General features: G+C 44.3%; 1 protein-coding gene across 1 annotated transcript; it reads right to left on the reverse strand.

Moving 5' to 3' along the window:
• Nucleotides 1-20,900: 20,900 nt before the first annotated feature.
• PLPPR4 (phospholipid phosphatase related 4) lies at nt 20,901-58,907 on the reverse strand. Its single transcript, XM_054165091.1, has 7 exons — nt 58,744-58,907; nt 42,698-42,883; nt 37,111-37,240; nt 35,275-35,470; nt 28,740-28,797; nt 27,328-27,501; nt 20,901-23,364 (listed from the first exon to the last, which is right to left on the reverse strand). Exons 1-7 carry the CDS (start codon nt 58,819-58,821, stop codon nt 22,027-22,029), a joined length of 2,160 nt encoding a protein of 719 aa, XP_054021066.1. The 5' UTR covers nt 58,822-58,907; the 3' UTR covers nt 20,901-22,026.
• Nucleotides 58,908-72,089: the final 13,182 nt, after the last annotated feature.

A 72,089-nucleotide genomic window follows, 5' to 3' on the forward strand; every position in this document is an offset into this window, starting at 1 on the left:
GCTAAGATTTAATTCTTTTGCAAATGAGGGAGATACTGAAAATGGAGGTTTTTTCCCTGAAGCTTTCAGTGATGGTACTGTGAAATTCACTGCTGCAAAGCAAGAAGAAATGTAGTACACTGAAGAGAAAGTAAAACGTCTTCATTCTCACGTTGCAGTGTGAAAATATTCTGCAGGAAAGTGGAAACTAAATCATTGCTGCCTCCCTGTATGGAATGACAACTCATCTGAAAAATGTACTTCTGGAAGTTGTGGCACTGAATCTTGTGATCAGCGTTGCCAGTGGAAGAAAGGGGTTAGGATGAAGCTGGCAACTGTGAAGGTGGAGTAGATCAAAGCAGTGAAAAAGCCAGAAGTGAAATCTTTTGAGCAGTTACATAAAACGGTGCCTTTGTTTTGTTTTTCTGCTCTGTGGAAAGGAATGACAAAGCCACAGGGAAAGCAAATGTGTGATTTCAAGCCATCCACTATGAAAACACAGAAGAGTGGTTTTATCATGAGCTAATTACAATTGGAAACCATTTTAGTCATAACTAAGAAAAAAATAAAAGGTGGCAAATGTTGAATTTTGTACTCAAAACTAACTGCAAATCTATCATGAGGGTATTAAATGTTACATGGAATTCTTATGTGCCGTCAATTCTGCAGCATCTCCTAAAAATGCAAAGAAAGAAAGTACATAAATGATAGTGGTATGAGGCACACTGCACCACATCAATCTGTGGCTCATCAATCCTGCCTGCCCACAACTCTTTGCAGAGAATCATAGGATGGTCTGGGTTGAAAGGGACCTCCAAAGCTCATCCTGTCCCCATGCAGTCAGCAGGGGCAGCGACAACCAGATCAGGTTGCCCACCACCCTGTCCAGCCTCACCTTGAATACCAGGGATGGAGCCCAACCACCTCCTGGGCAACCTGTTCCAGTGTTCCACTACCCTCATGATGCAGAACTTGCTCCTAACATCCAATCTAAATCTGCTCTTCTCTAGTTTGAAGCCTTTGTCCCTTGTCCTGTCACTGCAGGCCTTTGCACACAGTCTCTCTCTAGCCTTCTTGTAGCTCAGACCACAGCAGCATCTACTGGTACCTGAATATGGATGCAGTGAGATATGGATGCTGGATGGGAAAGAGCTGAGAAAAGTACCTTTTTTTCCTGGATAAAGAGTAAATTTCTTGTGCTTTGAGGTTGGTCTTTTCAAACTAGTCTCAGTTGGAAAAGCAACAATAACATGTGAAAGACTGGTGTGGACTTCCCCCCCACCCCCCGCTTTGGTAATGGGCACAAACTTGAACATGGGAAGTTCCATCTAAAGATGAGGAAGAACTTTACACTGAGGATTGTGGAGCACTGAAACAGGCTGCTCAGAGTGGTGGTGGAGTCTCTGTCTCGCGTCATTCAAAGCCCTCCTGGTTGCTGTCCTGTGCAACCTGCTTTAGGTGACCCTGCTCTCATGCTGGGGTTGGACTAGATGATCTCCAGGGGTCCCTTCCTGCTCCTACCTTTCTGTCTTTCTGTGATCTGGAAAAGTAGGAAAGGGAAGTTAACATCAGTATTTTGGTGCAATCCTAAAGTAGTCTGCATTTTTAACCAGTAGGAACTGTGCAGAAATATGATGTCAATTTCTATCATTTTTATGCCTAGGATCTTCCTTTTGGGTGCTCTGCAATTGCACTTTGGAGTGGAAGTTATCACCAGAGCAACTGTTTATTCGTTTGTAACTCACATGGATAAAAAGAATGAAACCAAAAAAATGTGATTTTATGCCATACTTGTCTGTGGAGAGGTACAGTAAGACATTTAAGGACAGCTGATTTATGAGCCTTAATGTATTTGTAGTGGCAGCTGCAGTTTTCTTAGAATATAATAGCAAGAGTGTATGAGCAGCAGGTGAAGACCTCATGCAGAATAGTCTGTTTCTGAGGAAAAGCCTGCCTCTCAATAGTTTGGCATAAGTAACTGTGTATTTCAGCTTGGTCTTCAATACCCTGAGATATTTGTCTCCCTGAAACTGTTCTAACACTAATTCTTGTAGCAATTTTGTGTTGTCACTTTGAAGGTCCAGTCAGTCCTAATTACAAGATACACAAGCAAACAGGCCTTGAAAAACTCTATAAACGCTGAGAAAACAGAATATGGTGCATCAGACCTGTGCTCTGCACATCATCCACAGCTGACAGAAAAGACAGAACTCTGTAGACTTTGCTTGTTGTGCTGAATTGCAGATTTGAAGAATGCTGAGGAGTGGTGGTGAGTAAAAGAGGAGGGAGGTGGTAACCACAAACGCTGGATGTGCGTTTACAACGCTTACATTTCGGCTCAAGCCCCTATAAATATGTGTTGGTGCAGTTGTAGGAGGATACATGTTAGTTGTTTTGGTATTGTGCTGTTCTGTGTCACTCAGAAATAGGGAGCGATGCAGTTATTTCAGCCGCCAGGTGGATGCTCAGCCATCTGTCTGTTCTGCCATCCACCATGCTTCTGCCTGCAAAGATCTTTCTTGATGAGCAACCAATGCCTTTCCTCTTTTCCTCTTCCAAACTTTCCAGTCTGTTTCAGAAGCCAGTTCTTTTTCCTCAGACTGTTTTGTGAACATGCATTAGCTGTTTTCTGTTGTCAGGTAAGCTCTTTGGGAAGGGCAAAGCTGCTCCATCACACACTACTATACTTTTGCTTTGATCTCAAGCAGAAATCTGCTTTTGTTGGGTTCAGTGAGCTTTCTTTTTCTACTACACTGCACTGTAGCAGCTAAAAAAAATAAATGCAGAGAATAAAAGCTAGATGTCATGGCATTTTCTCTGTCTTTCTGATAAGCTACCTTCCCAGCAGCCTTTTCCAGGAGTGGTTTCTACTCAGCTGCTGCCAGTTGACTACACTGACATATTCAGCAGGTGCACTTATGTTTAGGGTAGTAAAAGTCTGAAAGCTGCTTCAATGTCATTTAGACTCACTTCAGGTTTGATCAGCTTTAGCACTTTTCTATTTTAGCTTCAGATGCTTAAGTTAGTGAAAAAACAGATGATGTTACAAAGTAATACCCCTCAATGGTCATCTTGGCTACATGGATTGGTAGGGTATCTGTTAATTGCATTTCAGCTGTATGTTAACTTTCATTATGATGCAGCGTATGCAGCAGTTTATCCTTGTCTCTTCTTAGCTTGCTTAGCCTTGGGTGATGCTCTGAATTTCTATTCAATAATGGAAAGTGTGTTTTGATTTCATTTTGATTTAAAACAGAACAACTTGGGGTTTTTTTGTTTTGTTTTGTTTTGTTTTGTTGTTGTTGTTGTTTGGTTTTTCCCCCCCTATGTAATGGCAATCCATAATGTTTTCAGTTGTAGCATTTGATTTCAGTATTTTGAAAAGATATTTTAAATTCTACCCTGCAGCTACTTTTAGTGTATCCTGAAATAACAGATATATAATGGATATGTATAATATCCTGAAATAATGGAGGGAGGTTCTCCTTTTCCTCTACTCTGCCCTGGTGAGACCTCACCTGGAATATTGCATCCAGTTTTGGGCTCCCCAGTTCAAGAGGGATAGGGATCTACTGGAGAGAGTCCAATGGAGGGCTGCAAGGGTGAGGAAGGGACTGGAGCACTGCCTGATGAAGAGAGGCTGAGAGACCTGGGGCTGTTTAGTCTGGCAAAGAGAAGACTGAGAGGGGATTTAATCAATGTCTATAAATATCTGAGGGCTGGGTGTCAAGAGGGAGGGGACAGGCTCTGCTCACTTGCACCCTGGGATAGGACAAGGGGCAATGGGTGGAAACTACAGCACAGGAGGTTCCACCTCAACATGAGGAGGAACTTCTTCCCTGTGAGGGTCCCAGAGCACTGGAACAGGCTGCCCAGAGAGGTTGTGGAGTCTCCTGCTCTGGAGACTTTCAAGAATGGATGCATTCCTGTGTGAGCTGCACTAGATTCTATGGTCCTGCTCTGACTTGAAGATCTCCAGAGGTCCTTTCCAACCCCTAACATCCTGTGAGCCTGTGAAATGGCAAAATATCAAAAAACCTCCCACTAGTTCAACTAAAACTAATTCAACCTTTTCATGGACAGAGTTTCCTTGATGCCAGCTCTTTTTATGGGCATTCATTATCTATGTCATATACATCTATAGATATCTATCAAAATATCTATCTACAAAATTCCATCAGCTTTCTTTTGTTTCTATACTTCTAGCTTCTTGCAGGTGACATTTCCTTTGAATGGTATCTTCAATCTGTATGTCAGGTTACCAGTGCATATCAGCCATGTATCTTGATTACTTTTACTAATTTGAAGGTCATACCTGTAAAAATATTTATTTATTTAAGACTGTAAAACTTGCAGCCCCTCAAAATCTTTTAAGAGTACTGTAAGCCTACCTCCTCATTAGCTTATTGGTATGAATTGCAACATGAAATTCCAATTTTTGCTTGCATGTTACTGAACACTGCCTTTTTAGTAAACAGTGCTAATGACCTGATTGTGGCCTTCCAGTATCTGAAGGGGACTACAAGAAAGCTGGGGAGGGACTTTTTAGGGTGTCAGGGAGTGATAGGAATGGGGGATATGGAGCAAAACTAGAAATGGGTAGATTCAGATTGGATGTTAGGAAGAAGTTGTTCAGCATGAGGGTGGTGAGACACTGGCACAGGTTGCCCAGGGAGGAGGTGGAAGCCTCATCCCTGGAGGTTTTGAAGGCCAGGCTGGCTGTGGCTGTGAGCAACCTGATGTAGTGTGAGGTATCCCAGCCCATGGCAGGGGGATTGAAACTGGCTGATCCTTGAGGTCCCTTCCAACCCTAACAATTCTATGATTCTTTGATTCTATGACTGATTTTAAAGTTTGAGAACCTAGCCTAGATCCACCTTTATTTTCCTCTTGAAGAACAGTTCATAAAAGTAGAGCACATCAGATTGGGCTCTCAGTGGATGGTGGGAAAATGTCATGGCTTTTGTGGGGGACTGTGAGCAGTGCCACCTGGCTCATTGAGTCCATTTCTGTAGAATCTGGCACAGTAGCAGGTAACCTGCCTGCATGTTGTACATCCAGCCTTAATCAAATACCCAGCTTGGGAGTTGGGACTTTTGTTGTGTTGTGGTTTAAAGCCTGCCGGGGGGGCAGGTGGGAAGTCTGACTCCTTCTGTGGACCATAAGGTGGACAGGAGGTGGAACCAGGGCAGGGGTAAACCTGAACCTGGGGGAGGGGTCCCCAGGTCATGTTTATTCCACTACCATTTCCTGCCTACACTCTGCATAAAGGGGAGCCAGTTCCTGCCTCTTTATCTCTTGCCTTCACCTCCCTGCTTTGCTTGAGAGCTGTTAACCACACAGCCCTGCCTGCCACATGGTTGACCTATTCCACGTGGTCAGACGAGAATTCATTGCCATGCAGAGACTCCATTGCCACCTGTGATGTGGTTCTGCACATATCTGTATCTATCCCCTTCCCCTTATATCTCTGTAACCTTCCTTTCCCTTAAATACCCTTTTTTTTGGTTAAAATTATTTTTTAACTTCCAAGTCAGTGCAAGCCTTTTCTTTTGTGGTTTGCATCCTGTTCTACATGGGTTTTGGCCCTGGGAAAGTCAAACAGCAACATGTTGTTAATTGAAGTCAATATCTTGATCTGATATAATGCAGGCTTCGATTCCTGACATTCAGAGAGAGGTGCTGGAAACATGCAGGAGAGACAGGTGGAAGAAGGGAGATATAAATCACCCATTGTTGTTTCTCTTCTCAAGCAGAGGAGTTGGCATACAAACCAAATTAAATTGTTATGTCTGCAAAAGTAAAATTGGTTCTTCTGCAAGAATAATTGCATTTAAATTAATAAAAAATATCTGCTCTGAAAGTCACTACAAAGCTTGTAAAACATAAGGAAGGAAAATATTCTCTGGGGTCCTTATGCCTACATTTGATCTGAGCTTGAGTAATTACACAGAAGATTCTGTCAGTAATGTGTCATGAAAATCTACCCCAGTCTTTAGAAGTTTGTGAATCAGCTTGAAAAGGTTTATCCCACAGTGACAAGTCTGAACAAGTGATTAATAATAACAATAACACTAAGCTGTGTCCTTGTTGGATATAGAAATCTGGCCTGAGAACTGAAAATAGGCGTGAAACAAATAGCCCTCAAAAATTACTGATTGACACCTATACAGCTACAGGCTGGGGTCAGAGTGGCTGGAGAGCTCCCAAACAGAGAGGGACCTGGGGGTACTGGTCAATGGTAGGCTGAACATGAGCCTGTAGTGTGTCCAGGTGGTCAGGAGGGCCAATGGCATCCTGGCCTGCATCAGGAACAGTGTGGCCAGCAGGAGCAGGGAGGTCATTCTGCCCCTGTACACTGCACTGGTTAGGCCACACCTTGAGTCCTGTGTCCAGTTCTGGGCCCCTCAGTTTAGGAAGGAGGTTGACTTGCTGGAGCGTGTCCAGAGAAGGGCAACAAAGTTGGTGAGGGGTTTGGAACACAAGCCCTATGAGGAGAGGCTGAGGGAGCTGGGGTTGCTTAGCCTGGAGAAGAGGAGGCTCAGGGGTGACCTTATTGCTCTCTGCAACTACCTGAAAGGCGGTTGTAGCCAGGTGGGGGTTGGTCTCTTCTCCCACGCAGCCAGCACCAGAACAAGAGGACTCAGTCCCAGGCTGCACCAGGGGAGGTTTAGGCTGGATGTTAGGAAGAAGTTCTACACAGAGAGAGTGATTGCCCATTGGGATGGGCTGCCCGGTGAGGTGGTGGAGTCACCATCACTGGAGGTGTTTAGGAGGAAACTTGATGGGGTGCTTGGTGCCATGGGTTAGTTGTTTCGGTGGGTTGGATAATAGGTTGGACGTGATGATCTTGAAGGTCTCTTCCAACGTGGTCTGGTCTATTCTATTCTATTCTATTCTATTCTATTCTGTTCTATATTGTGAACCTTTCTGCCAGAAGACAAAAATCAGCAACATTTTAGAGAACATGATGCTCAGAGAGCTGCCAGCATCCTTTTACTTGTTGGATGACTAAACAAAACCGATTGCAGAATAACTGAGTGTGCATCTGGTGTAACAGCCACTGTTATTTGTGGGGCTCCACTGATTGCAGTGAAGTTACTTCTGATTATGCTGAGATAAATTAATTCTTAGCTTGGCCATTGTGGTCTGATTTGATTCCAATGGCTAACAACTCTCTCAGTGAAGAACTTTCTCCTCACCTTGAGCCTAAACTTGCCCTGGCACAGTTTGAGTCTGTGTCCTCTTGTTCTGGTGCTGGTTGCTTGGGAGAAGAGACCAACCCCCTCCTGGCTAGAACCACCCTTCAGGTAGTTGTAGAGAGCAAGAAGGTCTCCCCTGAGCCTCCTCTTCTCCAGGCTAAACAATCCTAGCTTCAGATCAGATCCCAGATCATCTAGTCCAACCCCTCTGCCAGAACAGGATCACCTATGCTTCAGAAGGAATATTCTCCCCAAGCCAGAAAACTGTGCAACACTTAGCTAGCAAAACAGGCTGATCATCTGAGAATAAGGTCAGCTGAAAATATCTCTAATTCACCAGACCTGACTAAAACATGAGGTTTCCCTCAGCAATAAGTGTTCATCAATAGGGTTTGCATTCACATTTTCCTCAGGTGGAATATCACATTTGTAACAGCAGAGCGTGGTGAGTCACTGTGGAAGATGAGGTGAGGGCCATGCTGGAAATCTCATAACTCACGTGACTGAGACGGTAAGCGCAGTAACCACACCATTAGTGCAACACTGGAACAGGTTGCCCAGGGATAGAGTTGAAAAGGTGAGGGTCACCAAGGCTCTGGGCAACCTGATGTAGTTGATGTGCCTTGCAGGTTTCCCATGCAGTCAGCTGTATTGCCTCCTTCTCTGTTCTTTTCTAGCCTTTCATCAGTTGAAGTCTATTTCCTGCTTGCAGTTTGTAGCCTTGAACAAAAATGAGAGCGTCATCTTGGAACAGGTTGCCCAGGGAGGTGGTAGAAGCCTCATCCCTGAAGGTTTTAAGGCCAGGCTGGATATGGCTGTGAGCAACCTGATGTAGTGTGAGGTGTCCCTGCCCATGGCAGGTGGATTGGAACTGGATGATCCTTGATGTCCCTGCCAACCCTGACAATTCTATGATTCTTCAAGAGGCTGATGCAAAAAACCTCTTCTTGCTGAACTTGCAGTACCCGGCGCAATGAATCTTAGAAACCTATATTCTCATGGCAGGTTATGTGTTATTGCAGCTCAAACCAATTTCTTCACAAGGGTGGAAGAAAAACCACTGAAAGGAGAAAATTCTGGGATGTAGATTCATTTTCTTGCAGTTTGATCCTGTTCTCATTTATTTCAGTGGCTCTAGATCAGACCGTACTGCTAATTTCTCTTCCATTCAGTTTCCCTGGCAACATTTTATTTTTAGCATCATTACTCTTCAGAGATCTGGCATGGAGGGTTCATTCTGAATATGAACTATTATCATCTCACTTTAAATGTTTCATTTTATGGGCAAAAATGAAAGGGAAAGAGAAAGAGGGGAGGGGGGGAGGGGGAGAAAAGGGGAAAAAAAAGCCCTAAGCCATTCCATAAAATGCCTGTAAATATCTGAAAGCTGTGGCCATATCACATGTTGGGGTTGGTTGGTTGTTTAATTATTGTTGTTTTGTGTTATTTAGTTTTGTACTTCTCTGTGGCTTCACTAAAAGGTTTTTGGAAGACAGATTTTTGCTCACTCATATATTTTTAAATCTCTTAAAAATGGTTATCCTTTTGTGCATTAGAGGTGTGTTAATGTGATCTTTTGTTTGGCTTTTTTTTCAGAGCTGCAATTGTAGCAGGCCCCAAATTGTCAGCAGCACAGTGATTCTAAAAATAAGTGAGCTGGTGGTAAAGGAGAAATACATCTCTTGTTCCTTTAGTCACCTTCTCTCCCAGCAGAGTGGCAGGAGAGCAGTAAAGAAGCCCCATCCCTGGAGGTTTTTAAGTCCAGGCTAGATGTGGCTCTGAGCAACCTTTTGAAGTGTGAGGTGTCCCTACCCATGGCAGGGGGGTTGGAACTAGATGAGCCTTGAAGTCCCTTTCAACCATGACAATTTTATGATTCTAAGCTGTGAAGACTCTCTGTTTCCATTTCTAGGTTCTATTTATTGACACATGCCTGTCATCTGAGTGCCTTACCTAAAGACTTCTTCAGTCTCTATAAGGAATTCTGAAATTCTTAGTTTGGAGTCTTCCCCAATCATTACCTAACAGGATTGTTGTTGGAGATTGCAGATTTGTGGGTTTTTTTTTGCCTTTTTTTCAATGATCTTGCCTGCTTGTCTGTTTGAAATGAACACCATGACTGACCAATGAACAAGCAGAGAGTTGGTAAGAAATTTTGGGCTTCATACATTGATTTAACAAATGGCCCATGGTTAATCGTAACCATTTCCCTCAACATGGAAAGTGGCCCAGGCTCTCTGACAAAGAGCAGTGCTTGAGAGCTTAGGCTGAATTTAATGCAAATGAAAAGAAATCTTCTAAACATGAAAATGGTGAAAGGTAAAAAAGCATAGAGACACACAACCCCCCACAGTCCTGTGTCAATATGATGCTTAGAGTTCAGTGATACCTTCTCACTGACAAAGGAAAAATGGTAAATTTGCCATTTTAGAGCTGTCAGTATTTTTTTAAGCTGGTTTGGATTCAGAGTGCTATTTGCTCATTAACAGATCAAGGACTTCCTCATTATGTCTTTCATTCAAGCTGCACAGGAAAGGTGATCTGTCAGAATTTACCAGTAGATGAATAATTATTCATCCTCTCATATAGGCTTCTATTTATAGTATTTGTCAAGCAAGTTTTTTCCTAGGGAGGGATTATAATATCAGCACTATATGGTGTGGTGAAAGCCTTCCCATACCCCAGGCTTTGTCAGTTCCTTTTATCTGAAATAAATGCCATAATAAGACCTAAGGTCTAGAAAGCTCTTAGGGCTTTAAGTGAAAGTTCTGTGCTATTCAGAAGATGCCGTGGTTACAAGCTGATGCTTCTATTTTCCAGCAATCCTGAAATCAAGGCTCTTCTATAAATGAAAAAGAACCCTTCATTTTCTCTGTTGCTAGGGAAATGGTAGGAAAGAAATAACCCTTCCTCTTCCTTGAAGAAATGACCAATTTATGCCATCAAATGTGTCATTCTCAGGATTTTTTAGCTCCATATCTTCATCTGTCCAAACAATCTTTGCTAAGTCTGAAATAAGATACTCTGACAAGACTTAGATGCTAATTGGGCCAATAATATCTCATCACTGTCTCCTGAGAGGTTAAGTAAAATGATGAGAAAGTGGCTAGTCATAGCCATTGGCCCTTCCCAGCTGCCATACCCAAGAGTAGTGTTAATGGGCATTGATGGCTTGCTTTCTGCCAGACATCTTACATGGAGGAATGAAAGGCTTTTTAAAAGAAGGAATTACTGGAGCTTGGAAAGTACAAAGCCTCATACAATTTGTCTGTCAGTCAATTGGATTTGATGGGCAGGAAGGACAGATTGGTGAGAGAGAGGGTTAGGACATTTGCTAGGTTGCAGCTAGAAAATTTCTTGTTTTGAAGGGGAGAGCTGAAATGCTGCTGCTTTCCTTTGTTAGTGTGGATAAATAATTAGTGCCTGTTTGCACTGATGGGTTTGTTAATGCTGATTATTTCATCTCCTGTGGAAGACACTCCGCTGTTTTGACAGCTGATGGTACAGCACATTATTTGGACTTACCTTCTGTAGAATCTTTCTTAGTAGGAAGAGGACAAATGGAGAGCATTACAAATAAGTACCTTGAAGCAGTACAAGTCTTCCAGAAGTGTGTGTGTCAGCTTTTGTTTCTGTAGAGAAAGGGACATAATCATGGAATATTAGGGGTTAGGATAGACCTTTGAAGATCATCTAGTCCAATACCCCTTGCTAGCACATGTACACCTGGATATGGTTCACAGGAGTTCATCCAGGTGGGTTTTGAAAGTCTCCAGAGAATGAGACTCCACAACCTCCCTGGGTGGGCTGTTCCAGTGCTTCATCACCTTCAAAGTAAAGATGTTTCCCCTTAAGTTCAAGTGAAACCTCCTGTGTTCTAGTTTGTACAAGTCCATTGTCCTCTTACTGGGCACCACTGAAAAGAGCCCAGCCCCATCTTCACAACCTTCACCCTTTAGTTACTGTATGCATTTATAAGATCCTTTCTCAGTCTTCTCTTTTCCAGGCTAAAGACACCCAGGTCTTTCAGCCTCTCCTCATAAGAGAGATGCTCTGGTAGCCTAATGATCTTTGTAGCCATCTGTTAAACTTTCTCCAGTAGTTCCCTATACCTCTTGAACTGGGGAGCTCAGAACTGGATGCAATGCTCCAGGTGTAGCCTCACCAGGGCAGAGTATAGGGGGAGGAGAACCTGCCTTCACCTGCTGGTTACACTCTTCTTAATGCACCCCAGAATACTTTTGGCCATCTACCAGCACTTTCAAGTTCTTTTCTACAGAGCTGCTTTCCAGCAGGTCAACCCCTGACCTGTACTAATGCATGGGACTATTCCTGCCCAGGAGCAGGACTGTACACATGTCCATGTTGAGCTTCATGGTGTTCCCCTCTGCCCAGCTCGCCAGTCTGTTCAGGTCTTGCTGAATTGCAGCAAAGCCTTCTGGTACGTCAGCCACATCTCCAGCAAACTTGCTGAAAGTACCTTCTGTTCCTTCATCCATGGCATTGAGAGATATGTTGAGTGAGACTGGGCAGTACTGACCCCTGGGAACACCACTAGCCACAGTTCTTCAACTAGACCCTGCACTCTTGACCACAACTCTCCATGCTCTCTCACTCAGCCAGTCCTCAATCCACCTACTGTCTGCCTAACCTACACTTCTAAGCTTACCTGTAAGGACATAATGGGAGACAGCATCAAAAGCCTTGGTGAAGTTGAGATAGATAACATCCACTGCTCTGCCCTTTTCTACCCATCTGGTCACACCATTGTGCTGCCAGTGGCTCAGACTGCCAGTGCAGTAGGGTCCAAAACTGTCTCAGTGTGCTATGGCACAGCAGTTCACAGTGAGTTGCACAGTACCTTTCCTGGTATCCTGACTGCTAGCACACAAGTGGCTTGGCAAGGATTAGCCTCTAGGCTCACTTTTTGACATATCTATTGTGGCTGTCTCTGTAGGTTGCAATCACTCTCTTGCTCACTGTGTAATGGCAAACACAGGGAGGTTTTGTGCTTGCTAGAACATGTGCCAACTAAGGAAGAATGAAAATGGCGATAATGTGAAAGGAAAAAATGGGTAAACATAACCTGTTCTGTGGAGTTGTAGTTCCTGTGAGAAAAGAAGGGAGGGTACTAAAACGTGGCATCAGTGCTGTGGGGAGCAGTGCTACATAGTGTAAAACCTAAAAAATAGCTGGATTTCCACTCTTCTAAGAGCATTAAAGGAGAATGGAAGAAATTTGTGACAACAAAGGTTTCCAGACCTTGTCCTCACCTTCTTGTCTCTGTTCTGTTGCTTGCCATCAATTTTCATGTTAGTTAACCACTGACTCCTGCTGCTGCTACCCCAGATTTGTCATTTCCTGAGCTCTTACTGCTTAGTTTTCAAAGCCCAAAGCCTCACACAGGCTTCTTCTGCTGGAACAAAGAGAGCCAGAGGTTCACTGCACCTGTGTGAATCCATGTGTTCAACACAGACATGCTAAGGATACTGCATCTGATTTCTGACTGCCAGTTGGTAAATAATCCTGGCCCATTTCAAAGAAATGTTTATTTTTTTTAAACATTTTTTAGCAATTGTTTTAATCCACCCAGAACTCACATATGTGTGTGCATATTTTGACAACATGTCATGCCAGGATTGCTTATCTGGGCAGAGCTGTACGTGGTAGTAGCAGCTAGAAGATTCCCTGTTAGATTTCAGCATCTGAGGCTGTTTAATCATGGGTGGAACTGGCACTATACATTTCCCCATACAATCATGGAAGCATTTCGGTTGGAAAAGACCTCCAAGGTCATCAAGTCCAACCATTAACCCTACTCTACCAAGTCCACCACTACGCCATAGCCCCAGGCACACATTTCCATGGTTTTTACACACATCCAGGGACAGTGACTTGACCACCTCCCTGGGCAGCTGTTTCCAGTGCCTGACAACCCTTTCAGTGAAGTTTTTTTTCTTGATGTCCAGCCTAAACCTCCCATGGTGCACCTTGAGACTGTTCCCTCCTGTTCTGTTGCTAGTTAACTATCACTAGTTACTTGGCTCTGGTCAATTCAGAGGAATTCAGATCCTGAAAGCACTAAGTGATTACGTCAGGTAACAACACAGAGCTGCAGAAAAATTTTGATGTCCACTATGCTATTTAAAGGCTCTTGTTCATGGTGACTGGGTCATACAACATACAAACCTCCTGTCCTTTTGTCTCACCTTCTTAATCAGCACTCATTGCTCTGGTATATACCAAGCACTCTGAAGGAGTACAAACTAGACCAAACAGAAGACTTTTCTTTCTTAAGACTCTCTCAGTCAGGAGAAGAAAATTCATAGATCTGAACTTTGTGTTCAGTGGTGAGACCATATAGTCAGCAGAAATAAGGCATAATATATTTGCAGACACCAACACTGCTGAGCCAGAAGGCAATCCTTTTCTCAGCATGCTGAAGAGTCACTGAAATCAACTCAGCAAGGCTGGTGCTCAGCACAACCTCTAAACAAGTGTCGTGCTTCCATAATAGAATCATAGAATTGTTGGGGTTGGAAGGGACCCCAAGGGTCATCTGGTTGCAACCTCCCTGCCATATTTGAAAAGTGTGTGTCTTAAAAAGACAGAGATTGTGAAAGTACTTCCAGCACTTCTGTGCTTAGCACAGCAAACCTGTGATATTCCATGTAAAGCAAGCTGCACTGTAGGTGAAACAAGCTGGGAAGTCATTACACAAATGGCTATAAGAGCAGATATGTGCAGCATTGTAATACATCTCCTGCCAGATGGATTCCTTCTGTACAAGAAGGTACCACTGACTGGAACAGGAGAGATGGTCTTGCCTTAGAAATGTGGAATTTGAACTTCATTCTTTGGGAAACAGGTACAAAAACTGCCCAAGTAAAGCACCCTGTAGCTGATATGGGCTCTTTGCCTGGAGTAAAACTGAAGGAACAGGCAGTATGGATTTTTATTAGTTTTTTTTTTTGGAGAATGCATACACACTGGACATCAGATTAAAGATTCTGAATGATCTTTAATCCTTAACATTTAGACTTTCTAATCTCCAGTTTTCCACCAGTCATTTAGTCCAGATAGAAAGTATGCAGCCATGTTGTTTTCTGTGTAATTGCTCATCATGTATCTGTTCCAGATGTTGAACTTTCTTTTGAACAAAGTAAGTTAGATATAGTTGATGGGATGCTGCCAATCCATGGTTTCCTTAGTGTAGCAATGATGCAGGGTATCTAGCAGCTACATTAGATTCTATGGCAGCAGATCTCTAGACATGTTTCTCTGCAGGCTTGTTTTTTCATAACAACAGAGCATTTATACAGTCTAACAGTCATGGAATTGTCAGGGTTGGAAGGGACCTCAAAGATCATCCAGTTCCAACCCCTCTGTTATGGGCAGAGACACCTCTCACTAAACTTTACTAGCATACAACTGCTACTGCCTCACTTGCTATTCTTGTTTAAAAATCCACTCTGTGAACTTGACCTGGCAATATGCTCCCTCCTCTTATTAGTTAAGTATTTCAGTTGTGCCAGTTCCTTGTCCAGTATTGATTCAGCTGCTCTTATTCCTTGTTGGAACCTTCCAAATTTTCACTCTTGAATATCATAAAACGTTCCTGTAGCTTGTGTATCACTGCACAGGTTAAAATATGCTCTCATCAGTTTCTGCCCTGCCCCCTCCCAATGGCAAGAGCTCGGGGGGGCTTTGTAAACAGGCATTTGGTAGCTTAACTATGCAGAAAATCAACTGTTTCATGGTGACCCAATCTTCAATTATTTGATGAATAATTGAGGAGGGATTAAGAAAGCACTGATTGTACTAATTATCTGCCTACTCCACTTGGTAAACACAGTTTACAAATTTGCAAATGATGATTTTGCACTCTGTTAAATGTGACTGTATCTTCCATTGCAGAAAGCACCTTAGACTTTCTCCTGATTCATTTTCTTCTCTTGGGTAAGTTATCTTTGTTAGGTAACTTGTATCTGAATTCTTCTACTTGAACCATATAAAAGGTTAGTGGAAAGAGGGCTCTTCATAAATCTCATTAAAAATGAAGGCACTATAACAAACCTCTTCCAGTGGTCTGCCTTGGCTTAGGAGAAGGGCAACGAAGTTGGTGAGGGGTTTGGAACACAAGCCCTATGAGGAGAGGCTGATGGAGCTGGGGTTGCTTAGCCTGGAGAGGAGGAGACTCAGGGGTGACCTTATTGCTCTCTACAACTACCTGAAGGGAGGTTGTAGACAGATGGATGTTCGTCTCTTCTCCCAGGCAGCCAGCACCAGAACAAGAGGACACAGTCTCAGGCTGTGCCAGGGGAGGTTTAGGCTGGATGTTAGGAAGAAGTTCTATACGGAGAGAGTGATTGCCCATTGGAATGGGCTGCCTGGGGAGGTGGTGGAGTCACCATCATTGGAGGTGTTCAGGAGGAGATTGGACGTGGCACTTGGTTGCATGGTTTAGTTGATTAGGTGGGTAGGATATTAGGTTGGACGTGATGATCTTGAAGGTCTCTTCCAACCCGGTCTGGTCTATTCTATTCTATTCTATTCTATTCTATTCTATTCTATTCTAGTTTTGCTCCATTCCCCCTAGTCTTATCATGACCTGACACCCTAAAAATTCCCTCACCAGAGAGATAATAAGAGATGCTTTATTGGTCTGAGCAGACTGGAGTCTGGATGAGTTCTCACTGTAGCTCTTTTTTATTTAGCAAGGCTATGCTGGTAATGCCACGGCATATGCAAGTTTCCTATTATCCTTTATGGCAAACCACTGACACCACTGGAGGAAGAGAATTCTTCTTTGGGGGGTGTAAATGATGTTTTTATGCATATTTGGGATGCCTGAAGAGATTACTGCAGGCAAATCAGAACAAATTTAAAGAGAGCACTTGCAGCCTTGCCACAATTTGTTCCTTCATTTAAATGATGTTTGGTTTTCTCTTTCTGAAACTTGGCTTGAACATGTTAACTTCCTATGGGCATGGGTATGCACATGTATGCAGCTGGAGTTCCCTTACTTGAATTTGGAATGTGCAGGATGGAGACACTTGGTAGTTTTGTCCTGTGCTGTAATGTTTGTGAAGAGATTTTACTCGTGAATTTATGAACCAGGGTTGTAATGTATTTAAAATGTTCCTGCCAAACTAGCTCATGCTCCACACAGCCTCATGCAAGGTAGTTATCTGCTGCAGCAGGTAACAGCCTGCCACACCAGTGGGCAAAAGAGGCCTCTTCTCAAACCGGCAGTGTGGTCAGAACATTCTCCAGCCCCAGCCACCAGCAGAGAGCTCCTTCTGTCACCAGAGAGGGAGCAGTATCACAACCGTATGGACCTTTCCCTTTCTCTGAGACAGTATACTGGTCTCTGGCTCTCTTTTTCCCAAGAGTCCCCATCTTAAATTGTCTTGAAAGTCCTGAAGAGGAATTGCTAAGTGACCCAGATCTGCACCACAGCTTGGAGAGACATGGCATGTGTATGACATTGTACAGCTCAGCAGTGTGGTGCCTGGCTGGAGCTGCCCAGTCTCTCCACCACTCTAGCCCAGTCAGGTCACCTGCTAGGACACACAGCTGTGAAGTGGCAGCCTGCATTGTGGTCCAGGCACATGTGGGAAAGATTCTCCAAGTATTTCCTTGCTGCTGCACTTTGCAGGGGCCCTGCTTGTTCAGGTGATCCTTACCATGCCTTTGGCAGTGTTTGTGCATGCCTCAGCTGCAGCAGTGTCTTCTGTCCCTGCTTTTGTCCATTTTCAGGGAGTTTCAAGACAGGCTTGGAGGCAGTGTTTGCTGTTACATACCTTGTGTGGCTTCTAGAGAAGACTGTTTTTGGCAATGTGCTGCCACACATGATGTTTCTCACTGTCACCAGCTAAGGGTAGATGTCACCTGGTGATTCCTGCATCCTGACTTTCTTTCCCCTGCTGGGGAGAGCCCCTCCTCTCTGGTTTACTGACATCTGCCCTGTTCTCACAAATCCAGGATGGGCATCAATGTGTCCAGCAGCTCCACCTAACACTAGCAAGATGGTTTAGAGGCACTAGGGGCTTAGGAATGTAGGTGGGTGTGCAGAATGATCTAGCAGACATTTCCTCACAAGGTCCTAATGCTCCCAATTTCCAAACTTTCTTTTATTGCTAGATGGGTTGGTTTGGGGGTTTTTTTGGACAGAGACAAACTTGTCTGGATGCTGTTCCTTGTAAGTTGCAACAGCACAAGTTTTTGTGGTTTCCCATTGATGACTGCTTTTGCATGTCATGAAATACCTAATACTGTGTAGTGGTTTAAGCCTTAACTGGGAGTTAAGAGCTCAGATGGGGGCAAGGCTGAGAATCTCTCCCCTCCTCCCCCCTCCTCCCTCCCAACAGAGAGGGGAAAAAATAAAGGAAAGGAGCAAATCCACCAAACAATAATTTGGAGTTGGTTTGGAAGTAGAGAGGTAAGGAGTTTTCTTTAAACTATATATATATATAAATATATATATATAGAAATAAAACAATAACAGGTAAGGTTCACAAGGGCAAGGAACAAGGATGGATGGGAGAGGGACAGAGAAGAATACAAAACCAGTCTCTCTCTGAAGAGGCGCAGAGGCAGGAGGGAGAAGGCTCAGGCCCAACCGCGTGGCAGAGGAGCAGGAAGGCAGCCACAGTAGTTCTCATCCAGGAGAGGCAGGAGCCAAAAGGAGAGCTAATGGCTGCAATGTCCTGCTCTTTTATACCCTAGCTGGGCAGGGAGGGGGGAGTGGAACAGACTCAGTTTCCCAGGGGGAAAACACCCTGCAGGGAGGGCAAAGCACCCGCAACCCCTCCACCCTGTTGTGTTTTTCAGGATGGGCGTTAACCCACCACATACTGAAAACTAGTTTGAGGGTGAATGAGACTTTGCTTCACCACAGAGAATGACTGGAATTTTATTTTTATTTTCATGATGTTAGCACAATAAACTCACACAGCAGCACTGATCTGTACTTATTTAACAAAATACACTTATAGCAATTTACAAATTTGTTTGGTTTTTTTTTTCCATTTGAAAACATTGCATAACATTTTATTAAACACAATACTTTTTATATAGAGAATTTTTCATTTAAAAACATAGTTTTCTCTGTCGAGTATTTTCTTCTCTCAGTAAAGCACAGCCTAACGAAGAAATTCGTGCTTGTTAGCAAGTAAGAAAATCAGAACACTAAGAAGATGTCACCTGTCAATTTATTTAATTTTAAATTAAGGTATCAGTGGAATGTAAACAAAGAGTAATTTTACAAAAGGCTCCTTATCAAATATACATGCAGAGGTCTGAGTTCCAATGTATATATTATTACATTTCTGCTCTCTAACGTAATATACTTTGATAAGCCATTATTAAAAACAGTAGCCTTTGGCACTTTTGAGTAAAAAAGAATATATCAATATTTATGTAAAGAACACAATTTCAATGATTACACAAGAGCTTTAAAATCTTCTGTTAAGAAATAGGAAACCTTAGGAAAAATACCACACTGCACTTGAAATAGTGCAGCACGTTTTAGAGTAATAAAAGCAACACATATGCCAATATATATCTGACTAAAACCAAGGGATAAAGAACAAACACTCCCAACGGGAATCCTGCTGTTTCCAAAACAGCTGACTTACCAGAGGGAACATTTTCTAATCTTTTCTTTATTGCCATTATTCTCCATTTCAGTTCTGCATTATTTCCAGGTTCATCTACTTACATTCTTTTTCCCTGCACTTACAAACCAACAAACGATTGCATCTTCTTCTTTCCCTGCATTGATACATTGATAGGCCAACAACAACGATTGTGTCTTACCCATTCCTTTAAAGCTAATCCTACCTGCTTAGACTAAACTAAATCCAAAGGGTTTTGTTTATGACAATCCAAGGGTAATTCTTAGGAATCTTGTACAAAATTGTATATTAAATGCCAAGGACTAAAGATTCATCCTTTGAAAAAGAAAAAAAAAATGAGTAATAAACCCAAACCAACCCAAAACCTGACTTGCAGAGTCTGAGAATATAGTTCTAAAAAATAATTGGTTTCTTTTTTTCCCCCTGGCATCTAAAATTATTTTTCCCAGCTAATGTGCTTCGAGATGTGTCTTCAGCATACCCTGCCTTTAACATACGCAGTATGCTGCAACCCTACTGGTTAGCTTCTTAACAGCTAACCTGCAGAATCCTTCCTCCTGGTCATCAACTGTATGATGGGGTAGTCTCCTATTATCAGCAGGGAAAGTGTGGTTATTACCATAGGAACCAGCACTCTGCCACAGCAGTGGGTGATGGGCAGGAGGGGGGAAGTATTGCTTGACAGGGTTGATGGACAGCACTCAGCTAAGTCTGTACCACTGGTATTAACTGGGAAGGTATATAAAGCTTTCACTCCGAATCCTCTCTTCTATACAGATTAGCAAACACCATCCTCAGAGTTCTGAAATTATTTAGCATTGGGATTGGGATTTTGTTTTGGTTTTGAGGTTTATTTGTGTAGGTTGTTTTTTGGTTGGTTTTTTTTTTGGTCTTGTCTGTGTGTGTGTGTTGTGCTATCTGTCTTCTTGGCATGGGATGCTTCTTCTACCTCCTGCTTGGTTGGGGTAGAGTGAGCTTTTCCTCAGAGTTCTGTGGGGGAGGGTCTGTAGGCAGGTTCTGAGTATGTAGTATGTATCTGGTTCTCTGATACACTACATCAGAAGATTTAGAGCAACCCATGCCTCTCAAAAATTCAGAGAACAGACCTCATCTGCCGCTGCTTATTCAGTGTGGGGACTGCTAAGCCATTCCCTTCCCCTCCTAGCAGGGGAGCTGGGTGATGTCTCATAGCAGTTTTCTTTCAGGTGAAAATAGTGTAGGAGGGAATGAGAAGGTGCAGTGGGTGAGCACTGCCCTTGGCATTCTTCATGGTTTGAATTATTTAAGTCAGAACCAAGTGTAATAAGGCATTTCTTCCAGCATGCCCAGGGCATGCTATGCTTATTCCTTTCAGAGCTTATCCTTTCAACAGTTTTTGACAATGGAGGTTTTTAGCAGGCCAGTCATTTTGTTATATGCAAAGCTCAATTTGCTAAAATAATTTGTGTTCTCTCAGGTGCAGAGACCTTCCCTATTCTTATGTGGCAGTGGTGGGAAAAAATACAATAGTTAAGAAGTACCTGTCTCAAGGGAGGTGAACAGTAGTGGCACAATGCAACACTCATCCAGTGATTCTGCAATACCAAGGCATTCCATTCTTGAAGTGAAGCATAAAGTCCCTAAATGATGGTGATTGGAGTGAAACTTGTGATCATTCTTGTGAGGTGAATGACTGCTGCTAAGTGTGAGCCACGAGGATGATCAGAGGGCTGGAGCTCCTCTCGTGTGAGGACCACTTGAGAGAGTTGGGGCTATTCAGCCTGGAGAAGAGAAAGCTCCAAGGAGACCTTATTGCGGCCTTCCAGTATCTGAAGAGTGTCTACAGGAAATCTGGGGAGGGACTTGTTAGGGTGTCAGGGAGTGATAGGACTAGGGGGAATGGAAAGAAACTAGAAATGGGTAGATTCAGATTGGATGTTAGGAAGAAGTTCCTCCCCATGAGGGTGGTGAGACACTGGAACAGGTTGCCCAGGGAGGTGGTGGAAGCCTCATCCCTGGTGGTTTTTCAGGCCAGGCTGGGTGTGGCTCTGAGCAACCTGATCTGGTGTGAGGTGTCCCTGCCCACGACAGGGGGATTGGAACTAGATGATCCTTGAGGTCCCTTCCAACCCTGACAATTCTATGATTCTATATTAATCACTTTTTGGCACCTGGTCAAGGATGTGGCTGTTTTTTCTTACTCTCATGGCACATCTTGCAGTTACTGGTTAAAACCCTGCGTCATATGGTTAAAAACTTATAGGGGAAAAACGGAAGGCGTGCTGAAGGGCAGAATGAGAGGTTTAAAAATGTAAAAGCTGAATTACTCAGAGTATTTTAAAAGACCCCTTTAAAAACTTAGTTTAAAACAATTCGACAAGTTAGCCCACTAAGAAGCAGCCTCTTCATTAGTAGCACCTGATCTTAAACAAAAAGTTGAGCAGCAGCAGCAGCAAAACTATTCAAAATATAGAGTTACTCCATTCTAATGGAATGTCACCCACACATTTTTTTTTTTGTTGCAGTAGACATCTTAAAGAACTACACAAAACCTTTGCAATCTTTGAATGTGACAGATCCACTATAACAAAGCTGTAAATATTTCCTATGCTAAACGAATGCAGCCAGCATCATCAGAGTAATTATTAGCAATATTACTTTTAAAGGAACTGCACATCAATATGTCATCAGGTGTGTCTGCAGAGTCTAGCAAGTACATAAGGTTTAAAAACATGGAAAGTTGTCGTCAGCACCATCCTGTAGTAAAGACTTGGTGCAAATTCTGCAAAGGTGAACGTTTACCACGGGCACAGCCTTTGCCGTGAAAAAACTCCGTCAGTTTTGGACACCGGTATAAATAAAATAAAAAGTTGGCACATTCAGGAAATACAGTGTCTGTGTTCCAGACCACCATTTTGATTGACATCATCACCCTCAGGTAAACGTTGGTTTGGGGTTGGTTTGTTTTTTTCCTTTTGAGTCTGAAGAAACAGGTGGCGTGAAAACATTTCACGTTCAGTTAGGTTCTGGCATTGTGCTTTCCCCCCACCGCACGCTTTCCACAGGCTCACGCACACTGCACGCCAGCAGCCAGCGACGTGGTTTGGGGCTGCCGGTCAGTAGTTTGGCACATCAAAGGTCAATAGCAGCTCAAAGCAAGGAGAGCAGAACCTGTGTCCCGACGTGTTACTTGTGGTGGTACGGACCAGCCGATACGTCTCCTCTCAGTCCTTGTACGCTCGTGTTGGGGATGTACCTTTATAGAAGATGTTTCTGGTGTTCTCTGGACTGCTCCCTCTCTCAGGGATTAAAATGATATTACCTTTTCTTCGAAGGGTTGAGTCCCGGCTAGAAGAAATGGACAGGGTCTCTGAGCCAATCTCGCTTCCCTCCACTGGTGTTACTCTTATCGTAGTGATTCCATGATGGTGGTGCTCACTGTTATCTATGTTGCTTCTTTTCCTGTCACCCGACCCATAACTGTCTTTTAAGGAGTCACAGCTCTCAGAGTCTCTGTTAAGATCATTTAGCTCGTATGTCTGACGAAGGGTGACTTTTTCAGGACCTTTCCATTTCCATGACCCACTTCCTTCACCTTCTGATGGCATCTGAATTACAGGTCTGTTGTTTTCTGGATGGGCCTCAACTCTGACAATGCTACTTGGCTCGTGGTCTGTCAAGGTTTTATACCTGATGGCTCCTGTACAGGTAACTGTGCTTCCCTCTGAACCCTTTGGACTGCCCTGCAGCACTCCTTGCTGCTTAGACATGGCTATCACTTGCATGATTCTTGGCTGACTGTTACTTCTACACGCAACGCTCTTCTCAGCAGCTTTCAGCCATTTTGCTCTAGCTGAACTAGTTTTCGGCGACGTGTTCACATTCTCCTGAGTCTCTTCAGGAATGTGTACTAGTTGGGATGAGCCAGGACGTGACTGAATAGAGACCCTTGGCCCACCAGAAAGACCCGAGTTGTTACAGCCCGGTACACTGCCAGGCTGAATTTTCAGGTATTGGCTAGTTGGGCCGTGATGGTCGCCATTTACGCCCACTCTGGAAGGTTCTGAGCTTGATCTCATTTCGATAGACCTTGGTGGTGACTGGCCAGATTCAGTTTCTATCACTTGCAGTGACAACTTTCGACTTTCATTCTTGTTCTTCCACTGGGAAAGCAGCTGTTTGGAACGGGCAGAATCCATCGAGGCATGTATGGTAGCATTGCGTCTGGCTGGATCTTCCAAGGACGGTGTGTTGACTCTTGGCAAAGTGTTGCTGAAGGTGACCATGTTCTCCTTTCCCATTGGGCTTCGTGGTGTTATTATTTCTACATCAGCATTTGCTCGCTTGAGATTGGTCAGAGACCCTGTATCTCTGTGGTTTCTATTCAGGATGCTTCCTGTGCGGTGAGAGATGATGCCATCACTGCTGCCACCATTTTTACCAGGCAGGATTCTGTTGGCATCTTGACTGAGGTCTGTCAAAGACCTTAGGGGTTCTCTGTGAAAATTTTGGTGAAGCACGTTCTCATCGCTTGGTAAGAAGTTCCCCACAGCATACAGGCCCTGATATTTGAACAGAAAAGACAGTTAAAGTTATTTTAATTACATTCTTCTGCCTTCAAATAGCTATTGAGTGATAGAACTAGTCCAGCTTAACTGACAGGGTATGCTCACTTCCTTTGCCTCACCAGTACCTTCCTATTTCACATTCTGTCCTCAGTCTGGTACATCTAGATAGGGATGAAGTAGTCTCAGCAGGGTAACCAGGGCACATAGTTCATGACAATAAATAGCTGAGGAAAATATTAAACCTCCTTTGGTTTTCTTCATTTTACAAAGCAACAGATACAGCTGATGAAAGAGCCTTTCATTACCAAAATAACAAGAGAAGTGTTTGCAGGCATCTAGGCAAAGCTATTTTACAGCTGCACTGCCGTCTGCTCTGATTTACTGAATCGTGTTACAGCTCAAGTTGTTCTCTGCTCTATGGTTCTGCCCTTTCTGCTGCACAGTAAGTGTGTAATACAATATCCACACGATAGGACAATTTGTCAGCTTTAAATCAATTGCTTTCCAAGCTGCACAGAACTGCAACAAAAATTAATTACACAACATTTTCTTACTCAGTGGACTCGCTGTAGAATGCTGTCATATTCCACCAAAGGGTCAAATGCCTGACTGAGTCACTTAGGTTACTGATTCTTCATACTCCTTTCAGAGTTATTTGTAGTTTCACGTTATTTCCCCTCCCATTCTTACTGATTTGTAGTTTTCAGGGCAGATTTACTGACTACTGTGTGCCCAGGACAATGTACTCTCTGATGTATGTTGTCATGCAACAGTATATGGGGAAGACCTAAGAAAGAGCATACTTGTTTGTGGATTTCAAACATGGGAACAGCAGCTCCATTTATGACAGACTACAACAGATTAATAATTTGAAATTATTATTGCTGCTCACAGTGCAGTCATAGGAACAGGCTTGAGTAGCTCGTGGCGTTCTGTTATCTGTACTGGTTTCTCTTTCTTCTGCCATTTGCCAACCCCCTGTCCCCAATCACCTTTGTAGATCACCTTTGTATGTAACTTAGATTATCTTATGACAGAAAAAAAGGGGATAAGATGTTAACTTCTTTTAGTGTTATACTAGATTTCATTACTGAAAAGATTCCTAGGGGTCAAAACCTTCCCGCTGGCTGTTCAGACTCTTCTGTTCACCTGCCCACACCAGAGCATTAAAAATGTTGTCACTAGAAGTTCCTGATTGCTCACAGGCACCTGGGTTGATGCTGTGCTGAACAGCTTTCAGTCATGTTGGAGATATACTGAAAGCAGCAAGCAAAAGCAAATGTTTGATGAGTGTGGTGGTTTTGCCCTGGCTGGGGGCCAGATGCCCACCAAAGCTGTCCTATCACTCCACTTCTCAGATGGACAGGGGAGAGGGAAAATGTAACAAAAAGCCTGTGAGTCAAGATAGAAGCAATTTAATAGGCAGAGCAAAGGGAAAGGCTGAAAGTGGAAGCAAAGGCAAACAAAAACCTATTCTCTGCTTCCATCAGCAGATGCTCCCTGGGAAGGTGGGCTTCAATACACATAGGCATTGCTCCAGAGGACAGATGCCACCAATGAATGCCCCCCTCCCCTTTGCCTTCTTTCCTTCAGCTTTTATATCTGAGCTGATGTCACATGGCATGGAATAGCCCTTTGGTCAGTTTGGGTCAGCTGGCCTGGCTGTGTCCACTCCCAAGATCCTGCCCATTCCTCAGCCTGCTGTTGTGTGTGGGAGGAATGCTGGAAAAGCACAGCCAAAACACTGCTGTGTTAGCGACACCCTTCCAGCTACCACGACAAAACACAGCACTGCAAAGGATGCTATGGGGAGAACTAACTCCATCTCAGCCAAATCCAATACAGTGAGCTTCCTACTGACAGGTACAGGCCTATCCTACATACACCTTTCACGGAATCATAGAATGGTCCAGGCCAGAAAGGACCTCCAAAGGTCATCCAGTCTGACTTCCCCACAGTCAGCATGGACATCCCCAACTAGATCAGGTTGCCCAGGGCTTCGCTGAGCCTCACATTGAATATTTCCAGGGAAGGGGCCTTTACAGAACCCTTCCAAGGTGCTCCATATGCTTCAACCCAGTACAGAGAAAAAGCATAGGAATAACCTGGCTTAGAGGTGTTCTATTTCCCCAGCATAATTTCCCCAAGAAACTAAAAGAATCACAGGGGTGTAATATTGCCTTTGATTTCTTGCAGCTCTAGCCATTTAATCATCTGAGTTGCTGCATACTAATTCAACCATTGTTTTGAGATCATAAACCCATCACTGGCAATATATAAACTCAGGCTGGAAACAGACACCAACTAATCCAATACTTTTCCTTGTGTTACACTTGTAAATGTGGAGCAGAGAAGATGAGTGTCTTTAAGTATTTAATGAAGCACATCATCTTAGAGCTGTTCCTCTATATGATGCCAGATGATTGTATAGCACAGTATCACAGTATCACAGTATCACAAAGGTTGGAAGAGACCTCGAGGATCATCAAGTCCAACCTGTCTCCACAGACCTCATGACAAAATCATGGCACCAAGTGCCACGTCCAATCTCCTCTTGAACACCTCCAGGGATGGTGACTCCACCACCTCCCTGGGCAGCACATTCCAATGACAAACAACTCGCTCGGTGAACAACTTTCTCCTCACCTCAAGCCTAAACTTCCCCTGGTGCCGCTTGAGACTGTGTCCTCTTGTTCTGGTGCTGGTTGCCTGGGAGAAGAGACCAGCCCCTTCCTGGCTACAACCACCTTTCAGGTAGTTGTAGAGGGCAATGAGGTCACCCCTGAGCCTCCTCTTCTCCAGGCTAAACAATCCCAGCTCCCTCAGCCTCTCCTCATAGGGCTTGTGCTCAAGGCCTCTCCCCAGCCTTGTTGCCCTTCTCTGGACATGTTCAAGTGTCTCAATGTCCTTATTAAACTGAGAGGCCCAGAACTGGACACAGCACTCAAGGTGTGGCCTAACCAGTGCAGAGTACAGGGGCACAATGACTTCCCTGCTCCTGCTGGCCACACTATTCCTAATGCAGGCCAGGATGCCATTGGCCTTCTTGGCCACCCGGGCACACTGCTGGCTCATGTTTAGGCAGGTGTCAATCATCACCCCCAGGTCCCTCTCTGTTTGGGAGCTCTCCAGCCATTCTGACCCCAGCGTGTAGCTCTGCATGGGGTTGCCGTGGCCAAAGTGCAGCACCTGGCACTTGGACTTGTTGAATGCCATCCCATTGGACTCTGCCCATCTGTCCAGTTGGTTGAGGTCCCTCTGCAGAGCCCTTCTGCCCTCTAACTGACCAACATCTGCTCCTAACTTGGTGTCATCTGCAAATTTGCTGATCCCTGACTCAATCCCCTCATCCAGATCATCAATGAAGATGTTAAAGAGGCTGGGGGCCCAGCATTGATCCCTGGGGGATGCCACTGGTGACTGGCCGCCAGCCGGATGTGGCACCATTCACCACCACTCTCTGGGCTCGGCCCTCCAGCGAGGGGGGGACAGTGTCAAAGGCCTTGCTGAAGTCCAGGCAGACCACATCCACAGGCCTCCCCACGTCCACCAGACGGGTCACCTGATCATAGAAGGAGATCAGGTTGGAGAGGCAGGACCTGCCCCTCCTAAATCCATGTTGGCTGGACCTGAGCCCTTGGCCATCCTTCAGGTGCACAGTTATTGCCGCCAGGATAATCTGCTCCATCATTTTCCCTGCTCCATCATTTTCCCTGGCACTGAGGTCACTTTGTGCATGGTAATGGCACTTTAATTTGAAATATGGATTTGCATTTTCCTATTGATTTCTTAAAGAAATTACCCAATCACATCAGCATCTTCAACACTTTTTGACTATCTTTTTTCATTCTGGCACATGACCACGATGAAAGGTTTTCATACAAATGTACCAGTGCTCTAAATTACAGCCTTGCCAGTTTCATTTGCTGAAACTTAACTGCATGAGGATATATTTACCAAATAGAGAGCAATTCCTCCTCCTATGAGAAAGCCACAGTAAACATCAACTGGATGATTCTTATACTGGGTGATACGAGTCAGACCACATATAATCCCACAGATGATAAAAGCAAAGACCAAGAGTGGTTTCAGAAGTTTCGAGGAGTCTGTCAATGTAGAATTGAAGTACATCTTGGAAAAAAAGAGAGAAACAGATAAGCAGTTGATGGGGATATTGATTTCTTGCATTCCATGTTTCTTTCACACACAGATCACTGTTGCACAGTCATACTGAAAAGGATCACTTTGATTTTATTTTACAGCCCTGCTAAAATTTGCTCCCTTGCTGTAGGAAGATCTGAAATCACAAGGAATGGATTACTAAAAGCACAGGCAGCGTTGCTTATTGGCACCAATTGGGATAAGGATTTTATGCCTAAATACTGTTCACAGTCAGAGACTGTTCTGTAAACCTGACTGAGGAGCCGCCGCTTCTGAAACACAGAAGCCAGATGTCGTGCCAGATGAAAGCAATAACCTGTTCTAACAAAAGCTACCACCAGATGCTTCAGAGAGACATTTCTCAACTGGGGGCCATATGCCAGGGAGGTCACAAAAAAGAAGTGGAGGTTGTGCATCAGTATTATTCCAGATTTTGGCTTTTCCCTGGACAGACTAAATATTGGCCAGCCCCCCGTCCATGCACAACTCCCCTATCTAATTTGATTAACTGATTATCATTGTTGTTTTCCTCTGGTTTTTAGAGCATGGGTGAGGGAATTACTTGTTGTTTTCTTTTTACTAAAACTTGAGCTAAGTGGTCACTCCCACAAACATTCAAACTTGTACATTGTTAGATGTGGAAAGTGAGCTGTGATAGCTGCAGCATGTCCTGCATTCCCCTGCTGGTTACTGATGCCTTTTATTGCCTTGCTTTGCAGTGGCACCTTGAAGGCCTCCGGAAGGGATTGTGCCAGTTCATCCATGCTGCAGTTCTATGGAGGTCAAATGAAACTACATCAGATAAATGCCTGTTCTTTAATGCCTCAAGCTCAAAAGTGAGGACAGCAACAAAGAAAAGGCAGAAGACATAAAGGTCATTTTGAATGGTGAGTTAAAACATCAGCTGGTCAGACTGATAAGCACTGCATTTTATATGTGAATAACACAAGGCATCAAATATACTTTAACATTACACTTTCTGTTGCTTACTAACAAAGGAATTGAAGCACATGAATATTTTCTGTATTCTTACTAGAGCTGTTTGAATTTTATCAGTTAGTAGTTTTATTTTGCTTTCAAACCTGGGAAGGTAAAAACTTATATCCATCTGGGACACCCAGGCTATACACAACACTTTACAATATACAGCAAGTGACTTTCTGGCTTCTGTCTTGTGCTAATAAAAATGAGCAAAGTTGGCTACTCACCGAAATGTACACTGCTGCAAAGGCTGCCAGGGTGGCATGTTGAGAAGGGAATGATTTTCTGCCAAGGAAGAAGACTCAGATTATGCTTCTCAGTTCAAACACACTGTGCTAGTGTTCACTTGAAAAAACACACTGGGGGGTACAGTCACTTTCAGCTTATACTTCCTAAGCAATACATGATCAATCAGCAACATTTAATTGCTGTATTTCTTTCCTATGTTCTGGAGAAAGGACTAATGTAGTGCCTTTGTTTTGAAGTTAAGTGTGCAGCATGATATTTTTTTTGTGTACTAAGAAGAGTGTGTCTACTACAACAGCAGTGGGAAAGCCTAAGGACTGCATGCTTGATTCAGAGAAACACCTATACATTTATTCTTTAATTAAAATAACATAGTAATCTTTCAGTAACTACCTAATTATACAACTTACTTAATGCATGAACCTTGATCACATGATTATTCTCACTGATTTCACTTGGACTCTTTTCAAAGTAAGGACTCTTTTCAAAGTAGGGCCTAACTTCATCAACTACATTAATCATCTTCACAGAATTAGAGAATCACAGAATGTCAGGGCTGGAAGGGACCTCAAAAGCTCATCCAGTCCAACCACCCTGCCAGAGCAGGAGCACCTAGAACAGAGGAACACATCCAGGCTGGTTTTGAATATCTCCAGAGAAGGAGACTCCACAACTCCCCTGGGCAGCCTGTTCCAGTCCCCTGTCATCCTCGCAGGGAAAAATTTTTTCCTCCTGTTTCCATGGAACTTCCTATGCCTCAACTTCCATCATTGCCCCTTGCCCTGTCATTGGGCATCACCCAGCAGAGCCTGGCTCCATCCTCTTGGCACTCACCCTGCACATCTTTATCAACATGAATGAGGTCACCCCTCAGTCTCCAAGCTAAAGAGCCCTCAGTCTCTCCTCATAAGGGAGACATTTCATTCCTTTGCTGCTCTAATAACAGGGCAATGACAGGCTGATGTTATTCTGAGAGAGAAGCAAGCTACATCCTTATTTGCTATATCTTGAGGTTTATTTTTTAGATCTCAGCACTTTATAACATGATAGGAGTGAAGGGAACACAAGAACATGGAGAGGGTGTTTAAAGAGTTAACAGTCCCCTTCCTGAAGCCCAGAACAAGAGGGTAATTGAAAATATGTCACAGAATCACAGAATCAACCAGGCTGGAAGAGACCCTGTGGGCAATAGCAGGTGTATTCTTGAAACTGCTGAGGGCCTTCTGCTCCTGTTGAAAACCTGGGGACTTGAATGGCATGTACTGGGTCTCGAGTTGGAAACTACAGATATGAAAATCAGAAGCGACAGCATAGCCTCTACTTCTCTGACCAAGAAACGTAGGTTTTGTTTAGGTAGCAGCTACAAAGAACAAGGCCCTCTAACATTTTAACATTATAATCACAGAATCACAGAATGTTGGGGGTTGGAAGGGACCTTTAGAGATCATCCAGTCCAACCCCCCTGCAAAAGCAGGATCACCCAGGGCAGGCCACACAGGAATGCCACCAGAGAAAGAGAGTCCACAACCTCTCTGGTCAGCCTGTTCCAGTGCTTCATCACCCTGACCATAAAGAAGTTCTTCCTCATGTTGAGATGGAACTTCATGTGTTCCACCTTATACCTGTTGTTCCTTGTCCTATTACTGGACCCAACTGAGAAGAGACTGCCACCTTCATCTTGACACCTACTCCTCAGATATTTATAGATATTACTAAGATTCCCTGTGGTAGTTTTAGCCTTTTCTTCTCAAGACTAAACAGCCCCAGTCTCTCAGTCTTTCTTCAGAGGGGAGATGCCCCACTCCCTTAATCATCCTGGTAGCTCTCTGTTGGACTCACTTCAGTAGATCCCTGACTCTCTTGAATTGGGGAGCCCAAAACTTAGTCTTCTTATAAAGTTCTTATAGACTCATTTCAATCCTCTAAATGAAACAATACAAGAAAAGTGATGGGAACATGAAGGGGATATTTTTTACACAGCAGAGCAAAACCTTAGCTGGGGGTGGATTCAGTAACACCTGTTCTGTAGCAGACATCTGGTTCATAGGTTCTAGAAGCCATAAAAAACTTTTATGACTTTTGAGCCCTAGAAGTTAGAACGATGCAGTGAAGATGCATAGTAGCTTGTAGCTGTGTATTTATCTCCCTTAAAAGGCAGGGACTTGTAATGTAATGTGCTGGCTTGATGAAGGAGAGTATGTCTGTGTTGTGACCACAGCTGATGTGTTCACCTGAGAAAGCTCAGCTTGGGTTAAATGCTTGAGCAATCATTCAGCTTGACGGATTTTGCCTCCCTAACTCTGCTCCATGTATAGCCATTTTCCTAGCAGCACCTGAGCTAGCCAGTTTTGCAGCAAATGACTTTGTCTAAAGATAAGTGCTGTGTTTCAGTTGTTGCCAACCAGCAGAGTCTACTTTCTCCATTTCCTTCCTCTGCCTGTTACCTTGTTGGTTCTAAATAATTCATTTGCAATTAAATGTGTGCAGTGCAGCTCAGTGTGAATGCTGCTGACCTGAATTTGAGCCCAGGGCTCCAGCAGGTTCATGACTGGCCAAGATGAAATCAGCACCGTTCTCTTTTTGTTTCTAAAGACAGATTAAAGCTACTCTTCTTTATGTTTTTGCCCCACTTCTGAACAAACCTTTCACCAACAGTATCCCTGGGGAACAAGTTGAAGGCTGGCAACAGGAGGATAAAGACATGAAAAAGCTGTGTGTTGTGCCTAATCAACTCCTTTACCCTCTGCAAGTTTTCATGGAGGAGGCATAAATCTGGTTAGAGTCCCTGTCGAGCTAATATGTAGATTTGATTAATAAACTTTATTATCACCCAGAACTTAACCTTAATTTGATGGCCTTTTAATACTATATAAGGTGTGTCCTAATGCTGCAGTTTATTTTCTCTTTATCTTCTATTTCACATGCTTTCAGGGCAAGCACAGCAGTTACAACCTAAATGCACTCTGTGTACTCTCTAGCAGTGACAATACTTTTGTTCCTCTATTTGTTATCTTCTGCTCTACAATGATAATAATTCCAACTAAAAATATGCAGCCTCTTTTATGGCTCTGCATTGAAAAGATGAACAAAGATCTCAAAGAAAACACATCCTGGACTCTAAATGCTCATGTGTGAGGATCTAGAGAGAGAAAGCAACGGTAAGAGTCATGCTGACAGAGACTCATACTGAATCAGAACATCAGAAATGACAGAGGGTAGAGAACTCACTGGAGATCTGAAAAGAAATCACTGAAAAGGCTCTTTGAAGATAAATAGAGGAAAAAATGGACAAAGGAAACCACTGGCTCTTTGGGGGTGTTGCAGAATAATCAGCTGGGTAATTATGTATTTTCTCTGCTTTTCATGGAGGAAATCTGGAGGCAAATCTCTGGAGCCAAGGTTTCTGGAAAGTACAAACTAAAAATGAAGGCCAATGAGAAATCTCAGAAGAATAAATGTCTTACAAACTGAAATTACTGAAGTCAAATTAATCTCCTGGGCTGCAGAAGTTATACTCTAAGTCCTGTAGTAGTTGACTGAAGGAAGTATTGGACCAGCAGTAAGTTTGGATTGCTTTGGTAAAGTTGAGTCAGGCATAAGGAAGCAACAGTTTAATAAGGGGAAAATGAAATAGAATAAGGAGAAAATAAGATGATGCCAGAATAGCGAAATGTATCCTCTATGATGGGAATCAATTTGAGATATCAATCTATTGTCATCTTCCTAAAGAAGCAGAAACACAAGAATTGATTGCTTAATCGGATTACAACAGCAGGTACCATGGTTGAGATGATAATGAAATGGATGAGATGAAATAATGGAAGTTTTTCTACCTGCTCACGTGTAAAGCTACACTGATTTCCCTGGGACACCAGGCAGGTGCAGGACACTGCTTGCCAGCGCCAGGCTTCAGTGGCAGCACCCCGGTAACAGTGAATAGTTATGGGAAAAGAGACAGTGAGGTGAAGGCTGATAGAGTAATTCTGGTTAGGCCTTTTAGCAAAATTATTGTCACCAAGTTATATAAATTGAAAAGATATGGCAAATTAATCACTGCTAATTATGAGTCTTAGCCCACTAGACATACTTAAGACCAAAGCGACCAAATAACTGAATGTCTTTAAATAGCAATGAAATCAGTTTGTCCCAGTGATAGTCAACAGATTATGAGATCTGATGGAAGATACTTAGAAAGTGAATGATTTCATGATTCCCAAGTGTGTCAGCCATTGAAATAAATGGAAAAGCAAACAAATTGGAGGAGAGATGCCTAACATATATGCAGCATATTTTAGCTGGCAAAAATGTAATGCCATGAGGCGTACAGTTAAAACAGAAGCTAGTATCCAAGGCTGCCTACAGAGCAAGAAAGGAGTGCACAGCTCTGGTGAAGTGTATGTGACTGAAATAACACAGCTTCGTGTCTACTAATCAGGTACACAGAGAAATTATGCAGCAGAGTCAGTCAGACTTTGTAGTCATTTCAAGCCTTCTATAATTTTGCTCTAACTTTTTGTTTTTTGAGAGGAGATTTAAAAAAGTAACAAAATTTTGAAGACATTCAAACATTCAGTGACTAACAGGTAATAAAGATTAACCTGGTGTGAAAAAGTTATCAGAAGACTACTCCTGTAATCAGTAAAGAGCTAATCAGTAAAGAGATGTTGACTTGCTGCAACGTGGCCAGAGAAGGGCAGCAAAGTTGGTGAGGGGTTTGGAGCACAGCCCTATGAGGAGAGACTGAGGGAGCTGGGGTTGCTTAGCCTGGAGAAGAGGAGGCTCAGGGGAGACCTTATTACTCTCTATAGCTACCTGAAGGGAGGTTGTAGCCAGGCAGGGGCTGGTCTCTTCTCCCAGGTGGCCAGCACCAGAACAAGAAGACACAGTCTCAAGCTGCTCTGGGGGAGGTTTGGGCTGGAGGTTAGGAAGAAATTCTACACAGAGAGAGTGATTGCCCATTGGAATGGGCTGCCCAGGGGGGTGGTGGAGTCACCATCATTGGAGGTGTTTAGGAGGAGACTTGATGGGGTGCTTGGTTGCATGGTTTAGTTGATTAGGTGGTGTTGGATAATAGGTTGGACACGGTGATTTCAAAGGTCTCTTCCAACCTGGTCTATTCTATTCTATTCTATTCTATTCTATTCTATTCTATTCTATTCTATTCTATTCTATTCTATTCTATTCTATTCTATTCCATTCCATTCCATTCCATTCCATTCCATTCCATTCCATTCCATTCCATTCCATTCTTCTATTCATGATTTCTCAGCAGTGTAATGCTGGTATTTACAATACCTGATGTCCTTGAACTAAAAGTAACACATGTATTGGAACAACACTAATTACTGCCTTAGATCTTCAGAGTCCTTGTTTAAATCTATGACCTGCCATTAATAATTGAATTATCACTACTTTATCACATTGAGTTTGTTTAAAATAAGATATATAGACTGGTTCCTATATTAACTTGAATAATATGCATGTCCAAAATTACAATTAGAATTGTCTCTCCTGGCCATCTAAGTAGTCAGGCTAAAGACTAAATGACCAGTCAGAAACAGTATGAAAGAAAAGGCATGCATTTGGGAACACACAATTTGTGTGTTGTGGTCTTCCTCTAATAAAGGTTTTTTTTTCAATGCTGTTCTTCTGAAAAACATCCAATGGTAATTTATTTTACTTTCAGACTTTGCAGTCAGGGACTAGGCTAAAGTTCCCCCTTCAAACTGTAACAGCTGTCAGTACAAAAAAGTTGATCAAGTGGAGAAACAGAAAACAGAGAAATTCCTCTAACAAATCCAGCCCTCAAGCCTGACAACCCTCAAGCCTGACAAACCGAGAACAAAATGACAGAACAGTAATGCACATCATGCCAAAGCCTCAGATAAACTCCTTGGGTGACTTCTTCCCCTGCCTCTTATGGGAAGATGAGCCAGATCCCACTGGGAAAAGCAGTAGAAGCTACACATGAGTGCATAGGAAATTATCTCCTTTGAAGGAGGGAAGATAACTAACTACTAACAACTGTGCTTCAGGATCTGACAAAGGCTTCCTTCCAAAGCCCACTGGCCTGGACTATTCATGCAGAATAATGAACATCATAGAGTCATAGAATTATTAGGGTTGGAAGGGACCTCAAGGATCACTCAGTTCCAAACCCTCTGCCATAGGTAGGGACACCTCACACTTAGATCAGGTTGCTCAGAGCCACATCCAGCCTGGCCTTACAAACCTCCAGGGATGAGGCTTCCACCACCTCCCTGGGCAACCTGTTCCAGTGTTTCACCACCCTCATGGGGAAGAATTTCTTCCAGACATCCAGTCTGAATCTACCCATTTCTAGTTTTGCTCCATTAATAGAAATCCCTCAAAATACACTTCTGCTGGCACCTTCATTATAAAACACTGACAAAAATCATTGTAGACTTTAACTAGCAAAAAAACCCCCAAAACCTAATCTGGAAACTAGTACAGAAAATCACAAATAAAATGCATATGATGAAGGATAGAACCAACCTTCCATCATTGATAATATTGAGATCAGGTCCTGAGCAAATGTCTTCCACAACATAGGAATTCTCTGAGCAGGATACGTTTAGGGATGTATAGTTGGGCTTGCAAACAGTCAGGAAATACGGTGCCTGATATCCTGTTGATAGTTGTATAATATCAGTAACGAGAGCAGTAGAACAGAGACCAAACACATGAACACCTAGGAGAGAAATCAACAGAGCTTGTTAACTTTATCAGATGCATAGATCAGGTTAATTGTGACAAAATACATTCAGTGGAATGCTTGTGTTGTTGGCCTTGAGAGAATTGAACTGAAGCATAAGACCTTTTTTTCCTTATAAAAGGTTATTGCAAAGTTGAGTGTAACAAATCAGATTATTCATGCTCGCCTTTTTGTTGAAACTTGGTATTTCATTTTGATGGCTTGATGTTCTCCCTCCTTTCACAACATGCTTTCATAAAGGTGAACTCTGCTGGAGGTGATTAAATTTGGAAAGCAGACCTCTGATCTGACTAAAGGACAGCCAACTATTTGAGGAGAGCATATATGCTCATCCAGTCCTGGGACTTGCCCTCTGGGATACAAGCTCCTTAATAACATGGACAGCTTCCCATTAGATCACTACACTGAGTGAGGGCCTGTTCTCTTTTTAACCACCAAGGACACACCAGCTGTCAGTAACTTTGGCTACTTTCACACTTCTTGTATTTCTCGAGTACCAAGTTCTTGCCACAAGTCCAAGTATTTCCCCTTATGGAAACTGATCCATTTTTCTGTTTGGTTAACAATGCCAAATTCACAAGACAGCTGAAGTAAATACAGTTGGTTTACTGAGCATTTTCAGCTGCTTTTCCCCTAAAGAGTTACCTCTAATTCTCTGCTTGTATCCATGTAAATACACTTATTTTTCATCTTAGAATTGGAAGAATGCTAAAGTCATTAAAATATGAAAGAAACTGCAAATTAAGAGTATGACCCAAGAGTGAAATTGATACACCTTTCAGCTTGTCTCCTTTGGTGATTGAATGGGATGCCAGACAGGAGAACAGGAGAGCGTGGGGTACCTTTAAGGTCCTCCTTGCTGATTCTGTGTACCTTCCCCTCTGCTCACTTCCTCACTACTGCATTTAAGAGGATGCTTTACTGGTCACAGACTGTATAACTTCTCCTGTCAGCACCTCCCTGCTTGCCAGACTACAGAAACCTACTGGGTTTTCAGTCTGCTGTCCTGCAGCTTGTCTTTGCCTAGGCTGCCCTCACCAATGGAACATATCTGGAACAGGGAAAAGCTTTCTTTCAGCCACTCATTGATAAAGGAAGTTAACTGAATGGGAACAAAATCCATATGCCTTTTCAAATTCAGATTTCATAACTGAGAATTAAATCAAAGTAATATAAAACAATGCAACCTGTTCCTCTCTACTAAGAGGTTGCTAGATTCTAGACCTTTTTCAAGGGGTGGATAAACACATCCCAGAAAAGAAGGTTTTTACTGTCTTGTTGAATACTGTGTCAGGAAGCTGCACTGAAGCTAGGCAGGGGAAACTATACACTGAAACTATTAAGAGAAAGCCAGCTCAAGGTGGGCAGAGACAAAACCAAATGATTCTTCTAGAAACACTGGGAGTGAAAATGGAGAGTGTAATTGGCTGTATTATTGAGCATGAGGCTGCTCTGCTGCTCCATTTTACAGTTTCTTCTCACATTTTCTGGCAGAAGATCTATACCAGTGACAGTCCTGCACTGTTCTTAAAGGCTGATTCAGAAAAGTAAAGCTGCATGGTGAAAACTGAATGTGGATGGAAAGCTGTTCTTTGTGACTGACATTTGAAACCCACCAACAAATCTGACAGCTCGTCTAAGAAAAGAATTGAAGTTGCATCCTCCTGCATTAATATTGGCTTCTGTTCCAATCCCATTTCTTCTTTTGGACAGGCAACAGTAGAGTATTCCTTCTCCTATCATTATCTGTAATGACAAAGGAGCTGTTAAATTAAATGCAGCAGTTACTCAGAAGACACTGATTCAATTTAAAGGGTTAAGGTACAACTATACTGCAACCAATGTCACCCATTGACGTGTATTTGCCTTAAGAGATTGGTAGCAATATGTAAACATTCAGTAATACAGCTTAGCCTGGGTGAGAGCAGGCAGGAAGGTATCTCTGAAATTAAATGCAAGTGGCATACAGTATGCAGTGCTCAGTGGAATTGGGGTCTTGATCCACAGCTGAAATTTTATGCATCTACAACTTTGCCTCTAAAATAAATGAGAGCCACCGCAATCTTTTAGTGCTCCTGAGGTGCCTTTAGCACTCAGTCTTGGCCTCAGGCCTACCAGTTCCTAGCAGCTTCTAATTACATGGCAGCCTGCTCTTCTATATTTGTTTAATTTGGCTTGGGTTTTAACCAGATCCACAGCAGCAGAAAAAGTTCTGTCCTTATGGTCCCTCCAAACACGCCAAGCAAAACAGATTATTACTGAAGCCCTTGACAAGAGTTTATGAGGAGGAGAACAGAAATGACAAATAGTGTTCCTTGCTGAAAAATCCAGATCCATTTATACAGTTGTAGTCTCAGGTTTGATTTTTGTCTGGTTCAACACTGCAGTAATTTGGATATCTGTATAGGGCTTGTACAGAGTTCAGAAGAAGGACTGAGTTGAAATACCAAAATTAATGAGGCAGTTCTCACTGAGAGGAGATTCATCTTGTCTGTCCATAGATGCACTGAAAACTAATACCTACAATGCACAAAGAACCACATAGTATTTCTGGTTGGAAGTGATATCCAGGCTCATCCAATCCAATCCCTGACCAAGCACTGAAGAGTCAACACTAAACCATGTCCCTAAATGCCAGGTCTGCACACTGCTTGAACACCTCCAGGGATGGTGACTCTACCACTGCCCTGGGCAGACCATTCCAGTGTTTGAGAAACCTCTCTGTAAAGAAATATTTCTTAATACCAAGCATAAACCTCCTGTGGTGCAGCTTGAAACCAATTCCTCTGGTCCTGTCACTTGCTGCCAAGGAGAAGAGGCTTCCCCCTCCTTGCTCCAACCACCCTACAGGGAGCTGTAGCTTACAGTGCAATGAACTGCTAAAGCAGCTGAACTGCACTCCATCTGCTGTACTTACCAGTGATGTTTGTGCATGCTAACACCCCTCACCCCGGAAGAAGGCAGATACAATGGACAAGCTTAGTCTAACCCTCTAAGATTTAACAAATTGAAATTTGTTTTCTTTGGCAGAAAAATTAAAGTAATGAAAGTTGTCTCATGATATGGAAAATGCCCTGTTAAGTAATTTTAGTTAGATGAGAATGGTGGTCACTATTATCTGTCTCTACTTGGTCAATTTACAGCTGAAATTTCCTGGACAAATCAGGAGTATTTTAAACTTAACCCCCCAGAAAAACTCCAACAGTCTTTAGCCATGCTCTAGGGAATGTCTGGCACAGGGTAAAACACTGGAGAGATGGATTAGATTGTGTGATAGAGGAGAAAATTGGGAACAGCAAGGCTTGTATGAAGGAAAACTCAGAGGCTGCTATTTCCAAGGAAACAAACTGCTACAGCAGAGAAGGCAGTAGGACTGAAAACTGCCAGCAGTGGATTTCTCTCCTTGTGAGTTGATATTCCAGCTCAGTGTAATTTAATTTCCTGGTGATCTCTGTTAGAAAGCACATTGTTACATTTAACAAGGTTTTTAGCCAGTGACTGGTAAGGGTTTGAACCTACATAGATGTGATTAAATAACTGATCCTAATATTTTTGAGTGAATATCTAGGGAGGAAGATAAGTCAGAAGATAGATTCACAGTGCCTTGAACCAAAAGACAGTCATGTTGCAATTCAGGTGCAACCATATCGCAGAGACAACACATCCACGTTGGTTAATTCCATCCAAGCCCAGTTGTGCCACACTGAAGTCTTCATGATTTCCAAATTTCATCTGTGCCACAAGCTATGAGACATATGTCAACAATACAAGGAGTCATTTATGTCAGTAATACAAGGAGTCATTTTCTGTAGCACTTCAGGGCTGTAACACAGACATGATTAAAAGCAGCTGCTGCTGCCTAAAGTCTCAGATCCACACAGATCCTTCTGGAATAATGGCTTGGGAAAAGAAATTACAAAATACTAGATTTGCTGTTCAAAAATTTACTTTAAAATGAGTGGATTTAGTAAGTTCTTCAGTTTTGCAAAAAAAAATAAAAATAGGTTTATGAACAGAACTAGTACAGAAAAATGTTAAGTCCTATTCCAATGTCTACATAAGGCTTTAAAGAGGGATTGAGACAGGAATTTGCTTGTCATCTCCTTTGCCCCTCCCTTCTTATCTTTTCTTATTTGCACTCTTTGGTAATGTTTAAAATGTATTTTATTGAGTCTTGATGACCTTCTGCCTCATACTGCAGTAAGTACCCAAGCCACAGAGGCTGTGGTAGTATATGCTGTGCTGCTGGGGATCCTCAGTGCCTCACATACCTCATGCTTTCTTTTGTGTATTTTCCTGGTTTTATAAAGCGTGTAATGAACTAAAATTTTAGTGAAAGATAAACTATAAAATGCTACACTCTACAAGATGACAATCACAGAATCACAGAATGTTAGGGGCTGGAAGGGAACTCAAAAGCTCATCCAGCTCAACCCCCCTGCCAGAGCAGGAGCACCTAGAGAAGATCACACAGGAACACGTGCAGGCAGGTTTTGAATATCTCCAGAGAAGGAGACTCCACAACTCCCCTGCGCAGCCTGTTCCAGTGTTCTGTCATCCTCACAGGGAAAAAAATATTTCCTCCTGTTTCCATGGAACTTCCTATGCCTCAACTTCCACCAGTGCCCCTTGTGCTGTCATTGGGCATCACCCAGCAGAGCCTGGCTCCATCCTCTGGGCACTCACCCTGCACATCTTTATCAACATGAATGAGGTCAATGTCACAGACATTAATATCTTTCCATTGAGTTTTATTGGCCTGTTTCTCCAAAGATAAAGGGAAAAACTGAACAAATAATTTTTTACTTCAGAAGTGGTATCAAACAATAAAGAGCTGATGCTCTATGCTATCTTCAGTGCCTTTCATTAAAGAAGGTTGTGTACTTTGCACTGTCTGAGCCCATTCTCCAAATAACACAAGCCTCACCTTCGTGGTTACACTAATGCAAACAAACTCCCCTTTCCTAAGGCTTGCAGCTTTTAAGCAGCTGTACTTCAAAGCAGCAGGATTTACTTTCTTTACCCATCTTGTTTGATAGGCATGCTCAAGTGTGAGTCCCTCACATGGCATGGTTTTGTTTAGTTGCCTATGCTGCTGCTAGGAAAAGGATTCAAAGAGAGTAACATTTTCTATTGCAAACTTTCATGCAATGCTTAAATAATTTAGCAATAATCAAAGCCCTTAATAAACTTTCCAGAATGAAATGGGCATTTGACATCTTGGAGCACAAGCCCTATGAGGAGAGACTGAGGGAGCTGGGGTTGCTTAGCGTGGAGAGGAGGAGACTCAGGGGTGACCTTATTGCTCTCTACAACTACCTGAAGGGGGGCTGTAGTGAGGCAGAGGTTGGTCTCTTCTCCCAGGCAACCAGTACCAGAACAAGAGGACACAGTCTCAGGCTGCGTCAGGGGAGGTTTAGGCTGGAGGTTAGGAGGAAGTTTTACACAGAGAGAGTGATTGCCCACTGGAATGGGCTGCCTGAGGAGGTGGTGGGGTCGCCGTTGCTGGGGGTGTTCAGGGCGAGGCTTGACAGGATGCTTGGTTCCATGGTTTAGATGATCAGGTGGTGTTGGATGATAGGTTGGACACGATGATCTTGGAGGTCTCTTCCAACCTGGTCTATTCTATTCTATTCTATTCTATTCTATTCTATTCTATTCTATTCTATTCTATTCTATTCTATTCTATTCTATATTACCTAGGCTTGACACAAACTCTCTGAAGTAAAAATTAGCTTTTAGCCCCCTCCTGTCACCTGGGTGAGCCTATGTAGATTCCCTCCATGGCTGTTTCAGGAAAAGTCCCCTTCACAGTTGAGCAGAAACACTGCTCAAACCTAGGAAACTCACTCAGACCACAACTGAAAGTGAGTTTGGGGTTTATCACAGTATGTGGTTTTTGCTGCAAGCGTGTGCACCAGGAACACTGAGAGCCTTAGCTCCCAGTTCCTAAATGAGTACAATTTTTAGCCTGATGGTTGTGTGCAGTCCTTCAAAAATGGTTTCTAAAGCAACCAAATCCAGCAACAAGAGTTCAGTTAAAAATCCCAAAACACAACAAAACCCCCAACATTCTGGAAAGCAAAGAGAGAGCAGCACTTGGTGATTTTTCGGTGAGTGTTACATTCTGTAGATGTTGTAATTGCAAGTTGGCTGCTATTGCAGAAGCAATGAACTGGTTGAATTTAAAGGAATTCAGAAGAGCTGGCAGCAGAGATGCATTTGCAGCTGGCCTTAGAGAAGTGCCTAACTGAGATGTGCAGTCATTGCTGTCAGGGGAGCAAGGAGACCCTTTCAGAAGGATGATTTGTTTTTGCAATCACCCACTCAAGGTGATGTTTTCTCTCCACTTGCCAAACAGGAGTGGTGTGAGAATAAGGCTTCTATATGAGCTGCTTAAAACCAGACATAGTGAAATCCCTCCAGTGTATATGTAAAGCATTTAATGTGAATTTGACACAGCAATTCCAGCAGGGCCAATACTCAACCTGTATCAGAAAATGTATCTTTTTTTTCTATCACATAGCAGGCAAACTGCTCATATTCTGACAGGATATTTCTGTTCCGCCGAAATGATTTCCTCCCTTTGAGGGAATGATCAAACCAGCCTCCTTTTGCCTACTCTTAATGATTAATTGGCAATTTAGAGGGCTCCCAGCACTATCTGGGAAAGGGTAATGGGTTTCACTGAAACAGCTGCTACACCTTCTCACTGCATAAGGCTAGTTCTCACCAAAGTGGCATGTCCAGGGATGTAAATGACTTTTCCAACAAAATGTTGAGTCCAGTTGGAGGTGTCCCTGCTCACTGCAAGGTGAGTGGACAAGATGACCTTTGAGGGTGCCTTCCAATCTGTGAATTACTGTGAATCTGTGATGTATTTCAGAGCAAGGAGATGTCCTGTCTACAAAAGTTTAACTATCTGTGCAGCATAAGAGGATAATTCAAGCTATTATCATCCAACTGTAGCTAAGTTCCTTAACATGAATGCCCACAATCAGGATAATGTGAGTAGATGAAGTGCTACAGGTGATGTTTTAAGTAGTGCATCTCCTTTGGTGACAGAAGAATAAAAAATGAATTTAAAATCCTAAAGCAATTGGCCTGGGGGACACTCTGAAGCCTAACTGAGCCCACATTTTCTTTATGCCACCCAAAAGTGTTCAAAATCTTTACTAAGTGCCAGTGGCACCTCAAACTTACCGTAATTGATGGTCCAGCAAAAACCAGGCTAAGCAACATCAAGAAGGGGACAGACTCTTGTGTAGGTTCAATGTATGGCATACTCAAACTCTTGTCATAGCAATTAAATCCAGAGTGAACTGGCTTGAAGACATCAGTAAGTTCAAGAAAATAGAGGCTAACAACAGAAGATGCCAATATGGGCAACTAGAAGAGAAGAAAGCAACAAGTTACTGTTTAGAAATGGAACAGCAGTGCTTTTGCCAAAACAACATGACCTGGTAATAAACCTCAGTGACGTCTGCTGCTTGCATCTCACTGCTCCCTGTCATATCCCTTTTACCATCATTAAATAATTAACTCCCTAGAGATAGGACACTGCTCAGCTGATATCACATAACCCCAGTTATCAAACTAGACAAAACGCCCAATCCAATCTTCAGATCACATCACAGTATCACAGTATCACAGTACATTAAAGGTTGGCAGGGACCTCCAGAGATCATCCAGTCCAACCCCCCTGCCAGAGCAGGATCACCCAGGGTAGCGTGCACAGGAATCCATCCAGGTGGGTTTGGAAAGTCTCCAGAAAAGGAGACTCCACAACCTCTGCCCATCTGTTCAGCCTGTCAAGGTCACTCTGCAGAGTCCTCCTAACCTCTAACAGAATGACACCTGCCCCCAACTTGGTGACATCTGCAAATTTATTTTACTCAATCCCCTCAACTAGATCAGGCTGCCCAGAGGGCAGGTGGGTTTGGAAAAGTCTCCAGAGAAGGAGACTCCACAACCTCTCTGGGCAGCCTGCTCCAGGGTTCTGTCACACTCACTGTAAAGAAGTTTCTCCTCATGCTGAGGTGTTCAAGCTTGTACCTGTTATTCCTTGTCATATCACTGCACACCACCCAAAAGAGCTTGGCCCCCTCCACTTGACACCCACCCCCCAGGCATTGATAGACATTGATCAGATCCCCTCTCAGCCTTCTCCAGATTAAACAGCCCCAAGGCTCTTCACTGGGGAGATGTTCAAGTCCCCTACTCATCCTTGTGGAGTCCCTTGGTCTCTCTCCATGAGGTCTCTGTCTCTCTTGAAATGGGGAGCCCCAAATTGGACACAGTATTGCAGGTGTGGTCTCAGCAGGGCAGAGCAGAGGGGGAGAAGAACCTCCCTAGTCCTGCTGGCCACACTTTTCTTGCTGCACCCCAGCATCCCCTTGACTCTCTTGGCCACAAGGGCACATTGCTGTCCCATGCAGAACTTGCTGTCCACCAGCACTCCAAGGTCTTTCTGCATGGAGCTGCTTTCCAGCAGGGCAGCCCCTAACCTGTCCTGGTGCCTGCGTTATTCCTCCCCAGATGCAGGACCCTGCACTTGTCCTTGTTGAACTTCACGTCTGCTTGCACCCAGCTCTCAGCCTGTCCAGATCTCATTGGATGGCAGCACAGCCTGAGGGGTGTCAGCCTCCCTCCTGTTTTGTATCATTGGGAACTTGCTGAGGGTACTTGCTGAGAGAGTACTTGCTGAGAGGGTACTTGCTGAGGGTACTTGCTGAGGAACTTGCTGAGAGTACTTCAATGCCCTCAGCCAGGTCGTTGATAAAGATATTGGACCCAGTACTAATCCTTGGGGAACACCACTGGCCACAGGCATCCAAGTTGACTCTGTGCCACTGATGACAACCTTCTGAACTCTCTTGTGGTGCCAGTTTGCAGTACACCTCACTGACCAGCTGTCTGTGCCACATTCCTTGAGCTTTTCTTGAGGATGTTACAGAGACAGTATCAACAGCCTTACTGAAGTCAAAGTCATATATGACATCCACTGCTCCTCTTCTTCATAACTGAGCCTTTTCAGCTCTGAATCACTAATAGACAACTTTGATTTTTATTATATATTTTAAAAAATATAAACTACTAGCACTGCAGTCTCCCATGTGGGGCCTCAGTGTTATGCATCATTACCCTTTCTGGACCCTCAGCAGCTGTCTGTGGTGTATATAACAGTGTTTCAAAGTAACAGTTAATGGAAAAACCAAACACCAGTGCTTCCCTAGAATCTAAATTAAGTGGCAGCATAGTGTTCTGCCTTCACACATACATTTGTGCTAGATTCTATATGTACATTGTGCTAGATTCTATGGTCCTGCTCTGCCAGGAGGGTTGGACTCAATGATCTTCAGAGGTCCCTTCCAAACCTTAACACCCTGTGATCATCCTGTGACTTTCTAGTTCTATCAAAAAAAGCAATTGACTTTGGCAAGGCTCCACCTGCTTAGAACCATGATGACTACACTTCACAATTCTTCTGTCCTTTACTATTTAGTGATTTGACCATTTTCAATCACTTCCAGTAATTCCAGTAATTCCAAAGTTGGCCCCTCTGGGCATAAATTCATCCCATCCTGCCACCAGCTCCTGCAAGCACAGATTCAACCAGTAAGCCTCTGTGGAAGAAAGTTGTTCTCCAAGAGAAGAAACAGCAAAAAGGCATCTTGAAGCCATTGGTATATAAGGGGGCCCTGCTCCCAGGATGGGCTTAAGGGCATTCAGTCAATTTTGGCAGGAGGCACAAGGGTTGAAATAAACAGGAAGAGGATTCAGTTAGGGCTCGAAGCTTGTTAAGAAAGTTTTGTGTAAGTTTTCTTTTGGTTTGTTTTCTTTTTCCTGGGAGGGTTCTGTATGTGCTTGCAGTGGCACAAGGTGCTGACTGGAGCAAAGTGTCATGGGGCTTGAAGTTTGGAGTGCAACACAAAGAGGCTTCCTGTTCCAGCTGCTGCTTCTGGGTTTGAGTTCTTGTGTGTGCACTGTTTTTGGTAGCTGCTGGGTTTGGCTTTCTGTTTGATACTGTTTTGTTTTTCCTGTATTTCACTGTGCTCCTTCTGTAAAATAGGCTAAGCTAAGGTAATTATACATTGTATTGTTAGGGTAGGTTTAGACTGGGCATTGGCAGAGTCCAATGGGATGGCATTCCACAAGCCCAAGTGCCGGGTGCTGCACTTTGGCCACAGCAACCCCACGCAGAGCTACAGGCTGGGGTCAGAGTGGCTGAAGAGCTGTCAAACAGAGAGGGACCTGGGGGTGCTGATTGATAGCTGCCTAAACATGAGCCAGTAGTGTGCCCAGATGGCCAAGAAGGCCAACGGCATCCTGGCCTGCATTAGGAATAGTGTGGCCAGCAGGAGCAGGGAAGTCATTGTGCCCCTGTACTCTGCATTGGTTAGGCCACACCTTGAGTCCTGTGTCCAGTTCTGGGCCCCTCAGTTTAGGAAGGACATTGAGACTCTTGAATGTGTCCAGAGAAGGGCAACAAGGCTGGGGAGAGGCCTTGAGCACAGCCCTGTGAGGAGAGGCTGAGGGAGCTGGGGTTGCTTAGCCTGGAGAAGAGGAGGCTCAGGGGAGACCTCATTGCCCTCTACAACTACCTGAAAGGTGGTTGTAACCAGGTGGGGGTTGGTCTCTTCTCCCAGGCAACCAGCACCAGAACAAGGGGACACAGTCTCAAGCTACACCAGGGGAAGTTTAGGCTGGAGGTGAGGAGAAAGTTCTTCACTGAGCGAGTCGTTCATCATTGGAATATGCTGCCCAGGGAGGTGGTGGAGTCACCATCCCTGGAGGTGTTCAAGAGGAGATTGGACGTGGCACTTGGTGCCATGGTCTAGTCATGAGGTCGGTGGTGACAGGTTGGACTTGATGATCTTTGAGGTCTCTTCTAACCTTGGTGATACTGTGATACTGTGAAGCATTTTTTCCCATCAAGAGTGGTCAGGCATTGGAATGTGCTGTGATTGAGTCCCCAAGCCTGGATGTGTTTAAAGGTGGTTTGCATGTGGCACTTGCATGTGTGGCATGTGGCTATGGTTTAGGGGTGAACCTTGTAGAGTAGGGTCAAAGGTTGGACTTGATGCTATGATGCAGACTTTTTGTGTATAAAAAGTAATTCTGATTGGTTAGGGAAGGAGTTGTAGCTAAACTTCACTGAAAGTGTTTTAAAATGTGACTTACTTTTTATGTGAACAGAACAGTTTAATGTCCTGAAGGATAGATATGAAAATGGTGAGTTACATCTGCAAAGATAAAAAAACTTTGTTCTCAGCAAACCTGCAGAAGGTAGAGAATGAAAGAATCTTGCCTGTTTATTTGTGTTCAAGCTGATTGCACTGTAATGTCCCCCAATACAGGGGCCATGATTGTGTAGAAAGGAAGGGAATGTATATTGACATGCCTAAGTGAGCACCACAAAAATAACACCAGGCATCTAGTATGGTTACTTCAGCAAGTAGTGTGTGTATATATCTGTATCTCTGTCTATATAACTCAAACATTCAGGTATATCTGCACTCACATACTGCATTACACATAAATATTATGCATAGCATTTAACATACACAGTATGTATAGTATGTGAATACATAATAGGACTAAGGGGAATGGAATGAAGCTGGAGGTGGGGAGATTCAGGCTGGATGTGAGGAGGAAGTTCTTCCCCATGAGAGTGGTGAAGCCCTGGAATGGGTTGTCCAGGGAGGTGGCTGAGGCCCTGTCCCTGGAGGTGTTTAAGACCAGGCTGGATGAGGCTTTGGCCAGCCTGATCTGGTGTGAGGTGTCCCTGCCCATGGCAGGGGGGTTTGAACTAGATGATCCTTGTGGTCCCTTCCAACCCTGACTGATACTGATACTATGACAATACAGAACTCTTACATAGTAAATCATAATTATATACAATATATCTGAGTCCTGCTTCCTGCCTGTCACAGGAAGAAGTCAAGTTCTTTAGCTGGCAGCACTACATAGTACTACTGCTTACTTCCCATGGATGCAGTCCCTGACTGACTGTAATGCAAACATGCATGATTAGTCAAGGTGGCCTAGACTGCTTCTAGTCATTACACAGATGTGCAGGGCTGAAAGGGAACTTCCTTGAAGTTCATACTCAGGCAATATATAAGATTGCTGTGGAAGTGGGTGTCCTTCTCTCCACATGTGCCTGCACAGAGACTGTGGAGCTATTTGGGTTAAGAGGCTTCCTGACCAGAAAGCTGGCCCTGTGTGCAGGCAGCTTGCACCAAGTCTCTGCTGCTCTCACTGGGACAATGAAATGCTCCATAGTATTTGAATTCCTATGTATTGCAACTTCACTTCTGCCCAGCATCTAACTCTCAAAACATGTGCACTATCTTACTAACAATTTGAGAGGCACAGCTAACGACTTAGCCAAGGTCCAGGTTCACTGGGCAAAGCATCTTATAGCAAGAGACAAACTTGCTCCAATGAGCTAAATGAATAAAATAGGCAAGGTGCCTATTGCCCTTCTTTTCAGAAACAAATGCCCTTTTATCTAGAGCTTCCCTAAGGTTCATTTCCTAGAAGGGAAACACAGAGCAGGCAGACTGCTGGAACACCTTGCCCTCAGAATACCATTGTGGTTATGCATTTTCCCATTTCCCTGCTGCCAAGAAAAGGAAAGCCTCTCTGTGAACAGCAACTCCTGGAACACCTTGCCCTCAGAATACCATTGTGGTTATGCATTTTCCCATTTCTCTGCTGCCAAGAGAAGGAAAGCCTCTCTGTGAACAACGGGCTCTGCAGTACCCACAAGTCCACCCTGACTTTGGTTATGGTATTCTTAGGCAGGGGACTGTTTGAATGGGCAATACTGAACCATCAAAACAGAAAAAACCAAAGGGCAATACATGAAGTGTTCTTTTATTGTGAGACACTAAAAGATGTAGATAGCATTTCTCCCCCTTCAAACTGCTGTATGTAAGCTCTAATTGTATAGTTAATTACGAAACCAAGGAATCAGAAAAATAGCATTTTACTGCCTTATGACTTCTCCTCAGGACTCCCATGTTATTTCTGACTGTAATTACCCATTCTGCTACCAAAACCAGAAGAAGAAACAATTCTAAAGGGCTATGAATCTCCAGTGTAGCTGCTCACAATACTAATGAATAGGTTTATAGTTAATTTGCTATATGCAGTATGTCAGATCCCACAGGACAAATGTAGAATGTGTCTTCTCAAAGTCTAATGTTGCTGAAGAGAAAAGCAAACGTTTCTAAAGTCTTCCAAGCTGTGTAACTGGCTATTTAATGGATGAATATTTATGGAGTGTTCTGCTTAAGGCAGCAGTAGTTCTGCAATTAAAGACTTCAGCTCCCAACACCTTGAAAATGTCAAATATAATTAGATGGTAGAATGTGTATTGTTTTAATTACAAAATGGAAGAGGAATTTTCCTGTTCTTAATTAGAATAATAAAAGCCTCAGCCTCAATTCATGTATCTTGACTAATAAGCCTTTATGCTCTTAATTCCTTGGTTGGCAAATGGAGGAAGAACCCTTTTCAGCTTGTAATTTGGACTTGTAAAAGCTGAGTTTGACACAAGTGGTCAAACTCTGTATGCCTTAAAATCTTAAAGTCAGGCCCATAATCGGTACAGCTGCTGAAAAGGTTTGATTTGAGGCTTCTTTGTTGGGTTGTTTCTTTTTTTTTTATTCTTCCCTCCTGGTATTTTCTTAAGCTGTAATTTAAGAGCCTTTATTAAGCCATAGGACTTTGCTATTATTTTTTTTTAGGATGATAGGACTGGGGGGAATGGACCAAAACTAGAAATGGGTAGATTAAGATTGGATGTTAGGAAGAAATTCTCCACCATGAGGGTGGTGAAACACTGGAACAGGTTGCCCAGGGAGGTGGTAGAAGCCTCATTGCTGGAGGTTTTTAAGGCCAAGCTGGATGTGGATCTGAGCAACCTGATCTGGTGTGAGGTGTCCTTGCCCATGGCAGGGGGATTGGAACTAGATGATCCTTGAGGTCCCTTCCAACCCTGACAATTCTGTGATTCTATAATTAATGTTATTAATATTAAAAGACTGTGCTGTATTGAGCTAGGAATTGTCCAAGCATGGGAAAAGATGATCTCTATTCCAAAGAACACAACAAGGAGGTAAGTACCCAGAGATCTTAGAAGGAGAAAAATAAAAGGTGAAAACCTCCTATACATGACAATGCAGGACAAACCAAAAGAGCATTTGGTAATGCAGTAACGTCCCTAAAGCATCCAAGTCTTCTATTTGCCAGCACTTAGCAAAGAGTTCATATTTATATTCAGGAAAAGAGCATCTTAAAATCCATGGGTGTTGTGAGAGTGCAGCCATGGAGTGTCACATACTCAGCTGTCTGAACCTGCTTTGTAGGTTGCATTTATGTGACTCCTCTTTGCCTTGCATTGTCTCTTACTGGGAATTCATATCCAAATCCTATGTTGGTGGCTACCACCAGGCACTTGTTAAATAAGGGTTACAAAAGCATTTAGCCTGAGCCTGGGCTATGTTTCAATCAGGCTAAGTAGGGAGAAAAATTAAATGCCTCTCTTGTAATTATAGCTGAATACTGAAGTCATTGCTTAGTGTGCTGAGCAGAGTGACTTGAGTGATCTTCCTTGACACTGGATACAAATACAAAGGCTGTGGTGTTAGTTTTACCTGCAGAAAAGAGAGAAGCAGTATGTATGTAGCTTTCAGAGAAAGTCAACATGTAATTAGCCAGATGCAGAATAAAGATAGTATGACGAGCCCACCTGTCCCAAAGGGTTAAGGGATGTCTGATATGCTGTTGGGATCTTTTATATTCTTTGTAAATAATTGTTATACAGGAAATTCTTAGGTCCTTAAGCCATTCTGCAACCCTTCCATGGCAAACAAGGAGCTCCTGAGCACAGAAGCTGCCTCCTGGTGTTTCTCTTGTTTCTGGGAATCAGAGAATCTTTGTCAGCAATCAAGCAAATAGCAGGGTTGCCTTAAAGAGACAGCTAATGAATGCTATTGGTTTCTCCTGATAAAAATTCACAAGATCACAGGATGTTAGGGGTTAGAAGGGACTTCTGGAGGTCATGGAGTCCAACCTCCTGGCCAGAGCAGGACTATAGAAGCTAGCACAGGTCACACAGGAACACATCCAGACAGGGCTTCAAAGTCTCCAGAGAAGGAGACCCCACAACCTCTCTGGGCATCCTGTTCCAGTTCTCTGTGACCCCTACAGTAAAGAAGTTCTTCCTCAATCTATATCCACTGCCCCTTGTCCTATCATAGGGCACAAGTGAGCAGAGGCTGCCCCTTCCTTCCTTACCCCAGCCCTCACATATTTCTAGACATTGATCAGATCCCCTCTCAGTCTTCTCCTTTCCAGACTAAACAGCCCCAGGGCTCTCAGCCTCTCCTCATCAGGCAGTGCTCTAGTCCTTTAATCATCCTTGTAGCCCTTCCTTGGACTCTGTCAAGTAGATCCCTATCCCATGATCTTTCTTCTATATTTAGCACTATTTGATTTAATTTTAACTCACAGTTTAATTTCACATCCCAACTGTCACTAAAATCTGTATCCTTTACATTTTGGAAAATTAAGTTATTCTTATATCTTCCAGCATTGATTTTAGAGTTTAATTGAATTGTTCGGTGGCTGCCAATTAAGAGTGTACCTTTAGAAATACCACAGATATCTTTGTGCAACTCCTCAAACCTCTCAATCTTTTGCCATACCTTAGTGGAAAACCTCTCAGTATGTGTAAGACCAAAAATAGAGCGGCTACATGTCATGATGTGTGCATGGCAATCCTAAAAGGGCTTATTTCTTCTTCTTGTTTTTTTTCAATAAACATTTGTGAAGCAGCAATTACACAGGGAGAAACCAGCAAAGCACAGGTTGTCCAACAAAATTATTCTCAGGCAAGAATAACCTAAAAATACTTTATAGATATTTCTATTTAATTAGGTAGACATCCTTAAACAGAAAGCAAGTCCTTAGGCAGAAATTTTACAACACTCACACAAAAAATACCATTGATGCATTTCTTTTCAGTGTGACTTCAAAGGCATTTGATGAGTCATTATAGTATTATTATTATTATTATTATTATTATTACCGTTACTACAATTATTAATTAAATCCAGGAAGAGTTATAATCAATTAATAACTACAAAAAGTGAGATTTTGGATACTGCACGTACTGGAGCAAGCTGCCCAGAGAGATTGTGGAGTCTTCTTATCTGGATCAGTTTAGGAAAGATGTTGATTGCTGGAACGTGTCCAGAGAAGGGCAACAAAGCTGGGGAGGGGTTTGGAGCACAGCCCTGTGAGAAGAGGCTGAGGGAGCTGGGGTTGCTTAGCCTGGAGAAGAGGAGGCTCAGAGGAGACCTTAGTGCTGTCTACAAGTACCTGAAGGGAGGTTGTAGCCAGGTGGGGTTTGGTCTCTTCTCCCAGGCAACCAGCACCAGAACAAGAGGACACAGTTTCAAGCTGCACCAGGGGAGGTTTAGGCTGGATGTTAGGAAGAAGTTCTTCATAGAAAGAGTGATTTGCCATTGGTATGTGCTGCCTAGGGAGGTGGTGGAGTCACCATCACTGAAGCTGTTTAGGCAGACACTGGATGGGGTACTTGGTGCTATGATTTAGTTGATTAGATGGTGTTGGATGATAGGTTGGACTCAATGATCTCAAAGGTCTCTTCCAACCTGATCTATTCTATTCCATTCTATTCCATTCCATTCCATTCCATTCCATTCTATTCTATTCTATCCTATTCTATTCTAATGTTCATTCACCTATAATCCAGTCTCTAAACTAAAATACCAAACAGGAAGATGAGAGAAATAGCTATTTTTCAAAACAATTCAAACCAACAAAAAATGTTCAAAGTTTACCATGGATACATTCAAACCCCACCTGGATGCATTCCTGTGCAGACTACCCTGGGTGGCCCTACTTTGGTAGGGGGTTTGGACTGGATGATCTCTGGAGGTCCCTTCCAACCTCTAATGTACTGTGATACTGTTTATTGTGAAACTTACTTTATGGTAAATCAAGAACAGCAACAAGCAGCTCTCCCTGGGGCAATGCTATCAAAGTGCAGCCAGGAATTTCCTCCAAACCACCTCTACACAATACTTTATTTATTCTACTCTCTTAAACATATTTGGTTTATATTTACATATATATATATATATATATATATATACACACATATAGCCAAAAAAATGCAAGTGAGTATTTTTCTGGGTGCCAGCCCTTCTCCAGAAGCTTACTCCCATGCTGGTTTTCCACTCCTGAACTGCCTTCCTTTGTTCAGTGACAAGATCACCAGTCAAGATACAACGTTTGCACAGAGTGGCTCCTGTGTACCTAAGGTTCCACAGCAGACAATTCTTTATTCATTTTGGCTGCAGAGTTCACAGATTTTTAACAATTGCAGAAGAAAATCACAGAGGGGTATACATTTTGGAAGAGGTATCACAGTATCACAGTATCACAGCAACTAAGGTTGGAAGAGACCCCAAGGATCATCAAGTCCAACCTGTTCCAACAGACCTCACAACTAGATCATAGCACCAAGCGCCACGTCCAATCTCCCCTTGAACACCTCCAGGGACGGCGACTCCACCACCTCCCTGGGCAGCCCATTCCAATGACGAATGACTCGCTCAGTGAAGAACTTTTTCCTCACCTCGAGTCTAATCGAGGTAATCATTTGGAAAAAAATTGATCTTTTCACCTGGTCTTGTAGAGGGTGTCCCTGCTCATGGCAGGGGGGTTGGAACTAGATGATCCTTGAGGTCCCTTCCAACCCTAACAATTCTATGATTTCTAATGTATTCAGGCCTCCTTTTACTATGGGGCTATTAGGTCAGGAGGATTGTGCAGGACTGGATAGGGAGCAGGACCTTCTTTCACTACAAACTACTCAAAGTCTTAAATTTCAAGCAAGTAGCCAAACAGAGGGAGGTCTAACATGTGGGACTCGTATTTTTGCACCTAGGACAGCCTTGGCACAGCTCTGACACCTCCCTTTTTCTGCTCATCTTCTGTGAAAAGCTGGTAAGATGCAGGCTAAACAGCTCTCCTGTAAGCATAAAAGTGACCTGGAGAAGGTACTGTTGATGACTTAGGCAATTAACTACATATCTGATTTGAGTGTGTAGCAGCCTCCTCAGGCCTTAGACAGCCACTTCATATTTTGGGGATGCTGGTCTCTCATGCATTTTTATAAACACATCTAACCTCTGTCCTCTGTGAGTCAGACACATGAGGCCAGCTCACTGAACAGACTGTTAACTGTGTTTCTCCTTCCCCTCTCCTCCCACACAGTTGACTCTTTTGAGAAGAAAAAAACCCAATGTTTGGAAAGTGTTATGCTACTTCCACAGCATGGGGTAATTTCATCTGCTGTAGCTGGAGCTTTTTGTTGTTTCCCCCCCATCCTAAGGCTCATTTAAACATAACAGAAAACCTATCTAGAGAGAAGTGTGACTACGGCATGCCTCCAAGACACAGCACTATAGTTTAACACTGGGCCCAAGCACCTTGCTCCTAGGAAGTAACATTTAGCCTTATAGCTTACTCTCTCTCCTCTTCTGATCACTGCACTCCCTTGGCTTTTTGCATTGCTTGCAGTCACACCTGTACATGACTTGCAGGTGACAAAGTGCAGACTTTGTGGTGGGTCATGCATGGCTTAATAGCTGGGAAAAAAAAATCCAGATGTGACTGAGAAGTGGCATTGAGCTACCAAGTGATGCCTACAAACATCTGACGTTTCAAACCTAGCTGTGTCAGTCTGTGTTAGAGACGAAATACAGCATATGGTGCTTGAACATTCTCTACATGCACTTATTTCAGTGCAAGCTGCTGACCTCCTGCATTTTGCAGCCTGGAGGCCTACAATGGTAACAGATCGCTGTGCTTTCTGCTGGTGAGAACGCCAGCTCATTCGGGGAGCAAGGAACGTAAGTGCTCCCACAGTAATGAAAGAAGTGTTTCCAAACAATCCTGCTCAGAAAAAGATGCTACTTGTGTCTGTATGCACACATCATGCACAACAACCTAGAAGATTAAGTAGGGACATTGTCAGAAATGTCTCTGATTTTAGTCCCTGCAAGTTAAGCAGCCAACAGACCAAGGCTGTGCCACAGGAAAACAATTTAAGTGGAGAATAAGCACATGAAGCTACTCAGATTGACAACACCGTGGCCTTTTGTATTCCCACATCTGGGGCACCAGATGAACCAATAGTCTGACTGAAGTCAAAGGCCAAATTCACAGCAGCTTCTGTGAAATCTAGATTTAAATCAGGAGGTTTTTGAAGTGGAACAGCATAGGGAACTAAGAGTCTTTTTCCTTCTCCATGAAGAAATGTACCTGTCTGCCCTGCCTCTAAAGAGTGACCATTCTGTCAAGAAAAGAAAGTACATCAACCTACAAGCTTTATACTAACACGAGCCATCCATATTTGTTCTGTAAGCATGATATATTCTGCATGTGCTGAAGTCAGTTAGCAAAAAGCAAAACTTATTCCAGGAATATTAATTTTACCTATCTCCCAGAGGCATGCAGACTTTACACCATGAAAATTAATTCCCACTAGACCAGAGTGGCTGGGAATTTTCATGGTGGTTTTTATCTTTCTCAGTGTGCAAATGAAGCTCAGAGAACCCACAGAGTTTACAGAACCCTGAAACACCATGAGCATAACTAAAAATGAAACAGGCCTGGCAGTGCTGACTGCCACGTGCTTCAGGTCATGATCACAGGATGTTAGAGGTTGGAAGGGACCTCTGGAGATCATTGAGTCCAACCCCCCTGCCAGAGCAGGACCACAGAATCCAGCACAGGTCACACAGGAACACATCCAGATGGGTCTTGAAAGTCTCCAGAGAAGGAGACTCCACAGCCTCTCTGGGCAGCCTGTTCCAGTGCTCTGTGACCCTCACAGTGAGGAAGTTCCTCCTCATGTTGAGGTGGAACCTCCTGTGCTGTAGTTTCCATCCATAGACCCTTGTCCTATCACAGAATGCAACTGAGCAGAGGCTGTCCCCTCCCTCTTGACACCCAGCCCTTAGATAATGATAGACATTTATTAAATCCCCTCTCAGCCTTCTCCTCTCCAGACCAAACAGCCTGAGGGTTCTCAGACTCTTCTCATCAGGCAGTGCTCCAGTCCCTTAATCATCCTTGTAGTCCTCTGCTGGACTCTCTTGAGCAGATCCCTGCCCCTCTTGAACTGGGGAACCCAGAACTGGATGCAGTATTCCAGGTGGGACCTCACCAGCGCAGAGTAGAAGGGAAAGAGAACCTCCCTGGATCTGCTGGACACACCCCAGGATCCCACTAGCCTTCTTGGCCACAGGGGCACACTGCTGACCCATGGGGAACTTGTCCACCAAGACTCCCAGGTCCTTCTCCACAGGGCTGCTCTCTAGCAGATCACCTCCTAACCTGTACTGGTGCAGGAGGTGCAGGACTCTGCACTTATCCTTGCTGAACCTCATTAGGTTCCTCTTTGCTCAGCTCTCAGTCTGTCCAAGTCTCACTGAATGGCTGCACAGCCTTCACGTGTCTCAGCTAAGCCTCCCAGTTTGGTATCATCAAACTTGCTGAGCAGACTCTCTGTCCCCTCATCAATGTCATTGATGAAGATGTTGAATAGGACCAGACCTAGCACTGGGCATCTTGAAACTATTCCACTCATCAGTGTGTGCTGTGCAGAAATCTTGCCAGAGTTCTGAAATAACTTCTGAAATATTCTTATTATACATAGGATAAATCATCAAGATGTTTTATGAATCATACAACTGGACCATGTGTAACTGAAAATGCGTGAGGGTTTGTTTGCCTCTCCTTAGAAAATGAGCCATCTGCATTGTACAGAAGCTCCACCTATTCATTTTACTGCCTTTCCGTGTTTGTATTCCAGAGCTGTAGCCTGATTCTCCTTTTGCTTTTCCAGATCAAATCAAGAAAATAGTTCAAGTGCTAACAATGTTCTTAAGAGAGATACATTGGTTTCAGGCTCTAACTCTGGTTTTGGTAAAATCTGATAGTTTGAATTATTTTTAAGATCAGTCTGAAACCAAAATCAGGCCCAGATCCTCTAAGTTAAATTAAATACAGTCCTATTTTACCCAGTCCTGGAAATTTCTGTCAGCACACACATTTGTTAAGAAGGAGTTAGTGTAACTCAGAACACAGTCTGAAGGATCCTGATAGCCGAAACCCCTCCATGTCAGAACTGTGTCCGTAGTCCTAACCAATGTTTAGGCTCAGGTGTATTGACTGCAGTCTTGATGTTCCTTGTAGTGAGTATCTACATGCTCAGCAGTTCAAGAGTGGCTATAAATAGCAGGTCACTAATTGGAAGTTACTCCTGGAGGGGAAAAGGGCTCATGCAGGCTCTTGACTGCTCCTGTGACTGAGTAACGTAGATGTCCTTAGAGTTCATTAGGAGACCATTCTGTTCCGTGAGGACTCTGAGGCCCTCAGAGCAGAGATCTTTTTAGATCTATCTGTAAATGACTTGATGAAGGTCTTAGGACTCCACACCAAGTGGAAATCTCGCCTGGTTCATGCGAGAGTGGTACACAGAGGTCAGTTTAAGTTCTTCATTGCTTGCAGAATCCTGTGCCTTATTCCGCCTAACAGCTACAGGGAGCTTCTATGGGAATTACAACTATGCAGTTAATATTATATAAGGCAACTCTTGAGCAGCAGGCACACATTTTGTGATGCTGCTCTGTATTCATCCCACCTTGCTGCAGGCCAAAGCACAGTCCAGCCAACAGCAGTCCTGTTGTGTGCTGCAGGATCTCTACATCATTCCATGCATTACAGTTACAAGCTGGTCCAGCAAGGTCCCTTCCATCTGGATTCCCAAATCAGCAAAGATAGCACAGTGAGGAAGCCCCCTACCTTTTTTAGGGGCTTCTCCAAGCTTGACCGTTCCTTCCTATGAAAGCTAATGTAAGCTATATGGCACGGCAAGTGCCTTCCATCAAAAGGCTTTTCTTGAGCAGGCCTATTTGCATTGAAAGGATGTGTCTGATGATTCTACACAATCAGCCTCTGCAAAGCCTTTCAGTAGGTTTGCCTGCTTCAGGCCACCTCCTGACCATGTCCCGGTGCTTAGGGAATGCAGAAGCACTCCATTGGCACTGACCCCTTCTGCCTCCTAGAGAGCCTCCAAAGCCCTTAAAATGCACCTAAAATAAGGTAATTTGGGGGTTATTTTCTCCCAGTGTTTGCATTTTAGTATTTTATACATTAATTGTTGTATGCATTTTAATGCCTTTATGTACCAGTTGTGGTTAACTTACACTGTAGTTTACCATTAAATTCTTCACCTGATTTTCACAATCTCTCTCCAAGGTAAGTTATATGGTGCCTCAAAGTGCCTTAGTTGCTCAGTCACCTTTGTGAGTGAGGTCACCTGGAAATGCTGCGCACAATCCATAAAGCATTTTTGTCCCCTTCTTACCACTGTGCCATTAAGCAGATTCACATCACACCAACTTCCTTAAGCTTAAACTGTCTGCTTGTGATCTTGCAGAGGTACGTAAGTGCCTGTACTTTCCAAGGGGGCTAAACGCCTCCAAGTGACACACCAAGCAGCCAGTAGCTCTGCAACTCCACCTGCTACCAGCTGAGCAGCCATAGCAGGGCTTGCTCTTGAAGATGTGCCGAGAACCTCATTCCATTTTCAAAGCAGACATTTTTAGTTCTGTTCGAGAAAGCACATAATCCAGGGGCCGGTAAAAACATACCCGGGGCCATAATTTCCATTCTGATTTCCTAAGCGTTCCCTTACGAAGGTGATTTTTATTCTACCGAAGCAACGCGAGCGGCGTTTGCTTAGAATAAGCCAGCCCTTCTTGAAACGTCTTCCTCCCCAGGGGCTCCAGTGCGCAGAGCATGATTCAGTTGAGCAACCCTTTCCTTTTCTGAGTAATTCTTAGAGCTCGTTCTCACTAGAAAGGGCTGTGAAGAAGAGGTTAATTGTTGCCTGCTCCTTACGGGGGCTGGGATGCCGATTTTGGGAACGCGCAGCAGCGCGTAGGGATTTTGCATCAGACGGTGCGGTAGGAGCGCCGAGGCGAGACCCTCTCCGCGGGGCCGGCGGCGCTCCCCGCGGCACGGCTCCGAGGCGCACGGCTCCGGGGCGCGCCGCTCCCCGCGCCCACCAACCCCCTGCACCCGCCGCCAGTTCCCGAGGAGCCCGCTGAGCGGGGGCGGCCACTCACCTCCACGAAGTAGAAGCAGGGCAGGAGGGTGACGCTGTCCTTGGTCACTTTGCCCTTGGGCCGCTCCTTCGCGGACATGCTGGCGGGGCCGCGGGCGGCGGCCCGCGGCAGCGCTCCCCCGGCCGCCCGCCGCGCGTCTCCTCCGCCCGCCGCCGCCGCGCCGAGCCCCGCACCGCCCGCTCGCGCGTCCCCGCGCCGTGCGCCGGGCTGACGTCAGGAGCCCGCTCGGCGGCGGGGGAAGGGGCCCGGCCCCAGCGGCGTAGCTGCGGGCGCTGCGGGGCCCGGCCGCCTTAACTCCTTCGCGACAGCGGCCGGGGCTGGAGGCGAGGCACCGCCGCGGTGCGCGCACGCCGAGGGGAGCCCTGGCTGCCGTCGGCGGTGCGCAGGTGTGCACCGTCAGGCCTGGCACCTGCGGGCATCCCCGCAGGCGGGAGGCTGTACCGGGCGCGCTGTGGGCGGTGTGGGTCTTTTGTCGTGTTTCTGGCAACTAGTAGCACAGTGGCCCAGGGAATCGCACTCCCGTCGGACCAACGCGCTCCTGCAGGTGTGCTGGAATTGAGATCCCATGGCTAAGGACAGCTCCCTCGGCACCGCCGGGAGGAGCGGTGCGACTCGCACTGCGCAAAACCCCTGAGCTCTTCAGCCGCATGTGCGCTACTGAGGCGTGTCGTTCCCCAGAGCTCCGAAGGAGCTGGTGCAGCTCCTGCTACAGTCTTCCAGAGAGCAGAATTAACAGCTGTTTCCATGGTGAAATGGCATCTTTCGAGATCCTGTTGGTCGATCCAGGCGTGCAGCCTTTTCTCAGACAGGCTCCTGTTGATGGCATGGAGAGGTACCCTGGACACGGCCTGCAGGAGTTCTTCGTAGGGGAAAGCATTTTCATTCTTTTGTAGCGTGCTGTTAATGCCTGCAAAGGTCTTCTTGTGCCTGGAGGTTTATTCGTGCATTGTGGTGTTTAGCTTTAAGGTGCAGTGAGAGAAGTGTGACTCAAGCAGTTACAGTTTATTTTCTGTGCCTCCTTTTGAGGGGGAACATGGGAAACCTGGTTCAGACAGTAGCTCGCATTTTGACTGCTCTAGCAGCAGTGTGCTATGGCAATGGAGGTGAAGATTCTCACCAGCACCTCTTCATTCATTTACCCACAGAGGATGTGCTAATCCTTGTTCTGTGGCGAGCAAACAAGCAAAGAAGTTTCATAAGGGGGTAAAACCAAAAACATACTCCTTGCCTGCAGGCAGGTGTGGAAAGCAGATCTGTAGTCTTGACTCCAAATCATTGAAAACCACTTTCTCGAGCTGCAACAGGTTGCAGGTTTTGGCATGCCAAAGTGGAGGCTAGTTCTAACCTTACCAGGAAGGATTTCCAGGGTTTCTGATGACTCAGGGATACAGGGGGGGCTCATTGGTACCCCTATGAAAGTGGCTCCAGGCAGTAGAGTAGGCTCGGAGGGTTTCTGGAAATGGAGAAGCTGTGAGCAGAGGTTTGTGCTTGACTGTCAGTACCAAACTCCAGGTGTTTGGTAGTGGCTCCTACCCATCAGCACTATAGCCTTTAAGTAAAAAAAAGTCCCTTTGTGTTAGCCTTGCCACTGGGTTGTTCTAAGTAAACCATCTAAGGTTGAGGAGCTATAGCCTAATTGGTAACTGTTATTGGAGAGAGTGGTTAATGAGTGATGGCCACTTAAGAGCTGCATTTACTCTATCAGCCTCACTTGTTCTGAAATCATGAATCTGGCTTGAAAATAATCAGCACACGTCATTAAGAATTACTCAAGAGTGCTTTATCTGCCTCTGTTCACACAGTTGCTGCATTCTGAAAGAGCAGAGGGGGTTATGGTGCTTCTCTGGTAAAATGAACTGAGTAACACATCATGATGTAGCTTCAGAAAGTTGCAAAACCCCTACTACTAATTACATTTTACTGTTGTGCCAGTGAACAGTGCAGCTGTGATAATTAGGTACAGTGAAACACAGGGCAGTAACCAGACCTTGCCCTACAAATTCTTGCCATAAATAAGCATCTGGTGGGAAGGATGCAATGGAATCTTTGTGACTGCTGTCAGGGCAGGAGGAGTTGTGGTAATTCTCCAGGTTAGTTCTTCACAATTTTGTGATGGAAGGAGTAAGGAGGGAGGTTAAAACACACACACACACATTTATTTAAATGTAGCTGCATTGAAGCAATTACTTTTTTTGTCAGTGTCAGGCCTTGACAAGAACTTCTCTGTTTATATAGTGAAATAGAGGAGGAAAAGAATTATCAGTGCCTGTGTTCCAAAGTGTGGCATTTGGAATACTGCATCAGTTTTGGACTCCCTAGCTCAAGAGGGACAAGGATCTACATGGAGAAGAGGAGACAAAGGGGTGACCTCATTCATGTTGATAAAGATGTGCAGGGTGAGTACCAAGAATATGGAGCCAGGCTCTGCTGGGTGATGCCCAATGACAGCACAAGGGGCAATGGTGGAAGTTGAGGCGTAGGAAGTTCCATGGAAACAGGAGGAAGAATTTTTTCCCTGCGAGGGTGATAGAACACTGGAAGAGGCTGCCCAGGGGGGCTGTGGAGTTTCTGTCTGAGATATTCAAGAACTGCCTGGGTGACTTACTGTGTGACCTGCTCTAAGTGATCCTGCTCTGGCAGGGTGGCTGGGCTGGGTGATCTTATGAGGTCTCTTCCAGCCCTTAACATTCTGTGATTCTCTGATTCTCTAAGAACCTGCTAGAAGCTTCCCCTGTGTGTGATAGAGTCAAGGCCACCCAGCTCCAAGGTGGACCTGCTGCTGACCAAGGCTGAGCCAGTCAGCAATGTCAGTAGTGCCTTGGTGACAACATACTTAAGAAGGGGGGTGGATTGCTGCACAGCAGCAATTGCAGCTGGAAAGAAGAGTGAGAATATGTGAAACAACTCTGTAGACACCGAGGTCAGTGCAGAAGGAGGAGGGAGGAAGTGCTCCAGATGCCAAAGAAGAGATGCCCCTGCAGCCTGTGGTGAAGACAGGTGAGGCAGGTTGTCCCCGTGCAGACCATGGGGGGCAACATGTTCTTAAGATTAGGGTTTACTTCTCATTATCCTGCTCTGATTTGATTAGCTATAAAATAAACTAGTTTTGTCAAATCTGGTTTGCCCATGACAGTAATTGGTGAGTGATCTCCTGGTCCTTCTCTCAGCCCAGGAGCCTTGCATTATATTTTTCTCTCCCCTGTCCAGTTGAGGGGATTGATTGAGCACCTTTGTGGGGCACTGGCCATCCAGCCAGAGCCAACCCACCACAGTGATGATCCCATTTATATGATTTCCTAAAGGAAAATGTGTTGGTGCTAAAAAAAAATCAGAAAGTGCCTCCTGTCCATTTCAGTCGAGATAGTCTGACCAGAAGTGGTGATGCAAGGGTTAACAAATTCCTGTTTTGTGGGTACAGAAGGGTCAGATGGATTTTGATCTGCACTAGCCAACAGCTCTTTTTTTATCCACCATAAAGCATTCTCTGTAACAATGTCGTGGAAACTGTGGCAGGTACAACCACCAGCCCCACCCCCAAAAAATCCCAAGGGTCCTGAGGCTTGCCAGAAGCTGACAAAGATCAGCATGATGCCCTCAGTCATTAGCTGGCACCTCTGGGTCTAGAAGTCAGGCCTCCAGTTAACTAAGATACTGCTGTGGAGTGGGTATCAATGGAATTCTGCTGTGGAGAGTTCTCTCCATGAAGAAGCAGCCTGGCAGTCAGATCTTCTCCTCTTAGAATGGAACCTAAGAAGTCTTCACCCCCTCTTGGTGACTATACCTGGAGGGAGATTTTCCTTTGCTGAGTGACTGTGTACACATAGGCTCATAGAATACCAGGTTGAAAGGCATCTGAAGGTTCATCTAGTCCAACATTCCAGGGTAAGAATATAGTTTAAATGATCTGGCCCAGCACCCTGGCAAGCTGGGCCTTGAAAGTGTCTAATGTAGGGGAATCCACCACCTCCCTTGGCAGTTTATTCCAAAGTCTAATAGTTCAAATGGTGAGACAGTTTTTTCTGGCATCCAGTCTGAATCTCCCCAGCAGCAGCTTGTGCCAATCACCTCTTGTCTTCACCATGGGACTCTGCACAAAGGGAGTCTCCCTCCTCATGACAGCCACCCTTTATATACCTGTACATGGTTATGAGGTCTCCCCTAATCCTCCTCAAGGCAGAACAAGCCCAGCTCTCTCAGCTTTCCTTCACAGGACAAGGCTGCTAGTCCTCTGATTGTTCTTGTGGCCCTATGAAGAAGTACTTATCCTTCACTCTGAGCTTCAGCACCCCTGTTGCTGAAATCCAGCTCCTTTTGTACATGGATGGATGGAAATAGATGATTACGTGTTGCCCAAAGGTGGTAGACCTCCCATCCCTGGAAACAGTCACAGTCAGGTTGGATATGGCTCTGAGCAACCTGATCCAGCTGAAGAGGTCCCTGCTAACTGCAGGGGGGTTCACACCTTGGAAGATCCCTTCCAACCCAAACCATTCTATGATTCTATGTTTATTGTCAGCATCCTATTAGGTACTTTAACAGTAACAAACTACTCCAGCCAAAAGAGAGAATGCTTTCCACAGCAGGAACATTTTGGTTCTTCTCTCCAAGTAGTTGGGGCTGTTCAGTCTGGAGAAGAGAAGGTTCCTAGGAGACCTAATTGTGGCCTTTCAGTCTCTAAAGGGGGCTACAAGAAAGCTGGGGAGGAACTTTTTAGGGTGTCAGGAAATGATAGGACTAGGAGGAATGGAAAAAAACTAGAAATGGGTAGATTCAGATTGGATGTTAGGAAGAAGTTCTTCACCATGAGGGTGGTGAGACACTGGCACAGGTTGCCCAGGGAGGTGGTGGAAACCTCCTCCCTGGAGGTTTTGAAGGCCAGGCTGGTGGCTGTGAGCAACCTGATGTAGTGTGAGGTGTCCTTGCCCATGGCAGGGGATTGGAACTAAATGATCCCTGAGGTCCCTTCTAACCCTAAGAATTCTATGATTCTGATTAGTTGTGCAACACTATTTGCCCAACTGAGATCTGAATCCGTACTTTTATTGCTTCAGCAAAACTCATTGAGTTCAGGGGGAAATTGAAAGAACTTGAGGGAACTGAAAGATCAAATTCACAGTTATGGAGCTTAGGCTTCTGCTGAATTAATTGGAATAGTGTTTTAAAGAAGAGAGGTTTATTCTTCTTTTAACAAACAGAAAACTTGGCCATCAGTGAGCATCCCTGGGGATGCCAAGCTGATTTTTAAGAGCTCAGCTCAACATAAAACCTTGCCCCCTAAAGACACAAGTGCTATCAATGGAGCTTCATTAGATGAAGAAAGAACCTTGTTTTGCACTTGTCAGGCAGACAACAGCTGCCACAGCTGTTGAAAACATGCTTTGAAATTATTTTCCAGCACTTTGTTGGCAATGCTGCACTCTATAGAACGTGACTGCAGACCATCATCTCTTTATCCAGGTGCTCTCTGCCTGCTGTAGCAAAGTTTCCCTTTATTCCTGGGCTTTGCAAGTGCTGGATGCAGGCAGTGTTTCACTGCTTCCATGGGAACAGAAAGCACACTGCATAAACAGGGACCTGTACTGTGTCACTGAATAAACCCCCTGGCAAAAGCAGGATGAAATAATTTGGGGATGAATTGGAACTGGCTGAGAGCTAGGGGGTCTGTGGCTGTGCAGGTCCAGTGGTGTCACAATGGCATTGGGAGGTGTGTAGCAAGCAGAAGTTTGGCCAGAGGCTGCAGAAGCAGCAGTTGCTCAGTAGCAGCAGTTGCTCAGTAGCAGCAGTTGCTCAGTAGCCTATGAAAACCTTCTTGTCCCTAGTTGCCACACAATTTCCCTGCACAAGGGCCCTGTCTGAGATGGTATGGTGTGCACTGCAACTTGAAAAGGGACCTGGGGGGGTTGGTTGGTAGTTGAATGAACATGAGTCCCCTGTGTGCCCACGTGGCCAAGAAAGCCAATGTCATCCTGGCTTGGGTTAGAAACAGGGTGGGCAGCAGGGACAGGAGGTGATCATGCCCCTGTGCTCAGCACTGGGGAGACCACACCCTGTGTACTGTGTTCAGTTCTGGGCCCTTACTACAGGAAGGACATTGAGGGGCTGGAGAGTGTCCAGAGAAGGGCAAGGAGGCTGGAGAAGGGCCTGGAGCACCTGGGCTACAAGGAGAGGCTGAGGGAGCTGGGGGTGTTCAGGCTGGAGAAGAGGAGACTGAGGAGAGACCTCATTGCTCTCTACAGCTCCCTGAAGGGAGGTTGGAGCAAGGAGGGGGCAGCTTCTGATCCTTGGTGGCAAGAGACAGGAGCAGAGAAAATGGTTCCAAGCTACCCCAGGGGAGGTTCAGGCTGGATGCTAGGAAATATTTCTTCCCAGAGAGGGCTCTCAGACGCTGGAATGGTCTGCCCAGGGCAATACTGGAGTCACTATCCCTGGGGGTGTTCAAGCAGCCTGTGGTGCTGGTGCTTAGGGACATGGTGTAGTGTTGACCCTTCAGTGCTAGGTTGAAGGTTGGGCTGGATGATATTCAAGGTCTCTTCCAGCTGGATATATTCTGTCAGCAGGGTTGACTTTTCCATAGTTTACAGATGGATTTTTTCCCCCCATTTTGTTTTACACACTCTGTGTGGAGTAGATGATGTGAACTCAACATATTAAAACAGTAATCCTCTTCTGGGAAGAGTGGCATATGGGGTCTGGGCTCTGCTGTGTGGAACTGACAGATGACTTTTGTTTTTGGTTTGCTTGCCATATCAGAATTCAGAAATGCAGCAATGTCTGTGTATATGTCCATTCTTCTTATCCCCCCCCTCCCCAGTCCCTCAGGAAAATGCCTGGCTGTGGGCATTTGCTCTTTGTATTGAATTCCCAGGTTATTCCATAAATAACTCTGCTCTGGCCAAGTGAGAGGATGTTTCTTTTTTTACAGGCATCCATTTAAAAGATTGCTGTGGTCAGAAGAGAGATAAACCTTTACAAATATTTCATGAACAGACCTTCTAACCTCTGGTGCAACTACTTTAATATAGTCTGTTACTTGGAGATAAGAAAATGGTGGCTCCCAGGACAAAGTCCATCTCAGACAACAAGGCAGCATCTTTTCTAGCCTCCTAGAAAGGTACTCTGCATGTAGACCCTGTAACTGTGATGAAAGAGAAAAACGAGAGGATACAGCAAACCTGAATATCTGAACCCCTTAATTATTCACATTTGCATTAGCCTGTCACAAGTACAAGAGTATTTTTTTTCATTGCTTTTTCATGTTGGGGCAAAATTTTCCTCTTGGACTCATTTGTGTCTCCTGTGGGAGCAGGATGGCACTGTTGGATAGATGGCATGTGACAGCACTGAGGGATTCATAATGGAACGAGTTCAAAACATACAAAAGAGACACACAGTGCAGAGAGCTAAATTCTGCTTTGAAGTCGTAATGGCATCAAGGAATTGTTTCTCCACTATGTCTAATAATCTCCTCTAAAGCTCTGTCTTCTAATGTCTTTTCTTTGGTTACTAGATATAGGTCACAGCTTTAAAGTAGCAGATGACTGAATGATTCCTGGCTTTCCTGCTGCCTCCTATACTGAAGTGTTTGGTCTGGAAAATGAATTTCACATGTTTGGCATGAGTCATGCCAGGATCTTTCTTCTGAGTCTGTGGCTGTATATCCTAACTATAAACACATCTAGATAGCATTTTGCAGATATATGTGCCTGTGCTTTTTGGCATTAGGTGAGTTTTGGGTTGCTGAAGAGTAATGCTGCCCTGTACTTTGTAAATGTGAAGTGCCAGGCCACTGAATGTATACATCCCAATAGATGCTGTTCTCTCCATTATCCCTTTCCTCCCCCTGGTGGGAGGCAGGGCACCCCTAGTATCACAGTATCACAGTATCACCAAGGTTGGAAGAGACCTCGAGGATCATTGAGTCCAACCTGTCACCACAGACCTCATGACTAGACCATGGCACCAAGTGCCACATCCAATCCCCTCTTGAGCACCTCCAGGGATGGTGACTCCACCACCTCCCTGGGCAGCACATTCCAATGACGAACGACTCTCTCAGTGAAGAACTTTCTCCTCACCTCCTGCCTAAAATTCCCCTGGTGCACCTTGAGACTGTGTCCTCTTGTTCTTGTGCTGGTTGCCTGCCTGAGAGAAGAGACCAACCCCTTCTTGGCTACAACCACCTTTCAGGTAGTTGTAGAGGGCAATGAGGTCTCCCCTGAGCCTCCTCTTCTCCAGGCTAAGCAACCCCATCTCCCTCAGCCTCTCCTCATAGGGCTGTGCTGAAGGCCTCTCCCCAGCCTTGTTGCCCTTCTCTGGACACATTCAAGTGTCTCAATGTCCTTCTTAAACTGAGGGGCCCAGAACTGGACACAGTACTCAAGGTGTGGCCTAACCAATGCAGAGTACAGGGGCACAATGACTTCCCTGCTCCTGCTGGCCACACTATTCCTAATGCAGGCCAGGATGCCGTTGGCCTTCTTGGCCGTCTGGGCACACTGCTGGCTCAAAATTGGCATCATCCCCCTTTGCCAGTTTGGATATGGAGGTTTTAAATTCCTCCTTCAGCTCTTTCATACAATTCTCAGTCTTCCCAGACAGAGTTTCAATGGCTGAGACCAAAGAAACATGTGTGAAGTCTATCCTCCAATTGCCTCATTTGGGCAGTAAAATAGCCAACAGTAGGAGGCACTCCACCATAATTTCTTGCCACAATTCTGCTTGCCAGAACAGTAGCATAATTAGGAGGAGCCTAAAACAACCACAGCTGCTTTTTTATTGTGGCTAAGTACTAATAAGCTGCTCTCTGCTTTTCTTCTCTTTCTTTTTTCCCTTGTCCAGGGTGGGGGGACAGGGGGAAGCTGTTGGTAGCCCCTGATTTTGTCCAGGGGGGGTGTCCTTGTGTTGTTTATAAATTGTAAAGACATGTAACTATTGCATTTTGTACATATTCATTGTGCATTTCATATTTCTAGAGTCTACTTTCGCTTGTAAATAGAGCTTCATTTGCTTTCCAACTGAGCTGCTCTAGCAATTTTATTTTGGGGGTAATTTCAACCCACCACAGGCCATTTCCAAGGCTGTTAATGTTTTCTGACCTGAAGAACCTCCTTCCTGATTTTCCCCTCCCCTCAAAGTACCATTGTTACTTTGATTCTCAATGCATTTTAATGAAAAACGTGTGCTTCAAGTTCTGTGAACAAGGCGAGCTGTGTGCATGGCTTTGAGAAGGAAATTTAGCAAGTGAGTGGTAAAAAACACATTGTGATGACTTCTTCATAGGAGGTGGCAGGGAAAATGTCCAACATAGTAAACCATGAATTTTTCAGAGTGCTCTTAGGTGGGAGACCTAATTGTGGCCTTCCAGTATCTGAAGGGGGCCTACAAGAAAGCTGAGGAATGACTTTTTAGGGTGTCAGGGAGTGATAGGACTAGGGGGGATGGGAAAAAAAGTAGAAATGGGTAGAACAGAATAGAATAATAGAATAGAATAGAATAAAATAGAATAGAATTAACCAGGTTGGAAGAGACCTTTGAGATCACCAAGTCAAACCTATCATCCAACACCACCTAATCAACTAAACCATGACACCAAGCACCCCATCAAGTCTCTTCCTAAACACCTCCAGTGATGGTGACTCCACCACTGAGGGCCTTGTCCAGTCAAGCTGAAAGGTCCATGAATGTAAGTGTCCCACCCAGCCTCTCCAGACAACCTGCTCCAATATTTAATTCCCTTGACAGTGAAGATTTTCCTCATGTTTGTTAGGTATGCAAAATTAGTTTTCAGATGTGTTGCTTGAAAGCACATGCTAAACACAGGTAGATTCAGATTGGATGTTAGGAAGAAGTTCTTCCCCATGAGGGTGGTGAGACACTGGCACAGGTTGCCCAGGGAGGTGGTGGAAGCCTCATCCCTGGAGGTTTTGAAGGCCAGGCTGGATGTGGCTGTGAGCAACCTGATGTAGAGTGAGGTGTTCCTGGTCATGGCAGCAGGATTGGAACTGGATGATCCTTGGGGTCCCTTCCAACCCTAACAATTCTATGATTCCAAACACACAAGAGAAAAAAGTCTTTAGTTTTGCATTAAGTCCAATGTGAACTGTCCCACAGGCACATCAATTGTTGTGGAAGTTTATAATCGTAGTTCTGTTGGCTATCAGAGGCACAAACTACATGGCCTCAAGACTATAAAACTCCCAGCCCCCACCATTAAATATTCATCTTCCACTGCTCATTATTAAACCTGACCAGAAGAACCTACTTCATGTGTACATAGGTAGGTATACATCAAGCACAATTCCTGTGAGGAGTGGTGGAGGGAGCTGGGGGTGTTTAGCCTGGAGAAGAAGAGGCTCAGGGGAGACCTTATTGCTCTCTATGACTACCTGAAGGGAGGTTGTAGCCAGGTGGGGGTTGGTCTCCTCCCCCAGGCAACCAGCAACAGAACAAGAGGACACAGTCTCAAGCTGTGCCTGGGGAAGTTTAGGCTGGAGGTGAGGAGAAAGTTCTTCACAAAAAGAGTAATTTGTCATTGGAATGTGCTGCCCAGGGAGGTGGTAGAGTCACCATCCCTGGAGGTATTCAAAAAAGGATTGGATGTGGCACTTGGAGCCATGATTTAGTTGTCAGGAGGTGTTAGGTATTAGGTAATAGGTTTGGCTTGATGATCTCTGAGCTCTTTTCCAACCTGGCTGGTTCTGTGAACACAAGAACAGGTTGCCCAGGGAAGTTGTTGAGGCCCATTCCCTGGAGATATTCAAGGTGAGGCTCATCAAGGCCCTGAGCAGCCTGATCTAGTTGGGGATGTCCCTGCTGACTGCATGTGACCTGATGAAATACATCCCAAAGTCCTGAGGGAATTGTCTGATGTAGTTGCCAAGCCACTCTCCATGATATTTGAAAAGTTGTGGGAGGGAGGTGAAGTCCCTGCAGACTGGAAGAAAGGAAACATTACACCCATTGTTAAAAAGGGTAGAAAGAAGGACCCTGGGAACTACCAACCTGTCAGCCTCACCTCTGTGGCTGGGAATATCTTGGAACTGATCCTCCTAGATGCCATGCTGAGGCACATGGAGGACAGGGAGGTGATTCAAGACAGCCAGCATGGCTTTACTAGGGGCAGGTCCTGCCTGACTAACCTTGTGGCCTTCTATGACAGAGTGACTGTCAGTAGATAAGGGATGACCTATGCATGTGATCTGTCTGGACTGCTGCAAGGCCTTTGATAGGGTCCCTGACAACATCCTGCTGGCCAGGTTGGAGAGATATGGATTTGCTGGGTGGAATGTTCAGTGGGTAAGGAATTGACTGGATGGCTGCATCCAGGGTGTGGTGATCAATGGCTTGAAGTCTAGATGGAGAGCAGTGACAGTGGTGTCCCTCAGGGGTCTGTACTGGGACCTGTGCTGTTCAATATTTTTGTCAATGACACAGACAGTGAGATCAAGGCACCAGCAGCAGCAAGTGTGCAGGTGACACCAAGCTGAGTGGTGCTGTTGATACACCAGAGGGACAAGATGGCATCCAGAGGGACCTGGACAAGCTGGAGAGCTGGGCCCAGGTGAACCTCATGAACCTCTGTCTGTCATAGAACCATTCCAAGATTCTATGATTCTGTGACAGATAGATTTTTATTACTGAGTAAGTGAACTGTCAGTTAACTGTGAAGCAAAGAGCTGAGCATTGCCTGAGGCAGCACAGCCTTGTAGGTTAAGGGAGCCCTTGGTGATTTGTTCTGGTTAAAAACTGTCTTTGAGCTAAAAAGTTATTTCATTAACAAAACCCCAAACAAGCAAACAAACAAAAAACACAAACAAAACAACCCCAAACCAAAACAAAATCCCTGCAAAGCAAGGCATTCCTTCCTGGAAATATTGCTTCTAAAGGCCCACAGCATTTTTCCTGCTAGGATCTCAGATGAACAGAGAGGTGTTTTTTAAACTCTCTTTTCCCTCTGTGGCCAAGCAGATGTCACCCTGTCCAATTTTTCAGCAGTGCCATTGAATTGCACAGAAATAGAACTACTTATCTCCTTGATCTGACTCAAATTAAAAAGCAAACTGGTGGGTTTTGAAAGAAGCAAAGCCTTAACAAATATTTTCTTAATTCCAAATGAATCCAAATAGACAATAGCATCATTCTCTTCATCTTTCCCAAGAGCCCATTTGTGCTGATTGAGGGATTTCTTTGTCTGGGATTTAAAAGGCTTTGATAACAGAACATCAGTGTAAGAACTGCCTTGGTAGAATGCAATTTTCATGTGTCTTTCATTACTGTTGCTTCCTTTCTGCCTTGACAGAATGCTTTCTGGGTACAAATTCTAATGATAAATAGGGAACTTGTGACCAGTGACAAATCACATGTCTAAAAAAGGGGAAAATATGTGAAGGATGTGATATTTTTACTGCTTATTACATCATTTTACTTGCTTTGTAAGGGCTCATCTGTCTCTAATGGCAATGATGTTATTTCTACTGTTCTTTCCTGCATCCAATGCTCCACCTTGGCAAAAGAGAAGTGTACCATTTTGGTGTGAAATGCTACACTCAATTGATAATAATTCAATAACAGTGTGGAATGCTTCCTTTCATTGCCACTGGAATTAAGGTCAGATAGTCTGACCTGCTGTTGGAAGATCCTAATGGTTATGAATTTCACTGCAGTAGAAGAAGTAGGGCAAGCAATCAGGAAATCTTTCTTATGGATGTGCATGCCTCTTGTTGATATGCAGATGAAACCCAGATCTCCATCTCAGATACCAGATGGAAATGGTTTATCATAGGATAGCTTAGGCTGGAAGAGACCTTAGAGGTCATCCAATCCAACCTCCCTGCCATGGGCAGGGACACCTCTCAACTAGCCCAGGTTACTCAAGGCCCCATCCAACCTGGCTTTGAACACCTCCACAGAGTGGGCATCCACAGCCTCTCTGGACAATCCATTCTAGAGCCTTGCCACCCTCGCGGTGAAGAATTTCTTCCTAAGATCCAATCTAAACCGATTCTCTTTCAATTTAAATTCATTTCCCCTTGTCCTGTGGGTGGGCACTCTTGTAAAAAGTCCCTCTGCAGCCTTTCTGTAGCTTCCCTGTAGGTTTCTGTAGGTATTGGAAGGCAGCTCTAAGGTCCTGCTGGAGTCTTCTCTTCTCCAGGCTGGACAACCTCAGCTCTCTCAGCCTATCCTCATAGTAGAGGTGTTCTAGCCCCTGGATCATCTTTGTGGCCCTCCCCTGCTCTTGTTTATGACGCTTAGATATGATCAGATAGTTTATGTATGGTGCAAAAGCCAAATTCCAAGCAAGGGCTGCACCTGTTGTCTTAACTAAATAGGTTAACATGCTATATTTT

The sequence above is a fragment of the Dryobates pubescens genome, chromosome 11 (assembly GCF_014839835.1).
Source record: "Dryobates pubescens isolate bDryPub1 chromosome 11, bDryPub1.pri, whole genome shotgun sequence".
Taxonomy (NCBI): domain Eukaryota; kingdom Metazoa; phylum Chordata; class Aves; order Piciformes; family Picidae; genus Dryobates; species Dryobates pubescens.

Bases quoted from the DNA above. Each gene is read 5' to 3' on its own strand.
- PLPPR4 (XM_054165091.1), bottom strand. From the start codon at position 58,821: ATGTCCGCGAAGGAGCGGCCCAAGGGCAAAGTGACCAAGGACAGCGTC. The intron at 35,471-37,110 runs GTGGGTTTCAAA...TTTCTCTCCTAG, and splicing joins ACGAGCTGTCAGATTTGTTG to GTGTTCATGTGTTTGGTCTC. The intron at 28,798-35,274 runs GTTGGTTCTATC...CTTCCTTGGCAG, and splicing joins AATATTATCAATGATGGAAG to AAAATCATTCCCTTCTCAAC.